Below are 61,209 nucleotides of genomic sequence, written 5' to 3' on the forward strand. Positions count from 1 at the left end.
TACCGCCGGAACTCACTCCCATATCCGGGAACTTAATCTGTTTCTGGGCATAACTGTACGAATGATCTACTTTTCTTCGAGCAATATCAAAAATTAAAATAGTTTCTCCGAACGAATTTCACGTAAGAAAATAAATCATCACCGAGATCGTTTTTCAGCCTTATGCTGTTTCAAAACTGTGCTGATTCTACCCGAGTTAAGTTATATCAACATAATCAGAAATGTTGAGAACTAAAACGTAAGATAAATTTTTTGTTCAGTTTTTTGAAGAAATTGTTCACTGACTAGAGAGTAGGCTGATTGAAAGTAACAAGTTACTGTTTTATATATGGCACTGGTACAGGGCTACTAGAATTATTTTTAAATTTAGTTTAAGGTTAGGTTAAATTATAATTATATTAGTTTATTAAGTAGGGTAATTACTCCTACTCCGCAGAATTACAAACAATATATAATCAAAAATAACCAAGCATTGACACACGGTAATTAATATAATCAATATCTAAATTATGTAAAGTATATACACCAGTAACAACTTGTAAATAAATCGAGTACAACAATATAAAAGTACATACATTACAATGCACATTGATTACAATCAATCTTAACATCTTTTATTAGTTAAATATTCAATATTTGTCAATAGCGTCCTTGGGCCTGGTTCACACAGTTTTAAAAACCACAGTATCCTGATTGATAATTTTTGTGATCGACAATGCAGATGACATTAATATGTTGATTATAGCAACTATTTGTAACCGGAATCCTAAACTTGAACTAGCCAACATGTGAATGCTTCAGTTACTAGAATACACAACTTAAAATACTGATAAATTGTAACAGGCGGTTACAGTTAAAATCCCTTTCTAAGATCAATTATCTCGCCAACGATCTACTCTCATCTTACTTCAACTGACTTTTTCCGATACAGAAATACTAAAATAACGTTTTTTTAAGTATGATACATCTACATGGCGTTTCGTGCTTTTCGGAACATTTCTGGTGGATCTATAGGCTATTAATAAGAGTCAGACAGGATTTAACTCTCTTTGCTGACGACCATCCTCATTAATAATTCACCAGGGTAGAAACATACAATATTAATACTTCCATCTTAATCAATGTGATATTACAACATACAGACGGTCAGTAGTCTTGACATTTTGTCTTGACAGACAGTGTCCATTTACACTAGAATCGTAAAATTTTAAGTGGGCGTATATAAGCATCACCCCGTCACTTATCCGTCATTAGCTTTAGGACTTTATATGCACAATATAAATATTTTGTAACCTTTGTTCAACTGAAAAACTTTCCATCATTAATGTCTCTAAACACACATCTTTAATTAACGTCCCGAACTCGTCTCGAAATGTAGACTGAGAATACATTGTCCAACTTCAGTTGGGACGCAGGCTGAATTATATAGGTCAGTTGTCTAAAGATCACATAGCATGAAACTCTGAGTAACAACATGATTCACGTTCTGTTTTAATATTCGAGAATCGAATCGAAATGTATTGAGCACTATTTTAACAGTGGTATTTCTATATCACTCTACAATTGATGTATTGAGTACTATTTTAACAGTGGTATTTCTATATCACTCTACAATTGATGTATTAAGCACTATTTTAACAGTGGTATTTCTATATCGCTTTACAATTGATGTATTGAACACTATTTTAACAGTTGTATTTCTGTATCGCTCTACAATTGATGTATTGAGTACTATTTTAACAATGGTATTTCTATATCGCTCTACAATTGATGTATTGAGCACTATTTTAACAGTGGTATTTCTATATCGCTTTACAATTGATGTATTGAACACTATTTTAACAGTGGTATTTCTGTATCGCTCTACAATTGATGTATTGAGTACTATTTTAACAATGGTATTTCTATATCGCTCTACAATTGATGTTTTGAGCACTATTTTAACAGTAATATTTCTATAGCGCTCTACAATTGTATTTAGCACTAGTTTAACAGTGGTATTTCTATATCGCTCTACAATTGATGTATTGAGTACTATTTTAACAGTGGTATTTCTATATATCTCTACAATTGATGTATTGAGTACTATTTTAACAGTGGTATTTCTATATTGCTCTACAATTGATGTATTGAGTACTATTTTAACAATGGTATTTCTATATCGCTCTATAATTGATGTATTGACCACTATTTTAACAGTGGTATTTCTATATCGCTCTACAATTGATGTATTGAGTACTATTTTAACAATGGTATTTCTATATCGCTCTATAATTGATGTATTGACCACTATTTTAACAGTGGTATTTCTATATCGCTCTACAATTGATGTATTCAACACTATTTTAACAGTGGTATTTCTATATCGCTTTACAATTGATGTATTGACCACTATTTTAACTGTGTTATTTCTATATCGCTCTACAGTTGATATATTAAGCACTATTTTAACAGTAGTAGTTCTATATTACTCTACAATTGATGTATTGAGCACTATTTTAACAGTGGTATTACTGGTCTTGTGTATATTCATGAGTTTACACAATTGTTGAAAATTCATTTTAAAAACACAAAATAAATACTGTTTCGGTATTATTTAACACTTGAGAGAATTGTTCTTAAACTAATATTATACATCAACTTTTGAGACAACTCTTGCACGAGAATAAAAGTTGTTCCCTGTGTCTGAAAATGACATCTGTACAAATAGCCATCTATTCCATCAACCCAATGTCGATTCAAACACCGGAAGTACTTCAGTGATGTTAACACAACATGCCGGAAATTGTATAATTCACAACCGGAAGTTGATTGAGAAAGAAAAGTGAGATTTTAAGCAGCTGAATTAATTTAAAAGTGAAATTGCAACCATCTTGACCAAAATAGATTAATTTCATGTTCAGTTTATAATGTTTGGTAATCGGAGAAGAAATCTGTCGCCGATTTTCATGAATTATTCAACACAAATTACAGGTTAGTGCACATCAAATTATAGGTTATGGTCGAATGGGCGGAACTGAAAGGCAACTTTCATAACGAGAGCGCTTTGACATGGATAAAACAATTACCTCTGATGTAATATAAATCGCCAACACACAAGTATTAAGATAAATGAACATGAATTGCAACACTGGATCATTCGTTTAGAAGAATTGGATTTGAAGAGATGGATTATCAAAGTTGTATGTCACCGATATATCTAAGAAGTGTGGGCGTCAATAGCTACATTGGATTAACAGAACCATGTACTGGGATAGGCAATCTGTTATCTTTGATCTTATTAAATTATGTTAAACGACATGTAAAATTGGTTGAATTTTTGAAATGAAATAAAATGAAGTATGTTTTTTTCTTGAGCTCTAGATTGAGCTAACAATTCATGCAATATTTTCAAGGATGTGACAGAAGCCCACAATATTTCTGGATCAACTATACAGGGATCTTAACAAGGACAGACTGTAGCACACAGAGCATTGGTTCAACATCCGAATAACTGACTGATTTTAATGTCACTACTGAGTGAACGATGTCTGAACAATAATCGAATGAGATCACGTCAAAGTTCTCCAGGGATTTCATGTCAATTCGGGTAGTTTTCTCGTGATTTAAAAGAACTGACAAAAGAACAGTTGCCTTTATTACCGTCGTCTGGAAAGGTGACAATTCATATATTTATAAAGTGTAGAGGTGTCAAACTTTGACTTGAAAAAAGCTGATACTTGAAAATGGAAATTAAATTGATGAATACTACAATACTGATTAAAAAAGACGTCGTATATTTAACAAAAGAAATCTTTGGATTCACACTTGAACAATTGTGGCTTCCGCCACTACCAAAATCACGCTTCTCGTTGTCATTATTTAATTGTCAATCCGGAGGAACATTGATGAGCAAAACCATCATCTTAATATTCCCAGAAGCAGATCATTACCAAACATCAACGACTATCAGGTTCTCGTCTCAGCAACCACTAATTATTGGCCTGGGTATGACTAGGGATACATGTCGAACAGTTGCATAAACTTTCACCAGTGATTGTTGTTCCATGTCGTATTGATCACACAATAAACAAACCAAGTAATAACGATACGAACCGCAAAACGAAACACGAAATCCAAAACAACACACTGGCAAAACAGGAAGCAGCTAAAAAACTTTTTGCATTTGATATTTTTACAATTGCTTATTGACATTTAAAGAGTTTAATAGTAGATTTATCTCGCCAGATACTTCCAATGTTTTTGTTTGATATCTGATGTCAATAAAACTGCGTATTCTGACGAATCTGTCATAAATAAGCCAGCTTTAATAGCTGCCAATCAATATCATTAGGAAATAAAGTTTTTATAGTTCCGCTAACTGCAATAAGTGTCATCATTTTAGTTTTTCTTAAATAACTTGTCAATAAAAACTCTTGATATTAAATGCCATCAATGAATAATATTGTACTATTAGAAATAAACTGACATTAGCCAAAGCGTTCGTTCATCTAAGGTCAACAGAATATTACTGTGTCCATGCACTATAACATTTTGTTGAATTATGCTAGGACAACAGACGTCTCCAATACACAGCAAAGTTCTGAAAACAAAATATAGACACAGCTTTATTGAACAACAATCACTGGTTAAAGTTTTATGCAACGTTTCGACGTGTTTCCCCCGTCGTCCTCAGGCAAACGTTGCATAAAACGTTAACCAGTGATTGTTGTTCCATAAAGCTGTGTCTATATATCGTACTCGCCATTCAAAGACTTTCTGCAAACAAAGTTAACAATACATTTTAAGTGACGCTTCAATCATTTCTGTAGGGGTTTTTGTTCCAAGAGGTTTTTGTCCCAAGGGGTTTTTTCAGGTGCTGAATTGCAGAGGGGCTTCTTTCATATAAGTACCTTACTGGCGTTTTTTGTTTACTACTTTTAATATTGACACAGACACTTTATTGTCTTCTAATTCTTTCATACATAACGTTTGTAATAGTTTCTAATTTGTCCCGATAGACCTGACACACTATGCGATTGGGTTTCTGAACGCAATGAAATACCCCATATGGAGCAGCCACATAGCTAATAATATTATTGTGGTTTTGTAATCGCTGAAATCGACAGTATCAGTAATTCAACAGTAAATAAAATTCTATCAAAACACAATCTGTAATCCTCTGATGATGATCAGAAACTCTGCCAGAAATTTCAATCATCCTAAATACTTCATTATCCTGTTACCAATATCTTCAATCAAATGACTTTTTATTGGATTTATATCATGGAATCAGGTTAATGTACGGTAGTGATTACGAAGCGTTTTAGCTCAGATGACCTAATTCTTGGTTAAAAACAACTCCGTAATGGCCCGGTTAATATGATCAGCTAATTTAAGGAACCTGTGGTTTACGTTGATTACTGTTCCCGAGTTATATTAGCCGGTCTGTGGTGAATGTTGACGATTAATTCAACGTTCAATACATCCCGGAAGAAACAGATCTGGAAACTAAATTTCATTCAAGATTTTATTTCATTGCGATAACTTGCCATTACAAATCAGGTAAAATAATAGAAAAGAAGAAGGCTATAAGTATATTCAAAGCACTAGTGTATTCCCTGCCATGTTATAACAACCTAAAAATATTTCTATTCAAATAATAATGAAAATACAGCAACTTACTGGAGCAGTTAATTCTAGCAGACCAATAATGTATAAAAATTGACATAAACTAAATTCTACAGTGAACTGGAAAAAATCTTTCAATTTTATTTTATTATGAAAAAGAAGATGATGTAGACATTTCCGTGTGGAACTAAAGAGGTATGTCCAAAGTTAGTCATGTCCGACTTGCCTGGAAACCACTGAATTAGCTTGCTAATAAAATTAGTATTCAGTTCACTAGGCGACTTTTTGTAAATATTTTAAATAAGGCAGACCGCTGTTGGGAATGTGAACGCTGGTACTGGAGTACATGAACGTGATTAACCAATGGCTATTCAATTATTTTTTTTATTTCTTATGTCTTTAGGATTAATTCTGCCAACTTAAATACTTAAAATCATTCACATTAGGCAGACCTTCAGTTGAAAGTGTTATTGCTGGTGATGGTGTTACCTCAGTTGACATGAAAAATGAATGGAGTTTTACGTCCTATTACCTCAGTTTAAAGTGTTACCGCTGGTGATAGAGCACATGAATCTGAGTAACAATGGCTGTTCAATTTATATTTTTATATCTCTCATCAATAAATACACCCCCTCCTTAAATCTCAACCTATCATCTATAATATAATATAGTAATAAATCATCTAGCAAGACAATCATTATATTATTTTAAGATCAAATCACCAATGATTTGGTCGGTATCAACTATCTCATTAACAAGTAATTTACCATGGACTGCTATTATTATTTTCTAATGAATTGAGTGAAGTTTTACGTCTTGTTGGTTTATAAGACGAGGAATGACTTGAACTTCTCTCTAGCTGCTTGTATAAAGACTATTAATCTATAAAAGTTTTGCGTCCTAATGGAACATTAAAAGAAAAGGGAAATTCAATTTTACATTTTCAGTTTTTAGATAACACTATTGTATTGTAATGCTTCGCTGATCTGTTTAAAGGGACATTCGACACTTTTTTACCAATCATACCTTAGTCTAAGAACCGAGATTGTTTTTAGCTTAGCCAATCAGTTATCGTGTTAACAGCTCACCGTCAAACTTTGAGCCTAATCCATGTGTTTCCAGAATTGTCCGCGTTTGAAAGTTAAAAAGACGAGTCGTCTTTTCTTGAAACACTGTCATACAAAGAAAAACATTTCTAAAAATAAAGAATTTATTTAAAGGAATTATGCAATTTAGATATATTTCTAGTACATCTGAAGACTATTTACATGTATGACTCAAATCAAACCCCCAAAATGACACACCTTGTCTCTTTAAAGGTTTTATGGCAATTGATATTCGTCGCTAAAACCAAGATCAGCACCAACGATCGCTACACCCAGTCTCGCGTCTAAGGCTAAACGCGGCGACTTTCGAAAGAAAGAGATCTTGCCTGGTCCACATGCACTATGGTATTCCAAGGCTCAGAGAGTATGAAAGTTTTAAGCTATATAAAGGTTGACAGGATAACAACCAGACGTTAGAGCAGACAGGATAAGATCAGTAAGTGCCAGTCTATAAAGCACGGATTAATATCGGAACTCGACAAGGCCTGTAGTATTTCAACCGACTAAATTACAACCCAGTCTAATCCTGTTGGATTTTGAACATGGTTATTAAGAGTAGAAACAATGTTTAGTTTATGTCTAGTGCTAATACACTTACCATTCGACATTTCAATACCCAATTGTATCGCTCTCAATACTATTATATCTGACTCGTCAGGATATCCCCTAGCGAACCCGTGACTAGACTTATCAAGGATTTAAGCAGTTGTAACCCACCAACAAGCTGGAAATTCCATTTCTTTACACCAGGAAGATTTCGTTTTCTCTCGTTCATCCAGTGGAAACTCATTTTAACTTGTAAGATGTACGTCAACCATAGACTCGCATCAAGCATCGATAGAAATCGTTTGATTTGATTCCAACATCGGGGTCATACTGCAGAACCAGGAAGATTTTGTTTTCTCTCGTTCATCAAGTGGAAACACTATTTTAACTTGTAGGATGTACGTCAACCGTAGACGTACGTAGAAAATCGGTAGAAATCCTTCTTGGATTCCAAGATACTTCAGACCAGGAAGATTTTGTTTTCTCTTGACCATCCAGCGGAAACTCCATCTTAATTTTGATAAAAATGTAAACCAACCATAGATTCACGTAAAGCATCGATAGAAATCGTTTGATTTGATTCCAACATCGGGATCATACTTCAGAACCAAGGGGATTTTGTTTTCTTTTGACTTGGAGATAATTCATCAAGATTGTGAAAAGACGTGCCTCAGTCGTAACAAAGTAGCACATCAGATTGCCAGATAACGCCATTGAACCATATGATCGGAATCTTACTCTGGGTGAGAGATTACCAGGGAAAACCAGGGTATTTTTGTTTTCCTTTGTACAGTAGATAATCCACCAGAACTTCCAAAGGTGTGCATCAGCCGTAATAAAGTCGGACATAATACTGCCAGATAACGCCAACGACTCGTACCATTGACATCTTACTTTAATTTGATTTAATGCAGCTCAATTCGACACATTGAGAATTATTCAGAACACGGTTATGTTGCTTTCTCTTCCAACATCGGGTGAATAATCCATAAAAATTTCGGAGGCCCTGCCCAGTATCCGAAACAAGTCTCTTGATAATGTCACTGATTCTTGGAATTGTAGTCTGATTTGATTATATTGTACCAACATTTGACACGCAGATTATCTTTTAGACATTTTGATCCCCTTTCTGTGGATCGGAAAACTTGTCGGAACTTGGGGATTATCCACAATTTAAAACGGTTTCAGTCAATATTTTGAAAACACCATCGTCTCTTTATTTCGAGGAGAGTGAAACAATTTATTTCCACAGGCATAACCCTTCTTTGGATCGTTTTACTTATCAAGAATTTGAACTGCTTCAGTGGATGTTTTGAAGACAGCATCGTCTCTTTATATCGAGTAGAGTCAAACACGACCTTGTTTTGGAACAGCCATTATCGTTAGATTATTCTATGCTCAATTCAAACTACGATAATTCTTTTACTTAACTCAACCAAGGGGCTGAACGTCTTCAAATCTAATGACAACTGACCAAACTATTAATAGGACACAGGAGACCGATGTGAAATCAGATTAGTCAACCAAGCAGTCTGTTTAAACTCAAGGAGTCACTATTTTACACTGGAGAGAATCAATTAGGATTTATAATGGCTATAGATCAAGTCCAGAGGAATTGTATGATTTAAACATTGGCGTTAGGGAGTTGATTACTAAGCTTTTATTTCTTCACCAACTGTATATATAGATAAACACTAAACCCTAGTTTAACAAAATGTTTACCAAACAAAAGCGTTTAATACAATTAAAACAGTTTAACCGTAAAACAGTTCGTAAATCAATACTATTAATACTAATTTTAGAAATATGAAGTTGTTCAAAACTTGCTTAAATATTGTAGTGAACATGTTTACAGTGGCTCAACTTCCATAAAAACTCGTCGAACCAATTCCACGGGCCCCCCAATCGTATGGGGGGCCAAACCCCATATATACCAATAACTACAGACTTAAAATCTTTAAATCTTTCATTAACAGGCATTAAATCAACTTCCAGGGGTCTCAGAATATATATATATGTTAAAAAAGAAATCCAGGAGCACCTGATCTAGTGGCGGGCACCTGATCTAGTTGATCTAGTTGCGGGCACCTGATCTAGTTGAGTTTATTATACCACATAGTAGTATCGACAGAGAAAACCAAGACGCATTAAATAGATGGCGTGACTGGATAACTGGTTATGACTAAAGATCGAGGCTAAAATTTCACCAAAACAGTTTCCTGGATTATCCACACAAGGATAAGGACACAAAGACCTGGCCAAATGAATGTCGTTTGACAAAATAAGGTTTTAATATTTTTGTCTTTGTCTACCTCTTGATGTGTCTGATTTTCAATGATGCAGGTCGCACAGCTCACATGGAAAAAGCGTCCAAATATTACAGACTATTCCCGTTATGGATTCCTAGACAGTAGGAAATCAAAATAAGTAGGCTACTAGCAAAAAAAGAGGTTTGATTTGGTAAGTCTTGTTTCTGGTTCACAGTTCAATAATAACACCACAACATATTCAATTCCTCTCTGATTTTCTTTTTTGGATATGTGCATGCATGCCTATTTTGTGAAATGTTTACCATAACCCGATAATGGTATTGCCTTATCAATTTGTTCGATGGATTGTTATCGATAACTTGGTTGAAAGTGACTCATCGAGGGGTTAATAGTATAAAGTTCTCTTTAATAATAACTGTTAGAAATAGCTCGGAATATAACTCATTTACTAATAATCATATTATCATTTTCTCTTTAGCTAAACTATGGCTTCTTGGTAGATTTTAGATTAATGAGCGACCGTGTCCACTAACTGGACATGTATCATACAAACATCGTTTATAATACTCATTTTACACTAGTCTATCAAATGGTTAGATATCGCTTGAAGTCATATGCCATAAATGATATTTGAAATGCGATCATTAAATGACCTATTATGACGCTGGCATCAAGAATGGTTTAGAAGAACCTTGTAAAGAATGTCCTAATATGTGATGTGTGTTGGTTTGAGTGACAGGACCACGGATGCTTATCCAAGGACAACGCTGGATAGCACTTAGTACAAATAGAAACTTCTGGTTGATCATTGCTCCATAAAATCCAAGGCACGAAAAGGACCTGTGATCTGAGACGTAACAAGATTATTGTTCTTGCTTGTGAAAAGCGGGCAATTTATTTTGAAATGAGCGTAGAATTGAGAACGTCCATAGAGCACAAGGTGGATACCTAAATCAAGAAAAACCGATTTGGGATGTGGAATCAAAATAAGACTTAATATATTGCCCTGGTGGCATCCGTTTAATTTTATCAGAAGGGGATCCAAGATATTTCAATGACTGTACTGCTTCCCTACCTTTCGTTACTAAAACGAATTGAAGTGAAACGATTTAACAATAGTAAAATAATGCTAAGTAAATATGAATCTACAACACAGGTATTTTATCAGTTTGGTGAATAAAGGGAAGAGAGGAGAACAACACTACTGTTCAGTGTGACAGTTGTAAAGTGAAGTGTTTTTGTTATTATTAGTATTCTCTTTGACCTACTTACAGTAAAATCAAAATAACAGCTAACACTACAAACAATCACAAATTAGTGTAGACATATGATGTCACGTATACTTAAGACGATGGTCAAGCCAAAAAATATCTTCACCCCTGTGCGAGGGCGTCAGAAATCATTTAAAAGGTTTTTTTTTTACAGAGTTATCGCCCTTAGAGTAAACATTGACATATAATTTTCCGTCTTCACATTAAGGGAGATAACTGTGTTAAAACAAAAACATGCTGTTTAAACTCAACTGTTCTGTAGCTGTTTGGGTTAATGAGGAATTTCAACAAGCAAGAAATAAAATAAAGTCTGTCATGTATATTCCAACTATCCGCATGACTAATCTAATTGTGATTTCTCTGTTGATTCGGGGCTATCCCTTATAAGGCATACCACAACTAATCGTCTTAAAACGAATTTTTCCTTTCTTTCCAATGACTCCTGTTTATACTAACGGTATCGTTTATTTCTTCTATTGAAAAAAAAACCTAACTCAACTTCACAACATAAAGACAAACGTTGTTGAACACTGAAAGAAGGATTAATCAATTACATGCAGATGCCGAAATAATAGCACTCTATTATGAGATAGTGAAATATTAAAGTTGCGGCGATAATAATAATAATAATAATATAATAATATATAATAATAATAATAACAATCACAATAGCAAGAAATTCGAAATCCAAACAACATTTTGGCGAAACATTGGTAGCAAATACATGTAATGAACTTTTCACATTGGGAAGTATATGAAACATAATAGAAAGTATTTCATAATTAAAAGTGGTATCAGGTGTCTAGAAGATTAAAACAAGGGGTTTTAAAAAACTTTGTAGTGACATGAATATATAAAATCGAGTTGATAACAATAATAAAGATCACCGAGAGAGGGGATTCTGTTTTATAAAGCTATTATATACTTCAGCTTTCATCTTTAAGTTTTAAGAGCTCAGGGATATGAATTATACAACAAATTAAAAGATGAATGATCTAACGTCTTATTTCATACGACATTTTAAAAATCTAAGCTTTTCAATTCTCTTTCTTGGTATTATTTAATTGTTAGAAAGTCTTGAAGTAAATTGAAGGTATCCATCAAAGATGACAAAATAAAATATAAATCTGGTTTTTACAAGCCAATCTGAATGAGGGGTAGACATGAATGATGTCAAACGAATTACTAAACTTTTAAATCTTGTCTCTCAATGGGATTCTACAGACAGGTTTCAAACCCTCGATTGGGTCTGCTTAACCTAAATCACGTTCCCTTCGTCTGGGGATAGACAATAAATTTCTTTTTTATTCCTTTAAAGAATGGAATAATCTCGGAAGAAAGGGAAGGTGAAATGTTAATTTGTTTTAAAGATTTTGAAATTGATAGATTTCTGTGGTTTGCTAAGTTAATCCGATATATAGTTATATTCCGGTTAGAAACCATGTACTGGTTTTTATTCAATATTAATACCTATTTTGTCTTCATTACTCAAACTTATACTGACTGATATTGTTTTATCATTGTTTATTATCGCCACTGTAAGATGTTCGTTCTGTGACGCTGTTTTTGTTGCTTTTTATTTGTCAAGGTGTTGTATAGTGTTTTGATGCTGATGCACCTTAACACATTTCCGTTCATTTCAAATACCCCAAGTGAACTTTATGTCTTAATGTAAATCGTACAGTTATCTTTGCTCTATTTACGTTATAGAAGATAGAAGACTTATTTTAACGACTAACAAATGTGAACTGTACCTGGATCTGCACAAATATGCCTCTATCACCTTTTTGAAAAGAAAATTTATTATCATTACAAGCATACATCCCGTGTAGGAAGTTTTACATAATGAAAATATGTTTGTATTATAAGTTTCCATCTTTTTCAAATTTTACATATAATTTATATAGTTACATATAAACGATTGTTAGAGAGGGGTAATATAGGCCCAGCCTGTTCCCCAATCCTTTTCATAATGTATATATTTTGAATATATTTATGAATAAAATACTGTTCACAAAAAATATGCCTCTATCTGTTGATAATTTACCTCAAATTAACGACTAACAATGTTTTGAAACGTGTTCCATTCTTTATAGAAAACCTAACAGCAAACTAAACAATAAGTAATTTATTATGATCGCCGTCACTGGTCTGGTGGTAGTTATTGACAGTAGAGATTATCTCGAGAAGAGAGGAACAGATTGTTCTGGCAGACAAGTAGAACGTGTTAATAGATAACTTGAAACTGACCACTGACTGAAAACTCACTGACCGCAAGTCGTTACTGATGGTATCACAGAGGAAACCCGACTGTACTTTTCAAAACAAAAAAATGACAAGTCAATGGTCGTTACTACAATGAGCTACATTACATTCGTTACTGCTGATATCACATGAAAATAACCTACCTCAACCTAGTCAAACCGCAATGCGATAATCAGCTCTAAAGTCAATACAATCAACTAGGTAGGTGGATTGAAATAGGTCCATTGGCTATGAGATATTCATGTATCAAGGATCAAAACGAAAGACAAAACAGACATGTAGCCTACCACAAAACCGCAATCCAAAGACCGTAAACCGTAAGACCAAAAGTTGAGCAAGATAGACAAGATCTGAGCCCATCAGCTATTAAGAGGTATAATATACGCTAGAATACAACGGAAGTTACATTTGGCAGTTAACCATTTACCTGATAAAGTGATTTTCAGTTTATCGTCAACCATCAGATTATATGGAATGGAGATAACAGTCGTTAAAGAATGAGATAATTATAAAACCTAGACCAACCTAGGAATGTTAATAGGTTCTGGATCAGGAGTTGAGGAGATCGTGTAGCATATTAACACACCATCTGACATTGCGGACTCCTTTCACATAACATCAACCAGCACGTTGTTCCCGTTAACAATCCAGCCCAGACATTTCTACATAAAATTTGTTAATGATACAATTTAAGAATTTGATGACGGGCTGTAGGATGGTAGGTTAGAGCCATGACATCTGACGTCATTTGTTTGGTTACGTTTAAAAAAAAGGTATCGTTGGTACTGATCGACGTGTAACCTTGAATATAGGCTAATCATGATACCAGTCGATTCAGATAATAATTAACAAAATAATACAGCCAATACAGGATAGATCAATGCCTAGGAATTTGACTAAGACCAGCTGGTAGAATCAATCCTCGAAAACCTCATTGGTTAAAAAAAATATGTAAAGCATGTTTACTATATTTTGCTTCTTTCATTTTTTTGTGGACAAAGATGGTGACATTTGACATATTCGCTGTATCTTGCAGCCTAATTGCAATGTGTGCAGTGATCATGTTTCTTTCTACCTAGCGGCAAATCAGATCTTCAGCACTCACAGCTGAATCTTTGTACTAAACTCTCATTTCGTGATAACGACAAAACACAATTATGTTTGATTCGGAAGAGAGTCGTCCATTATTGGTTAAACTGCACAAAAACCAAGAATTGGACACGAATTCAATCAAATATCGCCTTGTATCAATATAACCACCAGTTCATCAACGCTTTTCCTCGTTTCTTCTGAGAAATTCACCGGAAAATTACACAAGATTCGATGTTGACTTAGCTGATATCTTTCTTTTCATTCTTTAATAAGATTGGAATGGAAGTGGGTTTTTATCGTGGAGAGAGGTTGTCGTCAAATAATTCAATTATTGTGGATGCTGGTTGCTCAGACTGCGTGTCGCGCTACTTCAATTATCAACAGTAAAGTTTTTTTAGCATCGGTTCAGATGCGAGAATTAATAATTATACGTAGTTGACAAACCTAGATACACATTAAACAATATCAGCTAAGGGAACTATGGAAGATCATCTTCACAATGTCAAGCTATTACAAACATCATCTTCACAATGCCAAGCTATTACAAACTTCATCTTCACAATGTCAAACTATTACCAACCTCATCTTTAAAATGTCAAGCTATTACAAACTTCATCTTCGCAATGTCAAGCTATTACGAACGACTGCAATTGTCAATTGTAATGGAAGTTTGCAAATGTACGATTTGATTGGATTGTACGCAAGATACAGATAATCAGAGACTTCCACAGAAAGCCTGTGAACACAAAGCCATAATGATTACAGATTTTCTGTCGTGTGCTCTGTTTGGTGGTTTTAGAAAGAGTATATGGATATTGCAGTCAAGCTATAAAACGAAGTTCGTAGCTATTACAAACTTCATCTTCACAATGTCAAGCTATTACAAACTTCATCTTCACAATGTCAAGCTATTACAAACTTCATCTTTACAATGTCAAGCTATTACAAACTTCATCTTCACAATGTCAAGCTATTACAAACTTCATCTTCACAGAGTCAAACTATTACTAACTTCATCTTCACAATGTCAAGCTATTACAAACTTCATCTTCACTATGTCAAGCTATTACAAACTTCACCTTCGCAATGTCTTGCTTGACATTGGGAAGATGATGTTTGTAATAGCTTGACATTGTGAAGATGAAGTTGGTAATAGCTTGACAATGTGAAGATGAAGTTGGTAATAGCTTGACAATGTGAAGATGAAGTTGGCAAAAGCTTGACAATGTGAAGATGAAGTTGGTAATAGCTTGACATTGTAAAGATGTAGTTTGTAATAGCTTGACATTGTGAAGATGAAGTTGGTAATAGCTTGACAATGTGAAGAGGAAGTTGGTAATAGCTTGACATTGGGAAGATGAAGTTGGTAATAGCTTGACATTGTGAAGATGAAGTTTGTAATATCTTGACATCGTGAAGATGGAGTTTGTAATATCTTGACATTGTGAAGAGGAAGTTTGTGATAGCTTGACATTGTGAACATGAAGATTTGTAATAGCTTGACTTTGTTAGAATTAATAAACACGTATTTGCACAATTGACAAACCTAAACACAACATACAACAATTGTAAGCTACATGGACTTTAAAATGATACCGAGATGCCAAATCTAAATACACAAAAAGACACATTAATAGCTATGAGAACATAAAATGGAGAATTTAAAATGGAGGCCGCATTGACCAACTTGAATACTTATTAAACATTATTATCATTGTGAACATTTTGAAAAATGATGCCGGGTTTTCAAAACATAACCAAGATTTAAATGATTTGGATGGATTACTGACATAGTTTGCTTCCTTTTCACCTACTCCTGACATAGTTTGCTTCCTTTTCACCTACACCTGACATCGTTTGCTTCATTTTCACCCACTCCAGACATAGTTTGCTTCCTATTCACCTACACCTGACATAGTTTGCTTCCTTTTCACCTACACCTGACATAGTTTGCTTCCTTTTCACCTACACCTGACATAGTTTGCTTCCTTTTCACCTACACCTGCCATAGTTTGCTTCCTTGTCACCTACACCTGACATAGTTTGCTTCCTATTCACCTACACCTGACATAGTTTGCTTCCTTGTCACCTACACCTGACATAGTTGGCTTCCTTTTCACCTGCACCTGCCATAGTTTGCTTCCTTGTCACTTACACCTGACATAGTTTGCTTCCTTTTCGCCTACACCTGACATAGTTTGCTTCCTGTTCACCTGCACCTGACATAGTTTGCTTCCTATTCACCTACACCTGACATAGTTTGCTTCCTTGTCACCTACACCTGAAATAGTTTGCTTCCTTTTCACCTGCACCCACCATAGTTTGCTTCCTTTTCACCTACACCTGACATAGTTTGCTTCCTTTTCACCTGCACCTGACATAGTTTGCTTCCTTGTCACCTACACCTGACATAGTTTGCTTCCTTTTCACCTACACCTGACATAGTTTGCTTCCTTGTCACCTACACCTGACATAGTTTGCTTCCTTTTCACCTACACCTGACATCGTTTGCTCCCTTTTCACCTACACCTGACATAGTTTGCTTTCTATTCACCTACACCTGACATAGTTTGCTTCCTTTTCACCTACACCTGACATAGTTTGCTTCCTTGTCACCTACACCTGACATAGTTTGCTTCCTTGTCACCTACACCTGACATAGTTTGCTTCCTTATCACCTACACCTGACATAGTTTGCTTCCTTTTCACCTGCACCTGCCATAGTTTGCTTCCTTGTCACCTACACCTGACATAGTTTGCTTCCTTTTCACCTACACCTGACATAGTTTGCTTCCTTGTCACCTACACCTGACATAGTTTGCTTCCTTTTCACCTGCACCTGACATAGTTTGCTTTCTATTCACCTACACCTGACATAGTTTGCTTCCTTTTCACCTGCACCTGACATAGTTTACTTCCTATTCACCTACACCTGACATAGTTTGCTTCCTTTTCACCTACACCTGACATAGTTTGCTTCCTTGTCACCTACACTATGTTGGTGTTCCATTCTTGCCTGATGGATGATGGACGGCAATTTAATTCCGTGACTATCATTGATGACACATGGCGCCGCAAGACAAATTAAACACCGAGCTGTGATATGCATTATTCTCTATGATAAAATTTACAGCATTTCGTTAACTTTATTAGCTTGAAAGCTTTCGTAAACGATTATCTACTTTAAATCATATCTGTTTTAATGCACCATTAGTTGTCAGTAATAATCAGCTAGTTTGGAGCCATCTGATTTTTCTGAAGCTCAATTAAATTCCAATCCACATTAATGTTAACTATTGACAATGATCGAGTGTAAAAGTATTAATTCTACATTACGTTTATTATTCGGAATGTCTATTCAGTGTTCCAAGATAGGAAAACTGAAGGTTGAAAAAGATTCTAGAGAACAAATACAAACCTTTCAAAATGATCAAATTTGGCGTGACCCTGGCATGGCTTTTAGCTCTGGTGACACTTCAAGGGACTGGAGCTGTTGAGGGAAGAAGGGTCGGTGGTTACAAATTTATACCTGCAGCGTTTGGAAAAATCTGTTGCAAAACATTGGTAATACTCGGGTCCCATGACAAAGTAGATTATGAGTTGAGGGAGGGGATAATTTTGAAGGATATGTCTCTATAAACAGCTTTCACGCCGATGCTAAACAATGACCCTAAAATTCTCAAATACTCAAAATACTGCTTTAACCGGGTCTCTTGGCTTAGCATACGAGGGGAATTTTGGCTCGTCTACCACGATCCCTTCAGTCCGTTAAAGCTGTCATTTTGGCTAAGTACACCAATAACCACGGCAGTCAACAGGAACATGTGATTGATTATAAAGGTCTAGACAACCTCTAGACAGCCATCAGATCTATTCTGATACCACAAAAGCTCTCTATCACCGACAGGCTTAGGTGGGATTTCAGAGATCCGAATAAGAGAAATTTATCGAACCATTGTGTGAAGAATATCATAAAGAATACAGTATCTTAATATAGATTATAGCCTATGAATGTAGCTGAAAAGAGCTACCTAAAACTTCCAGAATACGTACAAATATTTATTGATATCAAAAGAACGATTTTAACGACGGAAACCTTGAATAAATTTTATTTTATTATTTGAATGATGATGATATAAAGCTTAAAGGAATATATCGTCAATATGATCAGCTATTTCATTCCATTGTTTCTCACAAATTCACTCTAGGCTAACTCGCTAACTCGACATTCAAATAAAAAATCAAAATATCTACTTGTATGAATTGTAGGTATTGACAATCAATATAAACTGAGAAAAATCAAAGAATATTCCAATACCAATAACCTACAGGGCTGGATATGTACATCTTTGAAGATTGAGCACTATTGTGGTGCGACAGTACTACAATCACTAGGAATGGCCATTGAATATTCTCGTTTTGATAATTCTAGATCCCATTCAAATAGTTCTCTTACTTTATATGTATAATGGAAAGATGGCCTCTTTCTCCAAGAGTTTTTTGCTGAAGAAGATTTTATTTCCGAAACGCGTGTCAGCAGCATGAGTTAAGGTCTAATCAATTAAAGCTAGTTTATTTACGAGGTTATTTCTGACAATTGATTACAACTTGCTGTGTTCATCATTGTTTATTTTGTCACTCTTCGATCAGAGGTACATGCTACATGCAGTTTTATAACAGTTTTAGAGAACATCCAGACATGAAAACGACAAAATCTGGTACGAGATGCATATATATTCGTAATTGTAAAAATAAAAACGTTTTGTTTGGGGGAGGGGCGTTGCAAAACAAATGCGTTCTTGATTGATTTCCATCTCCATGTAAAAGACGTTTTTTATAGATATGTTACGTCTTCATTAAAGTGACTTGCTGTCTATCTGCGGACGAATGAAACCTAAAAGGTCGTGTTTACATTTTGATTAGGACCCTGGTATTTTGATTAGGACCCCAGTATTTTGATGAGGACCCTGGTATTTTGATTAGGACCCTGGTATTTTGATGAGGACCCTGGTATTTTGATTAGGGCCCTAGTATTTTGATTAGGACTCTGGTGTGCAGGAATACTTTGACGATATTTATAAACTCCACCAGCGAATGATACTGTTATATCACTCAATAATCAACAGATAGCCACTGGTTGAGTTCAAGGACGAGCAATGTCAGATTTAATCAGTGTTGGATAGAACTGTCAAAGCTATTGGGTTGGTTTGATCTCATTGGGTCACTACTGAGGAGGAGAGTGTCAGATTGGTGTAATTCTCTGACTAAGTATTGAGTATATTAGTGGACAGTGGATGTTATATCTATAATCTAGTCATGATACTGATGACGAATCTAATCGCAGATTTCCGGAAGTCATAGAATCGTCTTCGCTACGGCGACACTGAATACCAACAGACTAATGCAGATGTAATAGCTATGTATCCTCCACGTAAGAGAAATTACAGTGAACAATAATTGTTGGCAGTGTTTGTTGTCACCTTTTTAACGTGTTGTTCTGTGATATTGTTTTTGCATCATCATACTTTTATCTATTGTGTTCATATTTTGTTAGTTTTGATTTTCGTATTTATTAGCGTTTAGTAGCGTTTACCCAGTTCTACAACGGCCTATTACGATTCTCATTTGCACCTTGGCTGCCGTGCTTTTGACAGCTTAAATTCTGACCAACATCAACAGCAATTACGGTTTGCCGATCCCGCGTTGCCTCACGTTCATCCGGTGTCCCCACGAAGGTGATTACCGTGGCCGTCGGGAACATAGTGTAAACCTAGCAGACAATCTTTACTGCAGGATTACATTAGAAATTCCGAAACGGATAACACGTTTCGTCTTCTCTAAATAACCCAATAGTGCATTCTGTGCTCATCTAGTCGTTCAATATAGAGATATTGAATCTTTTATTACCGTATTTTAATATCGCTCTCTTTGTTTTATTACAAAAGTTACTTTGATAATACTTTTAACCGAACAAATAAAATTGAGTTTAGCTTTTAAGATGTTGTTTTATCTTGGGATATAAATGGTTTTATTTGGTCAATCCGTACAGCCGTTATAGTGCTCGTCTGAATTCGATATTGAAAGCTTTAGACGTTTATTGTCAGGTCTTTTACAAATATTGCATTAATAGTTACTTTTACATTACAAATATTTTACTTCATATACTTTACTTTTTTAAGTAAGAAGCTGCATAGATATCGAAAAAATCAATAAAACTTAAACACAAAAAAAAACATTTGTGACCTAGAGGTTTAGGATGACCAAAAAATTGAAATTTTAAAAATTGGTTAAAATGAGACCTTGTCCATCAGTAGACATACCTGGTGTCATAACATACGCTAGCTCGAGAACCTGACGATCCAGTATTCAATCCCGCCATTTTCAAAACCCGGTTTCCCCATTTCAATGGCTCGTTTTGGTGCTGATTCTCCGGAACACATTTCATTGTCTTTCCCCATGTCAATGATGCAGGAAATAGCGTCCAGACGGTCGGACAGAACATTTAACCGAGGTCAAGAGCAGTTTTTCAACCTTTTTCTTTCTTTTACCCTTTCAGGATCCTTGATCAAATTCCATTACCCCCCTTTCCCCTATAAATCCTTACTATTACCTCCCTTTTCCCTATAAATCCTTACTATTACCTCCCTTTCCTCTATAAATCCTTACTATTACCTCCCTTTCCTCTATAAATCCTTACTATTACCTCCCTTTCCCCTATAAATCCTTACTATTACCTCCCTTTCCCCTATAAATCCTTACTATTACCTCCCTTTCCTCTATAAATCCTTACTATTACCTCCCTTTCCCCTATAAATCCTTACTATTACCTCCCTTTCCCCTATAAATCCTTACTATTACCTCCCTTTCCCCTATAAATCCTTACTATGACCTCCCTTTCCCCTATAAATCCTTACTATTACCTCCCTTTCCCCTATAAATCCTTACTATGACCTCCCTTTCCCCATATAAATCCTTACTATTACCTCCCTTTCCCCTATAAATCCTTACTATTACCTCCCTTTCCCCTATAAATCCTTACTATTACCTCCCTTTCCCCTATTAATCCTTACTATTACCTCCCTTTTCCCTATAAATCCTTACTATTACCTCCCTTTCCTCTATAAATCCTTACTATTACCTCCCTTTCCCCTATAAATCCTTACTATTACCTCCCTTTCCCCTATAAATCCTTACTATTACCTCCCTTTCCTTTCCCCTATAAATCCTTACTATTACCTCCCTTTCCCCTATAAATCCTTACTATTACCTCCCTTTCCCCTATAAATCCTTACTATTACCTAATTACCCCCAGGTTGTAAACCCCTATCTTAGATATTATCTATAGGCACATGGTAATAAATAATGAAAAGGCTTACGCTACTTACCTGTTTGTGTTACAGTTTGTTCATTTCGTGATACTCGTGATATCAGGGTAAACTATATTTGACTGATACCACCATTAGATTGACTAAATACTTAATAACATTATTGCTGATTGGTGATAGTGCTGTATTGCAGCTGAAATCTCATTACAATTTGCGGTAAAAGATAAAAAAGAATCAAACAGTTTAATATTAAAGATTTAATGGATAGTCGCTTTATCATGTCATCTTTCGGGTCAAGTTATTCAGTATTTCCTACATACTGACAGTTTTCTATCCATGTTCATAGCCATGTTGAATGAAGTGTAAAGCCGCAAATAGACGAGGTATGGTGTCCGGTGTGATTTTTTCGGTGCGGAATAATCGATACAAACGAAAATAGAATAAGTGAACACATGAGTTACGGTTCCGGACAAGGTGCGGACACGATTCGTTTTTTCTATTTTCTACTGTATCAATAATCCCACACCGTACACCTCACCTGACACCGTACACCTCACCTGACACCGTACACCTCACCTGACACCGTACCTCGTCTATTCGCGGCTTAATAACTATACTCTTGTTAATTTACTAACTGCTTGTGAGTTGAATAGCGATACTGGCCATTTACATAATAACCTGCGTTACTGACAATTTACAGTCCGTTCAAAAAGAGGTTTACTCTGAGTCTATGCCGAGATGATTCCTCTGAGGCGACAGTTTCAGGACTTCTCGGTTTCTGGTGATTTTAAGTGTTGTGTTCCTTAAGATCTTGATTTCATCTGAATAATTTGTTTTTAGAACTGGGCCTGGAACTCAACTGCCTGTAAAGCAGATCGATTTGATTAATATTAACTTAGTTCTGAAAATAGGACAATGATCCGAGGACCCGCTTGCATATTGTTAGTGGCTGGTGTATGTTGAAGATACCTCGACAATTCGACAATTAAAAAGGAAAGGACTTGTGTCACTGACCTGACAAAATTTCCCTCATCGCACACTGCATTGCGTTGTGTAGTTTACTGGCTTATTAGATATTAAATATGAAATGTTTCCATACCCTTCGTTCAATGAAAATATATTTGACAACATAACGAAAGTCAAACTGAGTCATTCAGTCACAGATTAGAGTAAAGTTATATATTACTGAACCTAGTAGTGAATTTACTCATTCTATTTGATGATAATAATGGACAAAATTTGATTATATCTTCAATCGCTTAGCTATTGAAACACAAAACACTTTGCAACCTTTTACTAATAAACATTCACACAAACAAAACAATTCCAGAACCAAAAATCCCGTCCAAACAATTGGAAGCAATAAGTGTATAGCAGTAGACTCAAACTAGAAGTACTATCTGGTGTTTCGAGTAAGTTAGATCTGTAGGTATTGAATAATTCTAACGAAATCAATGAGACACAAAATTAGATCAATGAAATAAGAAGTGGTAATGATATATAGATACGTTCACGATTATTGTCGACGTGTAAATTACCTTATAGAGAACTTTGTGCAGAAAATGTTTATTTAATGGCCTATGGACGTGTACTAGATCTCGGTATCGTGGTATCAGACAGATTTAGAGACAAGATTAATAGTCAAGTCAGGTAGAAAACATATTTATCAATGGCTTAACAACGTTATTTGAATTTGAGGTTTTCCTTCCTCTCTAAATGATGCCGATTTCTGTTACTTGGAAATGAAATTCAAGATTCTGCAAGAGACCAGATTTTTAGTTTTACAATGCAACGCCATTACATAATTCCTTTAGGAGACTAGATTTACAGTCAAGTCAGATAGAAAACATATTCATCATTGATTTAACAACGTTTGTGGAATTTTACTGGCTATATTTTTTGATTTTTAGATCTTGTATCACATCTGCACAATGTCAAGCTGTTACAATCATGGGCTTATACCTTGACTGCAATAGCCACCTTTCTTGTATCATGGAAGTTTGTTAATGCGGCCATTTTATTGGATTGTACTTTAGCTAATACAGTCGGTCAGAGGCGTGACTAAATGACTGAAAACATAAACACCATATACAGGCAAAACACAAGGAATCTTTGAAAAAATCCATAAAATATAATCTAAAATACAGTTTCAGTAAAAAGCAAGAATAATTTCACAATATTGCAAATTTTGACAAATCTGCGGTAAAAATAAAACATTTCTTGTTATTTTCAAGGTTAAGATGTAGTGATTCGAACACTGTTAAAACTAAAAAACACCTGAAAATGTGATCGAATATCAAAAGTTGTTTGACATTTAAATATTATATAAAAAATATAAAAATATATTTGCATTGTTTGTATTTCCAGTAGAAAGTTCAAGACATATCACGTGTCATTTTTTCTTTAAATGACCGTAGGATGAAACTGTTTTAATATATAGATTCCCATTTGATAAAAGAAAAAATGTTTCCTTTTTTATTAAATTCATAGCACAGACACGTTCTTGGTTTCTTTTATTTTGAAACAGTAAATCATCGTCGTAAAGAGATAATAAAGATGCTAGTCAGGTTTGATATAAATCAAGTGATGGCTGAATATTGAAATATCAATGGCACAGTCTGCTGATGAAACTGGCCTGTCGAAATATTTCTTTATTTTCTTTGATTTATATCACTGGAATTTGATAATTTGTCTATTTTTCACACCCGTAATAGTGTGATGTAACATAATAGAAATCAATAGACTGATAGATAAAACACAAGAAATATGGCTGTTTATACCAACATGTTTCAGGTTCTGTTTTAATACAATTGATGTATTGAGCACTATTTTAACAGTGGCATTTCTGTATCGCTCTACAATGATGTTTTAAGTACTATTTTAACAGTGGTATTTCTATATTGCTCTATAATTGATGTATTGAACACTATTTTAACAGTGGTATTTCTATATCACTCTATAATTGATGTATTGAACACTATTTTAACAGTGGTATTTCTATATCACTCCACAATTGATGTATTGAGCACTATTTTAACAGTGGTATTTCTAGTAGTATTTCTATATCACTCTACAATTGATGTATTGAACACTATTTTAACAGTGGTATTTCTATATTGCCCTACAATTGATGTATTGAGCACTATTTTAACAGTGGTATTTCTATATCACTCTACAATTGATGTATTGAATACTATTTTAACAGTAGTATTTCTATATCACTCTACAATAGATGTATTGAATACTATTTTAACAGTGGTATTTCTATATCACTCTACAATTGATGTATTGAGCACTATTTTAACAGTGGTATTTCTATATCACTCTACAATTGATGTATTGAACACTATTCTAACAGTAGTATTTCTATATCACTCTACAATTGATGTATTGAACATATTTTTAACACTGCAAATATTTTATTATTTTCTTTTTTTTCTTAGATTTTTGTTAATAAATGATGGTTTTATTTATATTATAATCGTTTCCGATCTGCTGAATCCATCGTTGTAGTTTACACAGTTTAACATGACAGATTGATATTATGACAGTCATTAACAGTAATAGAGTTAAATCAACCGCGAAAGTTCATTATATTATGCTATAAGGATTCGAACCGATACCAAGGGTTTAATTGTAGATCGCTAGAAGTTTGGAAGCTTGGTAATCAACTTCAATCAAAAAAAAGGTCATTTATAAAACAATTACAGTAATATACAGCCTAGTTTCCGACATCCCTTTATAAACCCATACTGTTTTATTACTAAATATACAAATATATTTGACAAACCTAATTCTTAATACACATTATAAGCTATGTGGACTCTCTGAAAGAGATGCCGCGTTGGCTAAGCTAATTACCGAATTAACTATATATTCTATGTTTAAATGGAAAAGACTTCAGCAAAGTCTAATCACAAAAATGCATACCGTATGCAAAGCCGAATTCCCAAAAACTAATTTACTCCGCATGGACTCTAGAAGTTGTCACCTCCACAGAATACTTTATAACAGAATTAAATTTAAAATACCCTTGTTTCATGACGAGTCTAAATCAATACAAATAGATTTTTACGACAATCAAAGAGAATTATTGTTTGTTTCCGGTGGTAATGAATTGCGAGAATTAGTTGTTTACTGTATATTGAGTAGGTTAATAGTAAAGACACCCTCGAGGGCTCTAGATAATGCTAGTGTTAAAACCAGATACACAACTTGGTCATAACAGCTTTTATTACTGACCGATTAGCTCGGAGGTCAAAGTTCAAATGTACCATTATCACAGTGGCAGCGTAGTCGCGCTATTCCAGGTCACTTGATGCCACTGAGTTTGTCAATAAGTTATACAATAAGTATTACACAAAATGATTGACCAACTCACACAAAATGATTGACCAACTCCATAGTCAAAGTTCAGTTGGAAGCTGTACGGGCTCCATCAGAGTAGGTAGGCTACTACAAGGGCAACATAGTCTCACTTCTCTCTTCTAAAGATATCACTGATTTAAAAACAAAACTAAGAAACATACCAGCCTCAATATTACACTGACCAATTCATAACTCTATGGCGGGTGTCGCTGTTGGCGTAGGGTATTAGTCCCTAGAAAAACAATACACCAAAATACACATTGAAGAATACAGAATGTCAATCTAGGAACACCTGATGTACTATATCATTTTGTAACTGCATATCCAGTCCATAAAGGTGGTGTTGAGTTATTTTTGACTGCAAAATTCGATCAGAATTATATTTCAGTCGGTTTGGAGATTTCTATCTTCACCAGACAAATTTAATGATGGACAGAATATGATATAAAAGTCAGTTTTAACAATTATTGTGGGCTGTTTCATTCCACATCCCACATCATAATGGAATGATATAGAATTATCACTACTTGTATCAGAATGCTATGTATAGTGAATTAGAGATGTTACATTATTATATCGATGATAAGAACAGTAGACAGGTAAATACAGACCGGGGAAATCTCCTGAGTTAGATTCCAGTGAGGATTAGTTGTCTATCTCTTACCTTTATGACAGTAAAATTGCACTCGAAGAGATGTAATGATTTATAATACAAATTCACCTCGAATCACTAATATATGTCACCGGGTGCATGCAATTACATTATTTTTCAATCATTAGTTGATTCTATTACATTTATGACAGTAAAGTGGCACTTGGAGAGATATATTGTGTTGTTTTATAGTATTAATACACTCTACATCAAAGATAACTGTAATATGTCACAAGGTACATGCAATTGCTCTATTTGTTAATAATCAGTTGACAACATATGATCTGAAGTTGCCTTTATGGCTGCATAATTTACAAAAACACAGCCTTTGAAAAACAACATAGTAACATTAGCAGTATTATATTTTATACAATAGAATATCGGTACTTACAAGCACACTGCCACTATCTTTATACGAGTCTGTGCGCGAAGCAGAACATGCTTACTCTTTTAGAAACACCTGATGATACTTCTCTTCGTTGGAGTCCACTACTACACAACTTTTACTCTTAATTTTGCCATGCGTTGAATGAGATTTTGATTAACGGAATTGTCTTGCTTGTACGGAATTTTTATTTATATTCGTCCCATCCTAGTTATAAATTTAAATTCTATATTGTTCGTAGCAAACTAAAGTCCATTGGGTGAGTTTTAATTGTATGTCATTTCAGATCAGAACAGATGAATAATATCTTGCAGTTCCAGACCGATATCTAATGGACATATTGTTTTATAATGCTAGTTATACCTTTTGGAGATTGGAGACTGGACATTGCATCAGTTTTTTGTTATCGTGTTAAGTTGCTATGTAGCTTGTTTTGGTGCTGATGCCTTTTAACAAATTTCATTTCATTTCCTTTATCATTTCATTTTCTACAACAGCTTGTTACCAGAGAGTCATCATTTGTAGGACATATACTTGTTTGGAGTCAGTAATTTTTATACTGAGATATATAACTGTGAATATGATACTCTGTTAATTGTTGCACAATGTAAAATGGAATGATAGTCTTACCTTCAAACTTCAACTTCTGTAATGTAAGTACTGTTCTCTGTGACCAGGCCTGTAATGAAAGGAAAGACATTTATATGGATAAATTGCAACTTGGCCAATTAGCTTTGAGATCTCCAGTCAATGTCCAAAAACACTGGTATATGGTATATATATATATTGTATATTCAGAAACTGTAGATAAAATAGAATTGTTAACATTTTTCTGCAATTGATTGAGCTAAGACGGCATAAACAGATTAGTTCCACTTAAACTGGTTCCAAAGTGCATCTATAACTGACAAAAACCAAGAAACCCTTTGATTACAACAGAAGCAGGTTTCTTTCCAAAGACCTAGCCTGATAACTGTTATACAGTGTATGTTTTAGAGTTTCCATTCTATCTATTTTAAGAACTGTAAATACAAATGAGATTTGTAGTTGCATGTCCACGTGTTGGTAAATAAGACTGTCTATTTGAGTTGTCTGACAATCCTGAAACTTCAAGTTTGAGAGACAAGAAGCTTCAACATCGATTAGACGCCTTTAACAACATTAGACGCATATCGTTAGACACATTTTCACATTATCGCTCTAGCAATTCAGTTTAAGTTATAATAATTAAAATTAAGATACAGTTGATATTTGCTCAGTGTCTGGCTGGTGGTAAAACCCGATAAATACTGGTGAATACGTGGCAGAAACGTTATTTTCTTTCTATTGACAAAGTATGTCCACACGGTTAATGTCGAGATGGGTCTTGAGATATATATTAGATAGCCGGCTAATCAATTACCGGTGTTTTTCTATTGATTTCGCCAATAAAAGTGTTTGAATTGCCTACTAATGTAAATATTTTACCGCCGTCTCAGCCAGTTACAGGGAAAATGAACATGTAAATTCTGAAATATCCCAGATTAAAATCTCATGATTATATTCGGTTTATTAGAAGTCGGTTACAATGAACTTATTTTCACTCGCTATCAATAGGATAGCCCTTTTATTGGAGTATTTCAAAGTTTCATTAACCATTCCTAATCAAATTTATAGCTCCGTTATCAGATCATTCAACATTTTACTCTTTTGTTGATTGAATATTTAAAAATGAAATAGAAGTGTATTCCTGGATTATCTCAAGAAGCTAATTTTTCTCCTGGTGAAATCTAATAATGGAAAAATGGAAAAAGTTGGTCATTTTATGAGATCGTGTCGAATCGAAACTGAAAAATGCACATCATTTAAAAGACATTCTGTTTTGTCTAAAAAGATACTACCTCTTGGAAAGAACACATAATGTAAAACTTGGTCAACAAAAATATATATTCACTTACCAGGTACCATGACTAAAAATATAATCTCTATATATGACGATATATCTATTAAACTAAATAATTATTGAAACACAATTCTAAGCATGTTTAGAAATTACTTAGTTTAATGGATTATTACTTAGTTTTATAGATTTATTAGATTATAAAGGGATTCTGTTGTATAGTTATGATACCAGGTATGACCACTGATGAACAAAGAGTAATCCTAAGAGGTAAATAATAGCAGTTATTTCAGGTACACCACATGAAATGATAAACTCAGTAGATTATATATATAGATCCCAATTAGCAAAAGAATTTACAAATTACATAGCTATGTGTCCTCGACGTAAGAGAAATTACTGTGAAGAATTATTATTATCATTGTTTATTATCACCACTCTAGAGTGTTGAAAGAGTATGTTGGACGATGTAAAGTTGATCAGTCTCTGTAGGGTAATATGAAGGTAATGAGTCGTATGTGGACAAAAGGATACTATGAAACAACTCGATAATTTTTAGGCTTTTCAGAAACAAAGGTACTAATGATTCGAGTCGCAAGGTTAGGCAATGCATTGGAAGAAGCAACTATACCAGTCAGTGGCTGTTTACAGTGATGTTTGTAGCTGAATTTGGGAAACTATAATGGCCACTGGCCAGGTTTAAAGATCATGAAGAAAGTGTAAATATGACCATAAAACTGGACAGAATATAAGATCTTCTAACAAGATACTTCCATAATTTGACCATTTCTCATCATATCCATCTATAAATCATATAGAGTTCGAAGTCTACAGGGAGAGCTGGTATCAAGTAACCACCACATTATGTACCTCCAATATGTCGTGGCCGTGTAAGAATTCGAAATCATTTACTGTCTTACGTTGCGGTCGTGGGTTCTCATCTCGATAGGCATAAGAAGATCACATTTCCTCAATGTTCCAACTGATCCAGAAGTAAATGAGCGCGTATAATGACAGATTCAAACCAAGGTTTCCCATCTTTCTGTACCCATTACAGCTGGGTCTGGACGGGAGTTATTAAGAAATATGACTCGTTCAAGGTCAATAAGCTTTCACACGCTGATCGGCGACTCCAGATGATGCCACACGCAACCACTGTAACCGACTATATATTCAAACCAGCTTGTTCCATCTCCAAAGATATAAAGATCAGATCTGATAGTATATCATCCTTCCCGTATCCTAGTAAAGATTCAATCTGATTTTGACCTACTTTGTTTCAACATTGTACTGACTAACCTAAATTGTCTATAGTTCTATTACAAGAAGAATAATAACATGGGTTATTGGGTGCAGAAACCAAAATAAATTTATCGTCTGAATGATTTTATAGAAATACCAGACCATTCTATAGTGCCTTCATTTTCTGTTAACATTTCGTATAAAACACTTCGATTTTCTAGTAGGTTGGATTTACATTTATAATAGGTCTGATATTTAATTGATTAAACAAATTTCGAAATATTTAAAGGTTACTTTAATGTTATGCAGAATTACCTTGCTATTTATCGGTGGTTGAAAAGATCGAGATCGGAGGGTCACCAAAACGATATCGCCGTCAGTAAGGTAAATGATGTATCCGAATGAGTTTTCTGACTGTCCAAATAATAACACATTTGTCCTAACAAATAACATTACAAAATTTACAAATGTCCTCGTGGGTGACTAGGAAGTAGAGAGAACAGTGACGAAGATTGGGAATTAACATTTTGTTCTCCATACCTAGGCCTCGGTTCGGACCTCATGTCCATATCACAGACATCAAGCTTCCTCATAGGTCCGCGTCTTCACTCTAAACAGGATTAGTTTTAACATTTCTACCATTATGTGATATCAGTTTACTGTAAGCGAACGTGAACTTGTCATCTACCAACCAACCAAACAAGATTTTTACTACTTGTTTAATCTGATTTGACAGAAAAGTGAAGGAAATCACGAAAGATCGATCTATTATATTCCAATCATAAACTATCTCCATTACAACCTGATTCCTTTCATGATATTACAGCCTCCAGATTCACCGTGTTTTCATGATCCTCACGACTTGCTCCTACTAATCAGCCTGAAAGCTTTCCTAGGAAAAAAAACACGTTAAAGGGAGTCTAGACTATATAAGGTTTAAGTTACCGTAGTAAATTCAATAAGTTTAATCTCAGCGTTAGAATATTACAAACAAACAACATGTTCGATTTGTCCTTCTAATCATATTTACTGTTACAACATCGATTTCTGTCGTCTGTCATCTTTTCTTTGTGATTCAGGATCAAATGTGTCAGATTATTAATATGTTTTGTTTAGTTAAATGTAATAAATTAATTAAGTAAAAACTTATTATTATCAATGAAGAATCAATCATTAACTTAACCACCTTTTTTCTATTTTGACAATCACCAAGCAGATAGCAAGACTACAAACAAACCTTGCTTCAAATGGTTGATAATAAATAGCTCCGTCGATTTACAAAAGAAAACTATACCCTTCTCGGAAAGATGGACAAGGTCATCACTAACATCATAATTTGATCGATTTCAGATTTAAATCACTTTACTTACAGTGGGGCCGCTCGGAAACACCGAATAAAACTTTTGAGTCTGAACTTGTCAACCAAGCATTCCTATCGATAAATCACTAAATAAATACGAAACTCGTTATTTCGCATGGGTCACAATTAGGTCCAATACACCAAAGTGATATGGTCCTGTCTAATATTCAGCCCATAGGGGACAAACAAACTCTTTATTTTACATGGGTCAGAATAACGTCAAATACATCGAAGTCCTTTGTAACATTCAGCACATAGAACAATAGATAATATTATATGAGGATAAATAAGCGATATATAAATATTAAAACAGAACCCCCCAAAAACCACGCTGCTACTCTGCGTTTCACGCTATGCGATCTTCAGACAAATGACCAACTTTCAGCCTGCGTTCTTACTGAAATATAAGAAATGTAACTTTAACTGATCAAGATGATTTTATTAGTGACATAAAAAATTAAAATTTAAATCTGATCGAATAACAGCTCAATAAATTCCAATCAGCACGAATTTCAGTCATAAAATAAAATATAAATAAAACAGCCATCGCTTGTAGAAATAGGCCAGTGAAATATTTTATGACTGTATTCTATGATATTTGCTGTGGTATTTAATGTTTCATTCAGCGAACATTGACTGTTAGAGCTGTAACTTTTTATTAACTCCAATTAAGTGAGAAATTTTGTCATAAAAATAAGATAAAGTTCTTGAAAACATTTGAAGATGTAATGAAGTGAAGGGTTTAACTCAATAAAGATACCCTTTGTCAATGAAGATGTTTCTGAATCTGGTACCGTGTTATTCCAGTTATTTACACCCTCAAGGACAAAGTTTATGGCTGAATGCCTGTTCGATTACCAATTAGTTTTTGTTTTTTTGTATTTGCTCTTGAACGTGTGGAAAATTAGTCTTGTTGCAGTATCCAATGGGGTATGTTGTGAGCTAAATAACGATCTCTTTTGCACTGTGAGAATTTTGTTGCACTTGTAGTTGTACCCTCAGTCTTTTAATGAATTAATGAATGGTTGATCAGCCGTAAATAAATCGAATCAGCTGTTATGAGAATTTTTTTTCTGAATTTTCATCTCAAATAAACGTAAAGTGCTCAGTAGACCTTTTCGAGATTGTGTCAAATGATCAAATAAAACTTTCTTTCCTGCTTTTATTCAGTTCACGAATTCTGAATCCAACCGCGTTAATATTTAAACCTTCTTTCAGCAATCCTGCAAATCGTTGTTATCTTGAAGCGTGTATATTTTTTTTAACACTTCAAGATCTGACAAGATTTTTTAGACTCAACAAAATATCACTTGTTGAAAGAGTTAGATTTTATCACCGTTACTTGAAGATTTGTCAATCAATTTTATAACCGAACGATTCAGCCTTGACAAAACCTTCCCCTTCGGCGACTTCTTATCTTAATTGAATGATGGACAAATGGAAGTAATACATTACGAGCTATGGAGAAATCTTAGGACTGATGCGATATACTAAATGAACATTATTAGCCTTTCTGGATAGTAAGATAGAGGTACTGAAATGACAAACTCAGTTGTATAGTTTCATCAGGTGTTCAGAAAAACTCTAACAATATAAAGAAGTGGTAAATTTGAGTTCTACGATTTATTAGATTGTGCAGGTGGGATCCAGTATCAGACTGATTGGACAGGTAGGGATCCAGTATTAGACTGATTGGACAGGTAGGGATCCTGTATTAGACTGATTGGACAGGTAGGGATCCTGTATTAGACTGATTGGACAGGTAGGGATCCTTTACCAGACTGATTGGACAGGTAGGGATCCTTTATCAGACTGATTGGACAGGTAGATATCCTGCATCTGACTGATTGGACAGGTAGAGATCCTTTATTAGACTGATTGGACAGGTAGGGTTCATGTATCAGACTGATTGGACAGGTAGGTATCCTGTACCAGACTGATTGGACAGGTAGGGATCCAGTATCAGACTGATTGGACAGGTAGGTATCCTGTATTAGACTGATTGGACAAGTAGGGATCCTGTATCAGACTGATACTTAAGCACTGGTCGTAGAGAGGATTCTAAGATTACTACCTGGGTGAGCTTTGAACGCTCGAATCCAATTCTAATTCAGCTATACGATGTGTCAGAATAGCTCGGACAAGTGAGTAATCAAACCAGGTGGAAACATATCTCAGGTTTAAATGTTCCAGATAAAAAATGACTGGTATTAGAAATACATTACGTGAATTGATTTTATGAGGATAGTAGTAATAGAATGCAATCGATCCCTCTTACACACTTATTGCGAACCATCTCAGATGCATTTTAAATCCATTTACTCTCTTTTTGTATTGTTATTATGACAATGGGAAGTAGAATATCATTTAGCGGCTTATTAACGTGGCTTCACATTCTAGCTGTAGGCTATTGTTTAGGTTATATGGCATTCTCCTCTCCTTTCTATTAAATATACAAGCAATTTGAAGGCAATTTATTTCTTTAATCAAAATGCAATGAAGCGATCGGGCCATGTGGAATTTAAGCGAGAATCTATGTCAAAAGATGATGTAACATCAATCAAAGTCTCTGCTGTTTTCTGTGCTGTCATGTTGACTGTCTCTAGCTAATATATCAATTATCTGGTATATATGCTTCCTCATAGGTCCGCGCTAGGTATATCACAGAAACGCTTTCAAGATAAAAAATGATTCATGAGTATGCATCCTAAAAATCATCTGTGATATTTTGTACCAATTTTAAGTTTGGCATTATTAAATAAAGCCATAAATTATTAAAATAGCAATCCGTTGACCAATCATACCTTAATTTCAGAAATGAGAATTTTTGTTTTTATCTAAGTGTTCACAGCTCACCGTTGAAATTTGAGCCTTCAAATGCCTAGTTTGAGATAATTTTGAAGGAATTATGCGATTCCGGATATTTTTAGTGAAGACTATTTACATATATTCAAGACCCAAATCAACCCAAAATCAACGTCCCAGAAGGTGCACTTCTGTCTTGTCTGTTTATAATTAGAAAGTAAAAAGCACTATTTTAGAATGCCTATGGTAAAAACTCGATTGATAAAAGTACACTCGTGATTATTCCTTCTCTGACTTGAAGCAGTATTCTGTCTCCAAAAGACAATAAGAAATAATCGGTTATCGTTGGTGAATGTTAATTCCCTGTTTAATGTATTTTATGACTGAGATGTAGAAAAAAGAAATGGGAATATTCTGTATTTATGATGGAAATTGTCTGGATATAAATTGTTTGGATGAATGATTTTTTTTATATCTTTCGTGTGTTTATGAATAATGTTTCTTTGGTCTCTCATATAGTCCTGAATTTATATAACCTTATTCCTGGTACTTTACAATCCTCTTACCAACTATTACGACTACCAACAACTACCTAGATTCAGCATCCACTGGAAGCGAACGTTAACTTATCATCTACTTACCTATATTCGTGGTGCATTATATCTGGTTTTAGAATTTCAATATTACGTGATATTTTGTCCGCTTAATTGTATCCGGGATGTAAATTGAAATTATGTTAAAAGAAAGAATGGGAAAAATGTAATTGAAGAACACTTTGAGAAGATTAGCGAGGACAATTTGGTCGCATTTGGTACACACGTTGCAACAATGTTAGCAGACAAAATGTCACAAAAAGTGAAACTCCAAAGATTGGGCAACGAGCAGAAACAGGCCTTTCCTCTATCTCGCTGTACATACTGAAATGTATTCATGCTAATAGTTATAGTTTGAAGTATACTTATACTAAATATTTCAACTTTTCCGGTATCTATTTTACCAGAATTAGCTCCTTTCGTGACATACATTATTCTAGCTCTTAACATTATAGACTATATTTCTACATTAATATTTCCGAGATATGCAATATAGATATATAAACTTTACATTTACAATCATACTGTGACATACCAGAAGGACAAAAACCCAAAACACCAACACAGGTAATATGTTAAATATACATGTATCAAATAAAGACCAGCTGCTTCAACTGGTTGCTGATGGTTTAACGGTAAAATTGAATGAAGAGTGCTTTGAGAATTTCTTCTAGACGTTTGCGCAAGTTAGACTACCATGTAAACAATATAAGATTTGTAAACTCTCTGAATAACATGCCAAACTGACAAACATCTGAAATGGATTCCAAGTTGATCAACCTATTGTAGAGTCTTATACAAAATGTATTATAGAGCTGATGAATCAAGCCGTAGAGTGGAATCAGATTTTAGAGTTTAAAAACTTACTATATTTTGATTTATTCATTGTATAATACTAGTCGTATTAAACGGTGAGTAGCATGATATATATACTAAACTCTGGAGTATAAACTATTAATAAATCAATGTTAGAAGTTAGTAAGATCAATGTTAAAAGTTAGGGAGATCAATGTTGGCCATCATGGAGGAGAGTTAAACTATGATTTATCTGGTAATTAGGATAAATACCGGGTCTGGTAGATGACAATATTTTTCATACTTACTATGAATATTAATAGCCATATTGTCCTGGTCGACTAGATCGTATATTTATATTGAGTAGAGATGTCCCTCCTCTAGCATCAAACAGTCCGTTGGCAATACCAGGTCCACCTGACAGTGCAAAACATACTAATTGCGAGTATCTCCATACGAACATCGTTTACAACCATTTTGAATGTCTATCTCGACTTAATAAGTCGAATTTTGAAAAAGGCATTAATATTTCAAAAAAGCCCTCAAATCATATTTAAAGACTTCGGAATGGCTTTAAATATGATTTTATGGCATCTCGCTCTATTAGATCACAGCACTATGTTTTCAAGCGAGAGCCTCAACCATTCCGAGTTAGGTGAAATTATTGCATTTTCAGGACGATCTGATACTGGTAGCATTGAACACCAAGTCTGTATTCTCTGTCAGAAAAATACAGGACGATCTGATACTGGTAGTATTGAGCACCAAGTCTGTATTCTGTCAGGGAAACACAGGACGATCTGATACTGGTAGCATTGAGCACCAAGTCTGTATTCTCTGTCAAGGAAATACAGGACGATCTGATACTGGTAGCATTGAATACCAAGTCTGTATTCTGTCAGGGAAATACAGGACGATCTGGTACTAGTGCATTGAACACCAAGTCTGTATTCTGTCAGGGAAATACAGGAAGATCTGGCACTAGTAGCATTGAATACCAAGTCTGTATCCTGTCAGGGAAATACAGGACGATCTGATACTGGTAGCATTGAATACCAAGTCTGTATTCTGTCAGGGAAATACAGGACGATCTGATACTGGTAGCATTGAATACCAAGTCTGTATCCTGTCAGGGAAATACAGGACGATCTGATACTGGTAGCATTGAATACCAAGTCTGTATTCTGTCAGGGAAATACAGGACGATCTGATACTGGTAGCATTGAATACCAAGTCTGTATCCTGTCAGGGAAATACAGGACGATCTGATACTGGTAGCATTGAATACCAAGTCTGTATTCTGTCAGGGAAATACAGGACGATCTGATACTGGTAGCATTGAGCACCAAGTCTGTATTCTCTGTCAGGGAAATACAGGACGATCTGATACTGGTAGCATTGAATACCAAGTCTGTATTCTGTCAGGGAAATACAGGACGATCTGGTACTAGTGCATTGAACACCAAGGCTGTATTCTGTCAGGGAAATACAGGAAGATCTGGCACTGGTAGCATTGAATACCAAGGCTGTATTCTCTGTCAGGGAAATACAGGACGATCTGATACTGGTAGCATTGAGCACCAAGTCTGTATTCTGTCAGGGAAATACAGGACGATCTGGTACTAGTGCATTGAGCACCAAGTCTGTATTCTGTCAGGGAAATACAGGACGATCTGGTACTAGTGCATAGAACACCAAGTCTGTATTCTCTGTTAGGGAAATACAGGACGATCTGATACTGGTAGCATTGAATACCAAGTCTGTATTCTGTCGGGGAAATACAGGACGATCTGATACTGGTAGCATTGAATACCAAGTCTGTATTCTCTGTCAGGGAAATACAGGACGATCTGATACTGGTAGCATTGAGCACCAAGTCTGTATTTTCTGTCAAGGAAATACAGGACGATCTGATACTGGTAGCATTGAATACCAAGTCTGTATTCTGTCAGGGAAATACATGACGATCTGGTACTAGTGCATTGAACACCAAGTCTGTATTCTGTCAGGGAAATACAGGAAGATCTGGCACTGGTAGCATTGAATACCAAGGCTGTATTCTCTGTCAGGGAAATACAGGACGATCTGATACTGGTAGCATTGAGCACCAAGTCTGTATTCTGTCAGGGAAATACAGGAAGATCTGGCACTGGTAGCATTGAATACCAAGGCTGTATTCTCTGTCAGGGAAATACAGGACGATCTGATACTGGTAGCATTGAGCACCAAATCTGTATTCTGTCAGGGAAATACAGGACGATCTGATACTAGTGCATTGAACACAAAGGCTGTATTCTCTGTCAGGGAAATACAGGACGATCTGATACTGATATCATTGAATACTAAGCCTGATGGCCAGTGTGTTGAACTATAGAACGTAAGAAGATATCTCGACAATATATTCAATTAGTCTGTGTTATCAGGGAACCAATGATAATGGTAAAGGAAATGGAATATATTTGAATGAAAAGAAATACGTATATAAAGAGATTAGACCCTGGGGATGGCCGATATTGATGTAACACAAACAATGACTCGCTAACAATTCGATGGTTCAGTAGATAGCTGAATGACGAGAAACAGGCCAGTGTTAAGGGATGGGTTGAATACAATATTAACCTCTTCAGGGAGTGATAGATGTATAATATGTCTAGTTTGTTGACGATACAGTCACTGATTGTATGATAGATAAACGTTACAGTTTTATGAGTTTGTCAGCAAATTAGATGGAAACAAGGAAAGACAATCCTTTTAACATCAGCTTCTGTCAGGCGGATCCAATGGCTGACATTAAAACTTTCAGGGTGTTTCATAAGAGATGCCAATAAATGGCAACCTCTCGCCATTTTAGATAGTGACCCTAGAGTTGAAAATAACAAAACGTTTGGTTGGGGATAATAAACATACCAACTGCTAAACTAGACGCGAAATCGAAAGATTGGTAGTAGCTAATGAACTTTTCACATGAGGAAGTATATCAATAATAAGTGAGAAAATATTCCATAATTTCAATTTCAATTACAGTGCTGTAACTAAACAATCTGTTTTTTCCTTCACAACAACCGCGATCAAACCATAAGGGGGAAGAATTTTTTACCCAATTCTTGTTGTTTGAGGCAGAAAGATACTCCCGGTAATGCATATTGCTGTTTGTCATGTAACATAATGCAATATTTCTGTTATGGTTTTATAGATGAAGAAGAGCAGGACGCAAAACACAATTCATTTCATTTCACAGATGTTTGTTTTTCATGTGCAATTTAAAATATAAAACTAATGATGAAACATTTTATGACTGAGATCAAAGAGCATAGAAACTATTACAAATAGTTTAAGTTTTTTAATGATTTTATTTTTCACAGCTTGGTAGATTTATTCCTACCCATGATTTGTTTGATAAATTTGCATCAGATAAAATAAAAACATTGAAAAATCATCAATTAAATCAAAATGACATGCGATGCACATGAAATAGGATTGATTAACGATGCACACAAACTTTACAGGAATTCTACAGGGAGTTTTGGTTTTCTCAGCTTAAAAATTGGAAAAAACTACGTCAAATGATCAAATTTCTTTAAAATAATTCAACCTTTCACTAACTCTATTCCCATAAAGAGATCATTGATGTAGAAATTCTGTAAAAATGGTGAAATTTATAAAAGTTAATGTGGTGTAGATCTCTAGGGGTGTCTCAATGTCATGTTGATTTTAATCCGCTGATATTTTCTCTCCATGATCTCATATTGAATGAGGTTAGCTTATTATATATTATGCTACAATATAACCTATGCCTAGAATAGAGCGTATACAACATAATTTATTCTTCTAGACACTTGATGACACTTTTAATTAAAGAATGCCTCCTTATTGTTCAAGGTGTTTGGGGAATAAATTCTTGTCGTAATATAATGTTAGTGATAAGGGTAGACTTATGCTGAGCACTGTCCTGGTATAATTCTCTCATTCACACTGCGTGGCAATGTTCATCTACATAAACTCAATCAGGGGCAGAAAATATGGACGTTTCACTCCATATCAACGTTTATTTGTCAATTGTGAGAAATAATAAAATACCTCAGAACTGTACTTCTCTTTAATCCAATAAAATATTTTTACTCTTGATTTTACCATTCTTTGTCCAAGGTTTTGATTAACGGAATTGTTTTGCTTCTTGCTTTTTATTGAGATTGTCCACAGAATAATGGCGTATTCAATGTCTTCTGTCAAAACCTTTAATGTTTTTATTTTTCACTCTGACGCTTCCAGGTTTTTTACCGTTTATATTTCAGTTTTAATAGCAACCTATCAAGGATTTTAAAAGCGATTTCACACCGAAATGAAGAAGTTAATTTGTTTCGTAAAAACTACAATCGTTTTTTACTCCTTCAAATAAAATTACCAGACATCAAATATTGTTTCGTATATTTTCAATTTTTGCAATTTTACTCTGCATGGACATTATTCTGAGTATGCTTACCAACTCTCCCATACAATCTTTCACAATTTCCAGTACAATTATTGGATGTTTACGAGGTGAGGCTTAAAACCCTTATTACATCCCTCAGCTCACAAATAGACAAGAGATTAGACCTGTTATTATGGACGGGATTCATTGATTAAATCTCTACACCAGTTTCTTATGACACACTTGGAAGTATAAAAATTAATAAACGAAACTTGAATCATGTTGTTACTTAGAGTTTGACGCTATGCGATCTTCAAACATCTGATATGTTTTCAGCCTGCGAACTTTCTTGTAGGTTTATTAATTATATAATTGTGTTTATTTTTCATATTAAAGTACAATTTAGACATGTCATACCTGTACTTTAGTTCAGAACATCAATAGTTTATTATCTGAAGGGCATACTGACATGTTCTGGAATCAAATAGAGTCTGTACTGAAAGTAAACACAGCGATAGATCTGAAGTTATTTGTATTGTGTTTAAATATTATTTTTCTCTAATGAACTGTAGATTCTAGCAGAGTTTCAAGATCTCAATACTCTCTAAATAATCTATACACCGATTATAAAACACTTTATAGGTTCGGAGAGCGAGTCGGTAGATATGTAGCGGTATGAGAAACCGTAAGGTTAAAAGAAGGGTATTGTCTACTTGCTGATCCTCTGCCAAACCTCTTGGCATTGATCTCTCTCGGATATTTACAGCCGGGTCGACTGGAATTATGATGGAAGATGACTTATTGTAGCCGACAAGACTTAAAAGCCGACTGAGATTAGAATCCACGACAACCATTTTTCGACGTAACAAAACATATTAGGTTACACAATTTAACCAATGTTACAGCATTTCCTTCAGACGAGACCAACAGACTCTCTAAAAAGAATGCCGTGTTGACAAACCAAGTGGCAGAATATCACCATGTCCTCTAGTAAAATGAGCACTTTGCTTGAATCAACATTCAAGGAAGATATCGAACTGGAGCGTCCTCGATATCAGAGACCATTTTATCTTTCTCTTGTTTTCAATGGCGCCCGACTGATTCTTCCACATATCTCCGCCTTGTCGTGTCTTAATGGGTGGAGCAAACAATCGTTATTAAGTACCTATAAAGTATACACGGTAAAAGCAACATTAAAGAGATATAGATTGATATATTTGTTAGTTTGTTTGTTTATAGTCAATAATACTGATTATTAATAGTACTAACCACCTGATCATCAGAGTTTATTTACCTACCAATCAACCTTAGTAATATCAGTAGTAAACTTAAAACAGTAAAAAAGGTTTTTGTTGATCTTTTCTCGGATCTGATTATCAGCAGGACAGAGGCTTGAGTCGGACTGGACAAAGGCTAGTCAGTCTGGACAAAGGCTAGAGTCGGACGGAGAGACTGGTGTTCATCCGGGTACGAGGGTACGTTTTGTTGTTGGTAACGTTTTTAGAGCAACTCAACCCAGATTAAAATTGTTCCTTTTAACAATCATCTTCAAGGTTATTTAAAACGGATGTAGCAGACTTAAATACGTGAGGCACATGTCCTCTGACCTCCTCAGAATGGATTTAAACTAAATGTGGGGAGCAACAGCTATGATGCAAGGTACTTAACCTGTCTACGCTTTAAACGGCAAACTAATACAGTACACAAACAGTCACCAAGAGTAAAACCCTGTCTATTTATTTACCGATAATCTCAGTGTACAGAAAGCATTCGGAAATCCTCGGCAGTTTCCGTAAAGCTGAATCTGTCTTAGCAATTAAAGGTAGATTTCGCCGTTATGGTATGTTTCACGGTAGACCATTTGTAGAGACAGAAGAGTTTAAGTTCATCTTGCCTGTTTCCTCCTCTCTTTAATATCCAATAATTACCCTGTGTTTTCTATAAACTTCCTTTTCCGGACTGAAGAACTCCCAGATCGATAAGAATTAGATGTAAAGTATTTATTGTTTTTATTGATCGCAGTAATTATCGTTTCATATTTCACATTTCTTCTCAAACTAATCGGTGCACAACATCCGTCACTTCCGGTTTCTCCAATTATCGTGCCTGTGATCTTCGACAATAAAAAGTTAATTTTCGCCAGCTTCATGTCGTGGTAGTAGGTGGTGTATTTTCGAAGGATTTTATGTTCTGAAAGAGGCGTATCTGAAAATCCTTACAAGAAAAACAAATCAAAATCTAATCAAAATCTAGTTTATAGCTTGCCATTCTTTTATGAATCTTATCTTATCAACTTTGTTAAATAAAATACAAATCCTCATAACTTTGAATAACTGACAATCTACATTGTCATCTTCAGGTGAAGATATTTTATTACCACTTCAGGTGAAGATATTTTATTACCAGTTCAGGTGAAGTGAACAATGTGGAGTGTTGAAACGTAGTGTGTAATAAAACTAAGGAGTAGTATACCATAAAATTGTGTCCGTTATTTAATGTGATCTCTACCCCTAAATGTCGCTAAAGGATTATCCTCATAACTTGGCTTTAGTGTGGCTTTAGAGAGCTCCTTGAAATTTCTATCAAATCAAATTAGTAGGGTTAAAATAGATCAACAGTGTTCTACGAACTAATCCAGTGCTAAATAGGTATCAGAGTGATTTTGGCAGTATAAAAACTAACGTTATCTCGGGCAGAGTAGTGTCCGGGATAGCGAAGGTTGAAGCCCTCGACATTTCCCATTGCATATAATTTGGTAGTCTGTATTTAAGAGAGTCTACATAGTTTATAATATGTAATATTCGTGTATTTCAAACTAGCATCCCTGTAAAACAGTTCTTAATAAGTTAAATCCAAGATGTTTATTTGTTATTTGGGTTTGTCATGTCAATATTCCATCCAGAGTCAATATCAATAATAATGTTTATTGCCCGAAAAGACAATGTACACGACCTACAGACAACCCCCCCCCCCCTCCCCCCTCATGTCTCCTTCGCCTATGATAGTGATTGCCGAATAAATATCTCGTTATTTGTATTGTATTATATAATATTAATATTATCTATTGCCAACTAATCTAGTCCACTAATAAAAGGAAAGCTAGTAGTTGTAGATTATTATATATTGTTCTGTGAAATCAAAGAGTAAATTAATGTTAAAATCTCTATTATCTGGTATGACAGTTCCCGGGCTGTAAAACGTTTGTAATGAGATGTTATCTGGAGTGAAATGGGGATCAGGGTTGATATATTGGAAGCTTGTGTCGGACTTGTCTTGTCATATTGTTCTATATTGATATATTGTGAGATAGAATTCAAAAACTAACTGTTGTCTAGGCAAAGTAGAAAGTTTTTTTAATTTTATCCATTATTTTTATTAGAATTGAAATATCAACCTCAAAATAATGTTTTGTGCCAAGAACAAATTAATTGAAGAAGTTTTTTGAATTTTGTTTATTATTTTTATGGGAATTGGAATAGCAGCCTCACAATAGTACTGATAATCTTAGAATGTCTTTATGTTGATAAAAATATAAGTTTACTTTGAAAAGAAACACAAAAGAAATTTCATCCCCAAAAAGTCAAAATTTTGACTGAAAATGGGCCTCTGTAAAAGCAAATCTTGAAGACATAATGTGTGCTTATGTTTATATTTTTATCAACACAAAGACATTTTAAGACTAACAGTACTAATTTAAGGCTGCTATTCCAGTTCTCATAAAATAATTCAAAAAGCTTTTTACTTTGCTCGCACAATAGGGGCTGAATTATACTTACAAGTTGTTACCTTAGATAGAGTAGTATAAATTAAAGTAACTTTTATTATGAAGTATTGTGGGAGATTAAAATAAAACTTTACACACCCAAAACTCTTTATAACATAAAAAGATTTTCCGCAAATGAGGTCAGCAATAACCCACTATCTCACCAGAAGTGATTTGATCAACCTATATTACGTTATTGTGTTTTCCCCAAAACAACCTGAATGTTATTTATAGGATAGGCAAAAGGCTGTTTATAACAATGCGAAATTCATATTCCTCGTGAAGGTGTTATCGTATTTTCTGCGCCACCCGATATATTCAGTCCTATGATTTTATGTTTTCGGCTATACAAAAAGCCATGTCATGTTACTGAAATCAGATATTTATGTTTATTGCACGACTGCTCCACTGATTATAAACTTAAAGGATACACTGTTCAAATAACTTACCAGTCAAAAGTTTGAATCAGAATTCCTCGAGTAATTAACCAAAGCTCCATATTTCACGGAGTTTGTACTAACGAATATTAAAATGTAAAAAACTGAATATTACACTGACACGAAGTTTTACGACCCATTTTTTTGCATCCATTGGAGTGAAGACATGGGATAGACATTGTAGCACAAACTTTAATAATAATAACAATGGTAATAATAACCGATGAGCGTGAAGATAAGATCCTGAGTACCCAATGATAGGCCTGTCTTCCATTCTGAACTTCGATACCAGCAAATAGCACAAAGAAAAATTATGTAACCTGGCCCAAGACCGGCTTTAGCATGTTACCTCATCCTCTGACAATATGATTCTACAATTGTCAACCGGAATCAGTGTAAAACATTATGACAAAGTGTCATGCAAGTGAAATTAACAACTTCAGTGTAATGCATCTTTAAGAGATCATATCAAATTTAATTTGTATGACGACTAGGATTAGTTTACCTTTTGCATATAATATGTTCCCTTCAATTAAGAGTGTCATTCTGCTCTGGTAAACATTTTGAAAACAACTTAATTTGAAATGTACTAGTTAAGTTAATCGTGGTTTTCGCACCTTTTGTATTTCCGTGGGGGAAATCATTTATGGACTTTCTGATTTAGAATATGTGTCTGTTTCATCACAGTGAAGCAAATGGATTCAAGGTATGCATATTTGTTTACAAGGTCTATATGGTTGTCACAATTCCTTAAGCCGTGAAGTGTAAATATCAATTCAATGGATTTTTCGGTAAACAGTCGAAACCAGACAATAATCCGCTTCATTCCTGTTCGTCTAATCTACGGGACATAAGCAAATGAGATTTATCTCAGTTTATTGTTCATCACGGCTTTTACAGTTTCTGTTCGTTATATGACAATATCATCAGCAATATTAAGATAATCATTTGGTAAAATACTTACAAATATCAGAAAACAAACAATATACAACATTGTAATCTAATTTTAGTAAGAAATATTTTAAATATTTCTATATCTCTTTACAATATCGACCTACAATTGATATATTGAACACTATTTTAACAGTGGTATTTCTATATCGATCTACAATTGATGTATTGAGCACTATTTTAACAGTGGTATTTCTATATCGATCTACAATTGATATATTGAACACTATTTTAACAGTGGTATTTCTATATCACTCTACAATTGATATATTGAGCACTATTTTAACAGTGGTATTTCTATATCGATCTACAATTGATATATTGAACACTATTTTAACAGTGGTATTTCTATATCGATCTACAATTGATATATTGAACACTATTTTAACAGTGGTATTTCTATATCACTCTACAATTGATATATTGAACACTATTTTAACATTTAACAGTGGTATTTCTATATCACTCTACAATTGATATATTGAACACTATTTTAACATTTAACAGTGGTATTTCTATATTGCTCTACAATTGATATATTGAACACTATTTTTACAGTGGTATTTCTATATCACTCTACAATTGATATATTGAACACTATTTTAACATTTAACAGTGGTATTTCTATATCACTCTACAATTGATATATTGAACACTATTTTAACATTTAACAGTGGTATTTCTATATTGCTCTATAATTGATGTATTGAGCACTATTTTAACAGTGGTATTTCTATATCACTCTACAATTGATATATTGAACACTATTTTAAAAGCGGTATATCTATATCGCCCTACAATTGATGAACTGAACACTATTTTAACCGTCGTATTTCTATATCACTCTACAATTGATGTATTGAGTACTATTTTAACAGTGGTATTTCTCTATCACTCTACAATTGATGTATTGAGCACTATTTTAACAGTGGTATTTTTATATCCCTCTACAATTGATGTATTGAGCACTATTTTAACAGTGGTATTTTTATATCCCTCTACAATTGATGTATTGAACAATATTTTAACAGTGGTATTTTTGTATCAATCTACAATTGATGTATTAAGCACTATTTTAACAGTGGTGTTTCTATATCTCTCTACAATTGATGTACTGAACACTATTTTAACAGTAGTATTTCTATATCACTCTACAATTGATGTATTGAGCACTTTCTTAACAGTGGTATTCTGTATCAATCTACAATTGATGTATTAAGCACTATTTTAACAATGGTATTTCTATATCACTCTAAAATGGATGTATTGAGCACTATTTTAACAGTGGTATTTTTATATCACTCTAAAATGTATGTATTAAGCACTATTTTAACAATGGTATTTCTATATCACTCTAAAATGGATGTATTGAGCACTATTTTAACAATGGTATTTCTGTATCACTCTATAATTGATGTATTGAGCACAATTTTAACAGTAGTATTTCTATATCGCTCTACAATTGATGTATTGAGCACTATTTTAACAGTGGTATTTCTATATCACTCTATTATTGATGTATTGAGCACTATTTTAACAGTGGTATTTCTATATCACTCTATAATTGATGTATTGAGCACTATTTTAACAGTGGTATTTCTATATCACTCTATAATTGATGTATTGAGCATTATTTTAACAGTGGTATTTCTATATCAATCTACAATTGATGAGTTGAGCACTATTTTAACAGTGGTATTTCTATATCTCTCTACAATTGATGTATTGAGCACTATTTTAACAGTGGTATTTCTATATCACTCTATTATTGATGTATTGAGCACTATTTTAACAGTGGTATTTCTATATCACTCTATAATTGATGTATTGAGCACTATTTTAACAGTGGTATTTCTATATCACTCTAAAATGGATGTATTGAGCACTATTTTAACAGTGGCATTTCTGTATCATGCTTGTCAAACGTTTGTTTTTATAATTTGTTGATCATGGGTATTATTATTTGTGCATTTTAGAAACCTGCCGAATCTGCATATCAGTTTAGAAAATATTGAAAATGTACAAATTGGTAGTAATAATACTTTGGTGGTTGTGAGAGGTATAGAAGAAGGTAGGGGCATCAACTATATTTGACTGTGTTATTGGTACACTTTAACTAAACAATTCTACTTCTACTTCTACAAAAGGCTACATGTCTATAATTACCGTTTAGCCTGGTAGACGAATCCGCATGTTTACCTGGTAAGAATTGGTTTTATTTGAATGAGGTACCGACACAATTGAAGTAGTGCGTTAGTGACGTGGGACACGCGAATTATCAATATGGCTTGTCTGCTAATACGTTTGCAAGTCTTACATCACAAAATCACTACACCAAGACATGCCATGCATCATTAAACGTAAAATTGAATTCGCTTTTTAACAAAATTTTCAAATATGAGGTATAGGGTATGCTTACTCTTCTGTACACCTGAAATACTTACTCAATAATGATTGATATACTTCCTCATGTGAAAGATCATTAGCTGCTACCAATGTTTCGTCAATATGTTGTATTTTATTTCGAGTTTCGTCCGGTTCGGATCGTTAGTACTTAGTTTATTTAATTTTTCTCGATGCATATGTTTCTCGCTATACCATGTAAGGTATCAAATAAGTTTTCTGGGTCACTGAGCCCAATCCAGCTAGGCCTATTGTTTTTCATTTTGTAGTGATAGGGGTCACTCGGGTCAGCTTTAATCACCTACTCATTCTAATAGTGAGGTTTTTCAGACAGAATCAACTGAAAGCGATCGTGAAAACACTACAATTCAATTCAACGGTATTAAGTCGACCATTGAAACTCCTGTGTTACAACAAGCATGTCCATTCTCGCTATAACACTCGTCAAGTCGTATTTATTTCAAGAGCACGTATTGTGAGCGTTCTGTGTTTTAGAAGATACATCAATGTCCAAATGTCGGTCATCACATCATATTGTCTGTGTCAGATTTGATAAAGATAGTTGGATATAGGGAAGCCGTCCTTTCAAACAAGATATAGAACGAAAGAACTTTGAACATGTGGAACAAAGACTCTCTTGAAATAAGTAAAGAGATAGCTTGTCCACTTAACGATTCATGAAATACCAATAGATGGTTCATAGTGCTAACAGAAAGATGAACGCTGCTGGAGCTGCGCATTGTCATGTGCATTGGCCGATATGTTGATGGTTAACCCAGGATTGATTTGGAATCCTGTGATAACCGTCATCGATTCCAACATAAATGCGGTCAGCAGTGTATAAGGGCATGCACTAGTTAACATGGTTGTAACGTTTCAATGGTCGAGGAAGTATAGAATTGTAGGAGAATCTTGTTATTTATTAATGACGGTCGGCTTCGTACCATTGATTTGAATTGAAATGTTGATATTTTCACGAAGTATATTCACCATCGACAGGTCGCATTTAACTCTGTCTGGAAAAACCTCACAAGCCTGGAAACCGGATCCTTATCGCTCCAATAAGAAACATAATAGCTGGATCGGGTTTAATGATATTGATACATTACATGGTACAGTCATTTTGAATTTCCCCAAGCTGAATTATTTGGGACTTTCTTCTTGGACGTCTACTAGACATATTCAAATAAAACAAAAATCATTTCTTTGCGAAATGTTTTCACCAGCTCTCATCTATAAGTCGAATTTGTCACGGTGGCTTAATATCGTCATAATTTCGAAATATAAATTTTAATTCTTACTCTCCTCTGTATTGTGTTATTTCAGATACTCCTGAAAACAATAATAATATCCCTCATGTTTCTAAAGTTACACTACGATATGGTGATGACAAGCCCTTAAACTACAGATCTAGTGGATCTACCTGTATTAGTATTGGTAATAATTGTACTATAGCTGAGATAATTCTAAACAAAGAGTTGTTACGAACCGGGAAATTTACAGGTAAATGCTTCACCTGTTCATTCTAATAACACAGATATTTTTATCATCGAAACATTGAGATAGACGTTAACACACAGTTTTAAAACCTTTAATTGCTTGAAGACATTACAGATACCATATTAACCGATGAGGTGTTTAGAAATAAATTCGATACGAGAATCAGAAGAAACGGATCACAATGTTTTACTTACTTCTACAAATGATTTGATCTTGACCTTACAATTAACAGCATGATAAAAAAATATTTTTACTCCCACATGCAAATCGACGATTTGTCGATAAACAATTTTTAAGTTATCTCCCATGACTTTAACAGAGTAGTAACTACAGTTTTTGTCTGTTTAAATGAAACTCGAATAGATCTTGGACAAGTTCGCATTCTCCGAAATGTTTTCAATATTTAGCTGGTAAATATTGTAGAAGGCAAAACAACATTATTAGCTAAAAAAAAAAAAGACTTAAGTATGATTTGATCAATAAAATGACCCAAATGTCCCTCTAAAATCAATTTCAAGTAAATATACCATCATTATTGTTTATTGTAGTAACAAAGGGAGATAACTTAGTGTCTATAATCTGGTGCGACAAACAATCACAGTCAGAACAAGCTTCGACTGATCACAAAGCATTGAAAATTAAATTTATCGAAGACCAAGATATTGTAGAGCTCGAGAAGCAGGTGATTGAATTACTTGCTGATTGTAAAGATAAAAAGCTGGTTCAACTGATAAAAGAATTTTTACAGAAATATAACGCCAGATTGAAACATATCAACATGGGTTGTATTGAATTGGAGATTGATTTACAATCTGATAATGGTGCTGTCAACTTCCAGGAAAAGAAAGAAGAAATAAAAGACCTTCTTCGAAGAACGATTATTCCAGTGGGTGCAAAGTTTGATATTGAACTACAATCTCCACCATTTAATACCATTGAATCTGATAATGGTGCTGTCGACTTTCAGGACAAGAAAGAAGAAATAAAAGACCTTCTTCGAAGAACGATTATCCCAGTGGGTGCAAAGTTTGATATAGAGTTACAATCTCCACCATTGAGTACCAGCGAAGGCTTGTCTACATCAGAATTATTTGGAAACCAGACAAAGGGTGATGTAATTACCGATGAAAAAGATCCGGATTCTGATTCTGATTCTGATTATGACTCTGTCCTATCTTCATCAAGTACTCATAATCCAAACGACGAGTACAAAACACTAGAATCGGAGTTTCAATCTCAAATATTGTCAACTAGAAAAACAAAACCAGTAGAAGAAGAAGAAGCAAGGACACATTTGTTTCCCATACGAAAAAAGACTAGTGACTTAATGGAAGAATCGGTGATTGATGCATCGATATATCCCGAACCAAATGAAGTGACATCTGAATATGAAAGTTTTACAAAACCTAGCAGACATGTATTACGTCACATCAGTAAGAATGGAATAAGACAACATTTGAAAGAAAGTCTGGATGAAGTATCTGGATGTTGTAAAAATGTGATACAGAAGAAGCTTGAACGATATAATTCAAGAGAAACCGAGAAATTCGAGATCAATATAGATAAAATAAAGAGAACATTAGACATGGAATTCGAACAGTTTTATAACAATCTTAAAACTGACATTGAAAGATTATACGGTCGAAGGATTGATTGGGAAGATTTCAAAGTGTGTCCTTTCTGTCATATTAAAGACACGCATTGTAAATGTACTTCTTTACCAGAAAGAAATAAGACAAGATCCAGGCCCAATGTGGATATTACAGTTATTATAATAAACAGGCTAAAAGAAGAATTTTATGTGGCTACAGTCAGGTTCCGTGAGAAAATAAAATACAGCTTTGAAGGAAAAGAGGTTGAGATGCCTAAAGAGGAAGATGAAATAGTTCATACCCAGCCTTTAAAGACGAGCATGGAATATGAAAGCCTGATACTTGGATCAGAAATGCAAGATAAATGGTTGGAGATTAATCAGCATATTGGTCAAATAGTAGAGCGGTTACAAAAGAGAATGGTATGGTTTACAGCAACATTGCGCAGATCTTCCAACAGTAGAAAAAGAAAGGAAAAAAACGAAGATCCTGATTTGTATTTACCAAGACCAAAAACATTTAAGGGCATTGGGAACGAAAGAAACGAAGAATTGCCAACCGCGTCAACTTCTTTTCCTGGTTGGTATTCAACAAGGCCCAAACCATTGTGGGGCAATCATTATATGTATGCAACAAGTACGAAAACAACTTCTCATTCTGATTTGTATTCTGGTTTGTTTTCAACAAGGCCCATGAAAGTTAGGAACACTGGGAAAGAAAAAAGCGAAGACTCGTCAACCGCGTCAACTTCTCATTCTGATTTGTATTCTGATTTGTTTTCAACAAGGCCCATGGAAGTTAGGAACACTGGGAAAGAAAAAAACGAAGAATCGTCAACCGCGTCAACTTCTCATTCTGATTTGTATTCTGGTTTGTTTTCAACAACGACAGACAAAAAATGAATTTAGTAGAATGTGTTTTCTCTGTCGCTTAAAGGGATACTACCTCATAGAATCAACATACCTATACGACATAATCCTGTATAATTCGACAATTCCATAAAATAAGGTTACTATTGAAGAATTTTGGTTTCAAATCGTCGTTTAACCTAAGGCATTTTTGCGCTCTTAAAACTGATTCGGTTACTAAAATAAATATGACGTCACAAAGAGAAACAGATTTTGTTTGCAGGATTAATAAAACTGAATATTTATCAAGTAGGCGGCTAACCAGCTGCAACACTCCACCCCAGACAGAATAAACAAATATGTTTGAGATAAATTTCCCGACTGAAAAGTGCCGTAATGACAAACTATCATCTTGCCTAGAAACGGAGTAATCATTTTAGACGTCATTACTAAAGAGGAAGTTATCAAAGTAATGACGCTTCAGAATCGATTTGTTCGATTACAGTATATCGATTCGATTAGGTGCTAGGATAAATGTATTGATTAATATAATTGATTTCGATTTGATACAGGATAGATAGTTTTCAGTTGTAATCTAATCAGACTAACTTAGAGTAAAAACCAGCGTTAGCAGACTCTTTCCGGCTCACAGAGACGTTTTAAACCCCAATTAGTCCTATTGCCATTCTTTAAACAATTAATAAGTGTAGAGTGTCTGTTTATTTAACCAATAATCATAATTAAACAGTAATTGTAGCTGTAGGACGAGTGTATTTTAAGAGGTAGAATATTTTTAACAATATAGTCGATGTTATAACAATTGAATAATGATATTTATATCGCACTATAGTGACTATATGTTATAGAGGTTTAAATATAACTTTTTCATCAGAAAGGCCCGAATCTTGATTGTTAAATGGTTATGTTGTTTTAGTTTCTGTGTTCACAATAACAAATCAGTTACAAGATGTTAAAATTCATGTTATAGAAAGAATAATGATTGAGATAGTCGTCTCGACTTGACCTCTTAATTCTGACCTGGCTTACCTTCTGGAACACAGTTTTTGGACTATATTGAAACCTCTAATATAGAATCATAATATATAATTATATCTCACTGTATCTCATATTAAATAAAGACCAATGATTCCGAAAGTCTTCCGTTGATTCCATCATTTGCTTAATTATGATAATTTATAGTTTTTGACTCGACCTTTTAGTATTATAGAAGCCTCATAGCCACCATAGCAAAACAGAAAATATTCCATTGTATGTATAAATACCCCATTATATGTATAAATATTCTATTGTATGTATAAATATTCCATTGTATGTATAAATATTCTATTGTGTGTATAAATATCCCATTGTATGTATAAATATTCCATTGTATGTATAAATATTCTATTGTGTGTATAAATATCCCATTGTATGTATAAACATTATATTGTATGTATAAATATTCTATTGTATGTATAAATATTCCATTGTATGTATAAATATTCTATTGTATGTATAAATATTCTATTGTATGTATAAATATCCCATTGTATGTATAAATATTCCATTGTATGTATAAATATTCTATTGTATGTATAAATATTCTATTGTATGTATAAATATCCCATTGTATGTATAAATATCCCATTGTATGTATAAATATCCCATTGTATGTATAAATATTCCATTGTATGTATAAATATTCCATTGTATGTATAAATATTCCATTGTATGTATAAATATTCTATTGTATGTATAAATATATGTGTGCTGTTTTTTAATAGTAAATTTTCATTGAAAAAAAAACTATACTTCATTTATTTTCTAGTTTTCTTTTTGTTTATTCATTTTTTGTAATTTTTATATATTTGATTTGATTAATTAAAGCTTCTTTAACTTCAATTATTCATTGTTATAATATCTGATTGTTCGCACCCTAACCTGTAGCATCAGTTATCAAGTCGTGGGATATATGAGTATAAATTTTTATATACAGTGTAGAGCACAGGTTAATATAAACGAACCGACCCTTAACCGATAGTAACACGAACTGGTCAACGTGACGTAATAGCTTCCTTCTCAAAGAGCATGGCTGACATTCTGGTCAAGTCTTTATCGTTCTAACTCATTTCTGTTATTTGTGGAGATTAGTGGTTGACAATTTGATATGTTTTTATGTTATCTTATTTAATGTATATCGTAGAACATTTCTAGCGGTCCTAAACTCCCTGTCATTTTGTATTTGTCCTGTAATTTATATGTAAAGTTTGGGTCTGAAATCGTTCCATCGTCAATGAGTCGTCACGGATGATTAGCGCGCACTGTCGATTGCCTTATATGGAAAGTGAAAGTACAATTTCTCGAATAGCTTTGTTTACATTCTGTAGTATTTAAAAGAGTCTCTCTCTTGCCCAAATTATATGAATAGTTACTTGTTATTGTAATTTTGTATCTTTTCAGTTAATCGTCAAATATCCTATCATATCTTGTTAGATTCAGCATTGTCCACACATTTATGGTTTTAAGATATTTTGGTTTTAATAAACTCTGTGTGAACGCTGTTCTAATGTGTTTGGTTGTTGTGGTCCTGATAGTCTTACGCATTAACAACGCCACATACAGTCTCCCCACCCCTTTCTGTTATTGAGGCAGCTGGATGATGCTGACTTGGTTTAACCTCTGTTATTCCAGAAAACACAGTCAACCTAGTAAAAAGTAAACTAGTAACCCAGTTGAAAAACAAAAAAAAAAGACTAATTGCTGCTGATCGAGCAACATGTCTCACGGTTCAAAGTGTCAATAGTTCAACAAAAGTAGAAAAAAAACAACTCTACTTTAGTCCTCTTTTCACAATTACGAACTGCCTCTTATACCTTGACTGCAATAGCTACCTTTCTGTTATCACCGAAGATTGTAGTTGCAGCGACTTGGTTGCATTTCACGGTAGCGAATAGCTAGTCAGAATCCTTGACAGAAAGGCAGTAAACAATAAGCCATTATTGTCTTTCTGTAGAGGGCCCTGATTGGCTGTATTTGCTGGCGTACAACCAAATCAAATGACTGCATTCTGTGATACAAGAAAGGTGACTATTGTAGTCAAGGGTATTAGAAGCAGTTCGTACTATCTTGACATCATCAGCACCAAAACGGGGAAAAATAAAAAAAAAATAAATAATCAAAAGTCAAAATGAAAACCAAAAACGTAAAAGCACAGCAGATTAATATTCAACGATGCAAGAAAACAACATCACAGAAAAACACCAAAAAGTTTCTCACATTGCTTGTGGTAGACGGCGGATGATCAGGAGAATAAACATAAAGGTTTGGGTCCATTTCAGTTAAAATATGACACTTGTCCAACAACGAAGAATTCGTTCACTAACTCTGTGGATGTAATTTCAAACTATTCATAAAGACAACCGACTACAAACGGTTGCCTAGTGAACACACGTCAAGGAATTGACAATAAAAGGGAATCAAGTAAAACTTCTAGATTCCGTCTTTTGTACCAGGACCATTGTACCAAGAATGTTCAATATAACTTCCGATGCAGTGATCAGCTAGAAGTTCCTCCCTCCAAGCAATCTGGCATTCGATAACAGTATCAACTCTGTTTGAATATGACAATGATCCATCAACGATAAGAAAAGGTAAGGGCTGTGTGTCAAGTCTTGTCAATATTTTTTCGTTTATCAATTCACCTCTGCATTTTTGATTCTTAGCAATCTCCAGTTGAGACAAACTGGTATATAAAGGGTACCTTGACTCCCGAAGGTCTGTTATCAGGAGCCTTAAATATTCTAAAATTCGAGATTCTATGAAAGTGAAAGAATTAAAAGGGGACATGGCGGTAAAATGTCCTCCACCCCTTGTTAATTGTATTAATCTGTCAAACCCCATCCTTAAATATAATGGGCAGACCCGAGAGTTATAATTGTTGTTGCGAACGAAAGTGCAGAAAAGTAGGACGTCAAACTGTTAGTGTAATGTCATGTAGTGAGCTGTAGAAAAGCAGACTGATTAATATATATCGATGTAAAGTATATATCAACACAATGAATTGTTTGTTTTACCGATTGACTGTAGAATAACTAATGAATAAAAAACTATATAAGTTATTAGATATAATGCATGAAATTGATCGAGTATTGTAGTTGTATTCTAAGTACTCTTTATATAACAAGGATTCCGATACTTGAACAATTCAAACAAAGTTATACATTAGAGAAAGGTACTTTAATCACGACATGCCTTTTCAAGTGCACTAATAAATATATGAAATGCATTAAGATATACCAGCATTAGCACCGGAACGTGATAAAAATATGACATGTCTAAAATTAAAACTATTATGGTAAGAATATATAAATTAAAATAAAACGATGCAAAAACAGAAAAGAAAACAAATATGAGAAAACATCCTAAATCGTGACAACAATATCACAGTAGTAACCCAAAAAATGTTATAAATACACAAAAACGCAAATAAAAAACAACAACAAAACCATGACAAAATGATATTCTTTTAATAATCATGTTTTCTGTGTACCTGCTCAAAGACTTCGCATTGTTACCTCACTTGTTATAACCCCTTTTATCTATTGTCCCTCTTAATCTCTATATTGTTTTCTTGTTGATATATATTTTGTTATGTATTATTCTCTTGCGATATCAGCATCCGCTGGAAGCGAACGTGCACTTGTCATCTACCTACCTACCATTCTCTTGCCATTACATCTAATGACGATACGTGTATATTGTGTTGAAACGTTATGTGCCTAACCTTATTTAAGAAGTGTGTTATATTCCATAATATTGTCTTGTGTTTTGTTATAATAATAATTACTAAAACAATTCATTTATACAGAGAATCAAAAATATCGAGACTAATTCAATTACTGAGTCCTTCTCGATAGTTTCCCCCGTCTGAAGAATACAGTTAGTGATATGATACGTCTAGTTCTCTATATACTTGTATTAGGTCGAGATCTACCGTCTTGATATGATAAACCTTCAGGCCAAATCGATCAGAGTCCAGCCTCACACATTATCTTTACATTTTCTACTAAAATCATATTTGAATATTGGAAAATAAGGAAAGGCTATAAAAGGGCTTGGTATATTGGCGATATATTGGTCAATTTAGCGAAGGTTATAGCGTTTGGACGGTAGACTGTGTTGCTATTAAGGAATTGATGGCTTCACTGTAACTGGGTTAACGGTCCGTCTGGATTCACCATTGTCCATTATTGCTGGAGAAATGGAGTGTATAAAAGTATAGAGATCATAATAATGGAAATATCTTCCTTTTAATACAGGGCGGTATACATTATGTCAAGTAACCTACTACTCGGAAGTGGCTTCGAATTAGTAAATTAATTTGAGATATCTCGGCCGATTTAGAAGGTCGTAGCTCCGATAAATCAGAACTTTGTCTCATGACGTCATACATGTGTTAGAAACATGCGGTCATGGGACAGCCTAGATTGATTTGGCACAATTTGTCTCCAATATTCTGTCTGAATTTTCATCCTTTTCATAAACTCTATGTAGTGAATAATATTTATCTGATACAGAATGAATTGACTGTAATATGTAATATGGCAGTCAAGGTTATATGCTTACTCTTCTAGACACCTGATATCAATATTCATTATTTAATACTACCTCATTTATAATTGATATACTTGCTCATGTGAATAGTTCATGAGCTACTACCTGTGTTTCGAAATAATGTTCTTTGGGTTTCGTTTTGAGGTTCGGATCGTTTGTTTGTTTATTTTAAGATCCTGAAAAGGTACACGATAGTTGCTCTCTAAATTTACCTCATTATGTCGTTTGAAGTTAGGGGATTGTCTTTTTGAGCTCGTTTTATGACTCTATGTTTTTAACACGTTGATGACAGTAAATTACTGAACATGCTCTCTATAAAAGTACAGTAAACAATTATCACCAGAACGTGTACAGAATACATATTACAAAACACGGTTAACATTGTGTTGATGATGAATTCTAATCACTGAACACTGTTGTTAAAAACACAAGCCTATCTATTTCTGTCTGAGACACGAGGGGGTGGTAGGAGTCGTGAGAAACACAATTGGTTCAAGTTTTAAACATTATCAATGGTACTTTTGTCAATGTATATCTTCAAAAACTGTTTTTTTTGAAAATTTTGCATCTAACTTAGACTAAATAACGGGGCATTTAAACGTAAATTTGCTAAATCAAGACATTTTAGGTCTTGGGAGTCTGAATATTTTATAGTGACCTCCTCATTGATAATAACATATGTGTTGAATATTATATGTGCCAACTAAACAATACCAGCTATTGTTTGATCAAGGACCAGCTGGTAGATAGGATACTCCATACCCTAAATTGTTATCCTTGTAAAATAATTGCTAGGTTTTGGAAGGGACCAGCAGGTAGACAGGATCCTCGAGAACCTAAATTGTTATCCATGTAAAATAATTGCTAGGTTTTGGAAGAGATTAGCAGGTAGACAGGATCCTCGAGAACCTAAATAGTTATCCATGTAAAATAATTGCTAGGTTTTGGAAGGGACCAGCAGGTAGACAGGATCCTCGAGAACCTAAATTGTTATCCATGTAAAATAATTGCTAGGTTTTGGATGGGACCAGCAGGTAGACAGGATCCTCGAGAACCTAAATTGTTATCCAAGTAAAATAATTGCTAGGTTTTGGAAGAGATCAGCAGGTAGACAGGATCGTCGAGAACCTAAATAGTTATCCATGTAAAATAGTTGCTAGGTTTTGGAAGGGATCAGCAGGTAGACAGGATCCTCGAGAACCTAAATTGTTATCCATGTAAAATAATTGCTAGGTTTTGGAAGGGACCAGCAGGTAAACAGGATCCTCGAGAACCTTAATAGTTATCCATGTAAAATAATTGCTAGGTTTTAGAAGGGACCAGCAGAAAGACAGGATCCTCGAGAACCTAAATAGTTATCCATGTAAACTAATTGCTAGATTTTGGAAGGGACCAGCAGAAAGACAGGATCCTCAAGAAACTAAATTGTTATCCATGTAAAGTAATTGCTAGGTTTTGGAAGGGACCAGCAGAAAGACAGGATCCTCGAGAACCTAAATAGTTATCCATGTAAAATAATTGCTAGGTTTTGGAAGGGACCAGCAGAAAGACAGGATCCTCGAGAACCTAAATAGTTATCCATGTAAAATGATTGCTAGGTTTTGGAAGGGACCAGCAGGTAGACAGGATCCTCGAGAAACTAAATTGTTATCCTTGTAAAATAATTGCTAGGTTTTGGAAGGGACCAGCAGGTAGACAGGATCCTCGAGAACCTAAATAGTTATCCATGTAAAATAATTGCTAGGTTTTGGAAGGGACCAGCAGGTAGACAGGATCCTCGAGAACCTAAATTGTTATGCATGTAAAATAATTGCTTGCTTTTGGAAGGGACCAGCAGGTAGACAGGATCCTCAAGAACCTAAATAGTTATCCATGTAAAATAATTGCTAGGTTTTGGAAGGGACCAGCAGGTAGACAGGATCCTCGAGAACCTAAATTGTTATCCATGTAAAATAATTGCTAGGTTTTGGAAGGGAACAGCAGGTAGACAGGATCCTCAAGAAACTAAATAGTTATCCATGTAAAGTAATTGCTAGGTTTGGGAAGGGACCAGCAGAAAGACAGGATCGTTGAGTACCTAAATCATTATCCATGTAAAATAATTGCTAGGTTTTGGAAGGGACCAGCAGAAAGACAGGATCCTCGAGAACCTAAATAGTTATCCATGTAAAATGATTGCTAGGTTTTGGAAGGGAATCAGCAGGTAGACAGGATCCTCGAGAAACTAAATTGTTATCCTTGTAAAATAATTGCTAGGTTTTGGAAGGGACCAGCAGGTAGACAGGATCCTTGAGAACCTAAATTGTTATCCATGTAAAATAATTGCTAGGTTTTGGAAGGGACCTGCAGGTAGACAGGATCCTTGAGAAACTAAATTGTTATCCATGTAAAATAATTGCTAGGTTTTGGAAGGGACCTGCAGGTAGACAGGATCCTCGAGAACCTAAATTGTTATCCATGTAAAATAATTGCTTGGTTTTGGAAGGGACCAGCAGGTAGACAGGATCCTCAAGAACCTAAATTGTTATCCATGTAAAATAATTGCTAGGTTTTGGAAGGGACCAGCAGAAAGACAGGATCCTCGAGAACCTAAATAGTTATCCATGTAAAATAATTGCTAGGTTTTAGAAAGGGACCAGCAGAAAGACAGGATCCTCGAGAACCTAAATAGTTATCCATGAAAAATAATTGCTAGGTTTTGGAAGAGATTAGCAGGTAGACAGGATCCTCGAGAACCTAAATAGTTATCCATGTAAAATAATTGCTTGGTTTTGGAAGGGACCAGCAGGTAGACGGGATCCTCAAGAATCTAAGTTGTTATCCTTGAATAAACAATGTCAAGACGTGTGGTCAAGGACTAGCTGGTAGACTGGATCCTCAAGAATCTAAAGATCCTTTGATATCCTTTGTAATACATCAATTGTAGAGCGATATAGAAATACTACTGTTAAAATAGTGCTCAATACATCACTTGTAGAGTGATATAGAAATACCACTGTTAAAATAGTGCCCAATACATCAATTGTAGAGTGATATAGAAATACCACTGTTAAAATAGTGCTCAATACATCAATTATAGAGTGATATAGAAATACCACTATTAAAATAGTACTCAATACATCAATTGTAGAGTGATATAGAAATACTACTGTTAAAATAGTGCTCAATACACCAATTGTAGAGCGATATAGAAATACCACTGTTAAAATAGTGCTCAATACATCAATTATAGAGTGATATAGAAATACCACTGTTAAAATAGTACTCAATACATCAATTGTAGAGTGATATAGAAATACTACTGTTAAAATAGTGCTCAATACATCAATTGTAGAGCGATATAGAAATACTACTGTTAAAATAGTACTCAATACATAAATTGTAGAGTGATATAGAAATACTACTGTTAAAATAGTGCTCAATACATCAATTGTAGAGTGATATAGAAATACCACTGTTAAAATAGTGCTCAATACATCAATTATAGAGTGATATAGAAATACCATTGTTAAAATAGTACTCAATACATCAACTGTAGAGTGATATAGAAATACCACTTTTAAAATAATGCTCAATACATCAATTATAGAGTGATATAGAAATACCACTGTTAAAATAGTACTCAATACATCAACTGTAGAGTGATATAGAAATACCACTGTTAAAATAATGCTCAATACATCAATTATAGAGTGATATAGAAATATCACTGTTAAAATAGTGCTCAATACATCAATTGTAGAGAGATATAGAAATACCACTGTTAAAATGGTGCTCAATACATCAATTGTAGAGAGATATAGTAATATCACTGTTAAAATAGTACTCAATACATCAACTGTAGAGTGATATAGAAATACCACAGTTAAAATAGTGCTCAATTCATCAATTGTAAGGAGATATAGAAATACCACTGTTAAAATGGTGCTCAATACATCAATTGTAGAGAGATATAGAAATATCACTGTTAAAATAGTACTCAATACATCAATTGTAGAGAGATATAGAAATACCACTGTTAAAATAGTACTCAATACATCAATTGTAGAGAGATATAGAAATATCACTGTTAAAATAGTACTCAATACATCAATTGTAGAGAGATATAGAAATACCACTGTAAAATAGTC

At 34.3% G+C, this 61,209-nt stretch overlaps 2 protein-coding genes across 2 annotated transcripts; one reads left to right on the forward strand and one right to left on the reverse strand.

Moving 5' to 3' along the window:
* Positions 1-26,047: 26,047 nt before the first annotated feature.
* Positions 26,048-35,891, reverse strand: LOTGIDRAFT_170161 (hypothetical protein; the record flags this gene model as incomplete). The annotated part of the gene is made up of 5 exons (XM_009068799.1): positions 26,048-26,085; positions 27,521-27,569; positions 30,327-30,450; positions 33,446-33,575; positions 35,873-35,891. The coding sequence occupies 5 exons, from the start codon at positions 35,889-35,891 to the stop codon at positions 26,048-26,050; spliced, it is 360 nt and encodes a 119-aa protein (XP_009067047.1).
* Positions 35,892-50,224: 14,333 nt separating this feature from the next.
* LOTGIDRAFT_198122 (hypothetical protein) lies at positions 50,225-51,074 on the forward strand (the record flags this gene model as incomplete). The annotated part of the gene is made up of 1 exon (XM_009068800.1): positions 50,225-51,074. A coding segment is annotated over exon 1 (720 nt), but the record flags the coding sequence as incomplete, so codon positions are not given.
* Between the last annotated feature and the right edge of the window lie 10,135 nt (positions 51,075-61,209).

The sequence above is a fragment of the Lottia gigantea genome, assembly GCF_000327385.1.
Source record: "Lottia gigantea unplaced genomic scaffold LOTGIsca_94, whole genome shotgun sequence".
Classification (NCBI taxonomy): domain Eukaryota; kingdom Metazoa; phylum Mollusca; class Gastropoda; family Lottiidae; genus Lottia; species Lottia gigantea.